This window comes from Tasmannia lanceolata, unplaced genomic scaffold, assembly GCF_043159265.1.
Source record: "Tasmannia lanceolata isolate RefF3 unplaced genomic scaffold, GAP_Taslan_0.1 ptg000008l, whole genome shotgun sequence".
In the NCBI taxonomy this organism is placed as follows: domain Eukaryota; kingdom Viridiplantae; phylum Streptophyta; class Magnoliopsida; order Canellales; family Winteraceae; genus Tasmannia; species Tasmannia lanceolata.
This window is the reverse complement of record NW_027518685.1, coordinates 56,964,520-57,036,608: the sequence shown is the minus strand read 5'-3', so window position 1 is coordinate 57,036,608 and position 72,089 is coordinate 56,964,520. Positions and strand designations below refer to the sequence as shown.

Sequence of the window (72,089 nt, the reverse complement as noted above, 5' to 3'; positions counted from 1 at the left end):
GTTTTGAATGTCCGTAACTCCTCCGATTGAATTCCAATTCACACGCAGTCAGATCCATTCCTCATTCTTGGAAGTTTCCAATGAACCTAATATCGCTTGCTTTCGGAAAACAAAGTGTCCTTTGGGTAAAAATGGAAGTTTTTGATTCAAAGTTAACTTACCGATTGAAATGCCGTGTGAAAATGGGTTTACCGGTTTATGCCGTAAAGGCCGGTGCTATGTAAAAACAGGCTTTTGGTTGCCGAAAAGATAGGTGCTGTGTAAAAACAGGATTTCTGGATGTAAAAACGGCTTCAGAAATCGTTTCTTTTCGAAAATAACCCAAAGAGAGATTGAGAGAAACCGAATTGGTGCTCTATGACTCGTCATAAGGTTCTTCCTCGTGATACCTATCATTAGTACCACCTTGACAAAATTGGGTGTCTACAGTGGGCCGTAAAGACCTAAGTAAAGGAAGCTGAAATTTAATTAATAAATTTCTAGAAACTTTGCTTGATATACCAAAGCATTGCTTGGTGGACCAAGGCATTGAGATCTAATTTATTAACTAAACTTCTAAAAACTTTGCTTGGTCTACCAAATAATATGCTTGGTTGAACAAGGCATTAATATCAATTGAACTTCAAGTGGTCAGTCAACCAGAAGACATGCTTAGTTAACAAGACATAAAAAATTGATTTTATTGATTTGCCTTCCATAAACATTTGTTGATCAACCAAGGCATATGGTAAGTCGATCAAGCCATTGTCATGTTCAACCAAATATCTTATGGATGATGAGTTTAGCCACTTCTTGGTCAACCAAAGATCTTTGAATCTACACGTTATATTTTACAAAGCTCTTACGCTCTGCCCACTAGTCCTTCCAAAACAATATATTCTTAGTTTCTCTTTAAAGTGGAGCATTGGGTTCTCTTACAAAAAAACACTCAAGAACTTGATACATTCAGAACCCTCTAAGGGACTATATTTGCTCATTTTCAAGCTACCATGCTCATGATCTGAGAATCTTTGAAGAAGGCTTGAATATTCATAATCTATCCATCTCTTCTCATCTACTCCTTCTTGGTTCTCTGTAAACTTTACTTTGATTTATTTACTGCTTTATTTTGACTGATAAAGTAATTACTATGCTTGTAAAGGATTAATTGGAAAAGTTTTTAAAATCCCAGCGTTCCGGCCATTCCTGGATGAGTTTGTAGTTGTCTTTATTGATGACATTTTGGTTTACTCCAAGAGCCGGGATGAGCACGAACAGCATTAGAGTACGATACTGAAGACCTTGAGGCAGGAGATATTACTCGGCAAGCTAAACAAGTGTGAATTTTGGCTAGACAATATAGCATTTTTAGGCCATGTGATATCAGTGGATGGGATATCTGTGGACCCCAAGAAAATAGAGGGAATTGTAGATTAGAAAAGACCAAACAACGTGCAAGAGATTCATAGTTTCCAATGTTTAGCTGGGTATTACAAGAGATTTGTTGAGGACTTTTTCCGAATCGCCACCTCTTGACATGGTTAACCCAAAAAGGGTGGCCCGATTTGTGTGGTCAGATGATTATGAAATAAGTTTTCAGGCTTTCAAGCAACGATTAGTGACAGCTCATGTTCTTACATTATCGACCAACGATGAAGGATTCACAATTTATAGTGCTGCCTCGAAGAGCGTGGGTTGTGTGTTGATCTACAATGGAAAAGTGGTAGCTTATGCTTCTAGGCAATTAAAACCTTATGAGGAGAATTATCCTACGCATGATCTAGAATTAACATCAGTGATCTTTGCCCTGAAGATATGGAGACACTACCTATATGGTGAGCCTTGCAAAATATATGCAGATCACAAAAGCCTTAAGTACATATTTACTTAAAAGGAACTCAATATGAGGCATTAGTAGTGGTTGGAACTCCTTAAGGATTATGATCTGTCTATTCAATATCACTTGGGAGGCCAATGTGGTAACAAACGCATTGAGCAGGAAGTCTTATGTAGTTTAGTGGCACTTATTTCAACCCAGAGTCACATTATAGAGGATTTGGCCAGGATGAGCATTGAGGTACGACACTGGGAGGACCGTGTTCAGTTGGCTAGTTTACAGGTTCGTCCAACCTTGTTGGAAAGACTCAAGGCAGCTCCGGCGAACGATCCACTGAAGCCCAATAATCTCTGCAAGCATTGACTTGCAAAAATAGAGACCCAAGTTGGATGTTTGGTCTCTATCCCCCTCAACGTGATGGGAGATTGTAAATACCCAAAATACCCCCTTCAATTTTCGTCCCCCCTTGAATAAAAAGGGGCGTTTTTGTCTGTTGGTATTTGACTCAGATTAGGGCTTTCTAATAAAGCCTCTAAATAGATTAACTTGTGGCTAAACAAACCCTAAACGGTTGTGCAGCCCTAGAAAGAGAAATTGGAGAAAGAGAAGAAGAAGGCCGAGGAGATCACGATTTTGAAGTCGAAGCCGCAAACCATGGTGAGATCTATGATCTATGAAAGATTTGCATAATTAGAAACCCTAAAACAAGGGTTTGAAAAGAGAAAGAAAGAAGAATTGTGATTAGTATGGGTTAGAAATAAGAAATCTTTGGGTTGATCTTGAGTTTTCTTGGATCTAATATTGATTTACAATTCCAATGAACTCAAAATCAATATATATGAATCTGAATTCAGAAATTAGAACTTTGGAGATTCGACGTAGAATCTTTGGTGATATTTCTTAAATTATACATATGAATTCAGAGCGTGAAATTCGATTTAATAGATTCCTCACGTCGATATGAGTCCATCGGATCCGACCTCGCGCAATTTGAACCCCAAATGAAGGAGTTATAGCCGTTTTAGTGACAAAAAAGGTGAAAAATCGCGTCTCGGGGAAATCTGGGTCCGCGCATGGGGCGGACGTTCGTGAGTACCAAGTTTGGCAACAGATGGATCCTCGGACGTCTGGTAGTCCGGCGCGACAATTTTCCCCCGGTAGTTCAAAACTTCGGAAATTCATAACTTATTCGTTTCTTGTCCGTTTTCGACGCTCTTGTACTCTACGGATATGCCGAAAACGTCATATTTCTGTTAAAAATAGTTTCAATAAGTTTTGGAAACTTTACAATAATGATATCACAAAAATACTAAAAATAGCCATAGAATGGGTTACCTTTTAGGGCCCTTATTCGTTACCTATGCCTTGTACAGATCAGGATATTGAATCGTAATCCGAATTAAGAAAGGAATCGAGCATCTTTCAGGTACGCAGTAACGTACTACTTTGGGTATCTGTAAACCCTATTATCTTTGAATCACTTTTGACTCTGAAAACCTGTATTGATGCCTTGAATATCTGAATTTTCTACAAGTCAAGCATGCCATTTACTCACTTACTACTGTTTTAGAACCTTTGAAATAATTGTTCTGAAATACTGTTATGAACCTTTGTTCTGAACTCTGAACCTATGAACTGTCTGTTTGAACTTTGAATTTAGAACAATCTGAATATGAACCTTTGAACCCTTTGAACACTTCAGCAACCTCCGCAACAGTAACCACAAGTTCAAGTACCACCAGTGATAGGACAACCACATCAAGTATTTGGAATTTCTGAATTCATGAGGCTTTCACCAAAAGTCTTTAAGGAATCGACTACCGCAGATGATGCTGAGTCTTGGCTAGAGAATGCTGAAAAGGCCTTTTGAGGTAATGAACTGTAATAGAAATGAAGACAGAGTGAAATATGCCACCTATATGTTGGAAGGGAGAGCCCTTCATTGGTGGAAGGGAATCCAAAGAAAATATGGACCTTTCACTTGGGCGATGTTTCGCACCGAGTTTCTTGCTAGATTTTTTCCTCGCAGCACTCTGTACCGCATGCATCAGGAATTTACCCAGTTGGTGCAGAGAGATATGACTATGGATGACTATGAAGTAGAATTCGATAGGCTAGCTCACTTCATACCTTCTTTGGTACCTGACGATGAAGCCAAGAGAAATAAATTCGAATTTGGATTGGATATGTATTTGAAGAAGGGGATAGCTGGATCTACTGCCCCTGAATCGTATGAAGAACTGGTGGAAAGGACTAAGAAACTTGAGACAGTTCATCAGGAAACTACAGCCTATGCTCAAGCTAATCAGAAGAAAATAAATAGAGAAGGTGAAAGTAAAGGACAAGCTCCTTGGTGATCAGCTCAGAATCAGCAAGCGCCCAAACCTCATGCTTTCAAAGAACCTAAAGGAAAGCGAGGAAATCGTGGGGGCTATCGAATAAGTCAGTACTGAATAAATCAGCTGCCTCCAAATGTGAACGTTGTGGAAAGAACCACCCTACTGAGACTTGGAGATGGAATACTGGGGCTTGTTTTCGTTGTGGCGAGGTAGGCGACAGAATCGTAGAGTGTCCTCATTTAGCGGCCGATGCCCAATCAGTTCAGGGGACGCCTACTGTTCGAGCTCAGACAGTTCAGACCCAGACTATTCGAAGTAGAGCTGCACCGACGAATACTCAAGGACAGCAAAGGAATGAAAGACCTCGTGTTCCAGCTCGAGCTTGTGCTCTCACTCATCAGGATGCTCAGGCCGTTGGCACAGTAGTATCAGGTACTCTGCCTATTGCATCCTCTTATGGTAATGCATTATTTGATTCCGGTGCGACGCACTCGTTTGTTTCATCTGCTTTTGATGCACTACACTGTTTAGCTACTGCACCTCTTGACTATAACTTGTGTGTTAGCACTCCAGTAGGAAAAGAAATTTTGACTAATCAAATTAGTAAAATGTGCCCTATTAGAATTGGAAACAGAGAAATATTAGCAGATCTTATTTTGCTTGAAATATCTGACTTCGATGTGATTTTGGGAATGGATTGGTTGTCAACCCATTACGCATTAGTAAACTTTAATAAGAAAGCAATGACTTTTGAAATCTCTGGAGAAGAAAAGTTTTGTTTTGAAGGGAGTGGAGCTCACTCGACTCCTATAATTTTGTCTGCTATGCAAGCATGTTGACTTCTTAGACAAGGTTGTGAAGCTTTCTTGGCCTCAGTAATCAAGATCGATGATAATGATATGAAAATTGAGAATATCCCCGTAGTTAGGGAGTTTGCAGATGTGTTTCTGTAGACACCCCATTTTGACCGGACCCAAGTTCATGTTGATTGTGCAAAACCCCGTCCAAAGAGTGAATGGGTGCCCCAAATTTAACCCCAGCATAGCTTAAGGTCCCCCGTAGGTCTCCATAAAATTTCGTCGAGATCCGAGCGTGTTTGCTCAGTGAACGAGCCAGGAGAGTGAGTGCAATGCGGACCAGAAGGGGCGTGAAACATCTGAAAAGGGGGTTGTCCGCAAGAGAAGGAGGCGATTATATCATGTTTGTATAAAGGAAGAAGGGGGTTGAATCAGCCTATTCGGAGCCGAGCCAAGTTCGCACGCTCAACAAAATTTGTGCGCCCATCAAATGGGGAGTGCCGATATCAGCAACCATCATATAAATATATAAAGAAATGCAACGAAAAATGGAGGGGGAGACTATTCATCTTCGTAAAAAAAGTTTCAAAGAGAGAGGGATAGAGATTGGTGGGGTTTCTTCTCCGGCAAGGGTGCCGGAGCTCCGATGGTTTCGCAACGCCACCTCTCCATCCCAATCCCCAATTCCTCTTCTTCTTCTTCTGCATCTCTTCCTCCTCCAAGCCGGCCGATCATTGCTAGATCTCAGAGCTGAGATCTGAAATCTCAGATCTCAGATCTCAGATCTGAGAAGAGAGGGAGAACGAGGATCTCATTCTCGCAGATGGAGGGAGAGAGAGAGAGATTGCAGAGTGAGAGAGAGCCGAGAGAGAAAACCCAGATTTCCCAAATCCTAACCCATTTTCTCTTTTCCTCCGAGTGATCACCTTTCTCCGGCCATATTCCAGAGTTTCTCATCTCCATTAAACCTTAGAAACCCTTTTCTTCTTCCCTGGTAAAATCCGATCATTTTCCCCTGCAACTTCCGGTCACCGGAGCTCCGGCCATAGCCACCTCTTCTCCGGCTTCATCTCCCACCAAATCTCAATTAAAACCCCTTTTCCACCGGATTTCTCAAATCTATCATCTCAACCCACCTTCACTCTCCCATTCTCATTGCTACGTTCGCATCCTCTGGGAAACCCACTAGAATCTGACCGAACACCATTAAATCCGGCCAGCCACCGATCGCACCCTCATTTCCACTTCTCAAAATCCCCTAAACCCATTTTGAAACCCATTTTGTTAGAAACAGAGAGAGATTGAAGAAGAGATAAAGAGAAATTGAGAGAGTTGAGAGCAAGGAGGAGAAAATCAAAAAAGAAAGAGAAGAAAAAGGGGTTTTAGGAGTCATCTTCTCCGGTTGTTTGCCGGCCGGCCATAGCCATCTCTTTGAGACGCTAGTTGCTTATTTGGGGTTTCTTCTTTAGATTTAGGGCTTTGCCCTAGTTTGTGGTGTTACTTGCGTGTTCCCTTTAAGATTGAAAAAATTTAAAGGTTCAGAGCATTGGAAAAGCTTTAAAATCCAAAAACATTAGAAATTTGAAATTCAAAAACATTGAAAACTTTAAAAAATATCAAAAACATTTGAAAAACATTAAAACCGTTAAATCATTTGAAGTGTTAGGTTTTAGTTAGGAGAGTTCGTTTCGAACTACGTTGGCTTGATCCTCTTTCACGAGGTACGTAGTGCAGCTTGGGATCTTTATCCCAAGTCCAGCCAAACCTTTAAAAATAAATTTGTCAAACCTTCCAAAAATGCAAAAACTTCTTCAAAACTTTTTTTTTCAAAGAGATCTTCCCCTAGAGTTAGGAGTCTGTCCTAGCCGTTTGGTTTGTTTTAGAGTTAGGAGTCTGTCCTGATTTGTTTGATATGGTGTGTCCTGTCGTGTGAGTATCCCTAGAGTTAGAGGCCTCGGCAGAGCTCTCCTTCACACGTGGATGATCCAGAGGGTGTTAGGGACTCGTTCCCTTGCCTCTATCTCGGATCGGGGTCTACAGGCTGGCGACTCTGCTGGAGAGTTTTTGAAACATTGCCTAACTCTATAAAAATGCCATTTTTACTAACTTTGGAGAAATTTGGGATTAAATCATTTTAAATGGGAATTCTATCGTTAGAATCCAGGGGCACCAGATAGGTGCATAATTAAAACAAGGGATTCACACACTGCACATCATATGTTATCATATTATTTTCTTTACTTTTTTTCATTGTTTTTCATTATTCTTGGCTCTACGAAAATAGATACAGTGCGTGCCAGACTGGGAGTTCATTACCCTGACGGGACTGTTGTATCTATTTTCAAGCTATGCGCCGGTGCTGCAGCCGTAGACATTGGGCGTACTTTTGTCTACAGCAGCCGATAAGCAATGAAGCATACTATGTATAACATGGGGCATACTTGTGTTATACATGTTAAGTATGTTTCATACGCATAGTACCCATTAGATTGAGTCTGGAGCCCTACTTTGTTTTATATATTATGTATATATGTACTGACTTAGTGAAATCCAACTAGGAAGTACCCATGTTTATATAAAGTATATTGCATTCATATAGGGTCGAATGTGTGTTGCTTACACATGTGGAGCTTAGAGTTAGGACCTTTGTCCCATTTGTAGACTAGGGTTGCTCATTTTATATGGCTACAACACGGTCCTAGTACTCTCATCAGTCTGTCTTGAGTCGAGATTTTCTTGACTCCGCTAGATTATAATTAGGGCTGGTGCTGAAATAAACAAGAGGGGGGGTGAATTGAATTTATCTCAATATTAGGCCTTTTTAATATTTCCTATGAATCCTAATTGGAATTTTTCTTCACTAAATTAAATATTTGGTTAGTGCAAATATAATTGAAAAACAAAAAGAAATGCCAAACCAAACAATAATGGAAATGCAAGAGTGAGAAATGACACACCGATATATAGTGGTTCGGCCAACGGCCTACTCCACTCTACTCAAGGTCGCACTTGAGGGATTCCACTATTGGAGACCTCCACGATGCCCGGCTCCGAGGCGATTACAATTCCAAGGGATATTAAACAAGGATGCCCTTACACCTTTACAAAGACTCTCCTTCTCCGCCAAGTTCTAAGCGGTTGCTCTCTAGGGAATTAAAAACGGAATGCCCTAGCCACCTATACAAGATATGAAAGATTGATAGCTTGGCTTTTTCTTGAAAGCTTGATGCCCTTTGTAGTTCCTTGATTGCTCTTCAACAAGGATTTGCAAGTGATAGCTCTAAAATATCCAAACTCAATAGGTTCACAAGTGAAAGGCAAGTTTGGGAAAAACCAAAAATCTTAAGCTTAAAAGGGTTGCAAGTTTGCTTGAGTGCTTAAGAGGGTTTTTCAAAAATCAAGAGAGAGGAAATAATCCTCTAGATGTTGTATAAATAGTCTCTCCTCAAAATATGACCGTTTGGGGGTGTAGATAACAAAAATCAACTTTTAAATCAAAACCTAACGGCTCTTTTTTGAGCTGTCGCAAGGTTCTCGGAGTTCCGAGAAATATTCTCGGAGTTCCGAGACAACGGCTAGAAGAAATAAAATTTCTACTGGACCATTTCTCGGAGTTCCGAGAAAGTGTCCAGACGCTACTGGACCTTTTCTCGGAGTTCCGAGGGAACTCTCGGAGTTCCGAGGGAACTCTCGGAGTTCCGAGCTCCAGTCTCGGAGCTCCGAGAAAAATCTCGGAGTTCCGAAAAGCCTAAAAAATCTGATATTTTGATGTGTGATTTTTGGCTTTTGGAACTTGACTCCTATGATAATTTTGGAATGTTTATGAGGGTCCCAACATGTTGGTCCACCACATAAGCATTCACTAAACCGTTGAAGATCTTTAAGTGTTATTTGAAAAATAATTTTGAAAACACTTTGAAAATACTTTGCCTTGACTTGAAACTCTAAAGAGAAAGGATGTACAATGATACCTATGTAATCTTCGATCCCTCTTTAGCTTTGGTCTTCAAATGATCTTCTATCTTTGGATGCTTGCTTGAGTGATGATGTGAGCTACACTTAGCTCATTTGGCTCTTGTTTGGTACAGCTTTAAGCATGACCAAGTTGAGTGTTGGTTTCTTCAACGATCAATCCTATCTTAAACACAACACTTCAAAACAAATTGATTAGTATTCAAAAACACAATCAATTATGTTTAGAATCATCAAAACAAGATTGGAGAGTAGACCCTTGGGCTTACAATCTCCCCCTTTTTGATGATGACAAACAAAATTGATTATGAGGTGTGTGTGGAGTGACATAGTAGGCAAGTGAATACTAGAACTCCCCCTCAATATATGCACACATATAAATGATACAAGTTATAAGCATGTGGTGCATATAGTAAATTTGAATAGATAATCAATTTCAAACCTTCTCCCCCTTTTGTCATTGATAGAAAGGGTGTAAAAAAAACAAATTTAGGAGTAGATAACTCCCCCTAAATCAATGCTTATGGTATAAAAATATATAACCAAGTAATGCACATATACCTGTTCATGATCGAGATGTTGACATATGTCAAAATGTTAGGTATTTTAATTAAAGTGAAGATACCTCTCCAACTTAGAAAACTAAGAAGGCTAAGAATATCAATTGAGTGATTTTTAAGATTAAAAATTTGACATCTCATTCATGCAGATACTTCCAAACAAAGATTATATATATACTATATAGATAAGCTGGTTAAAGGCACAAAGTATTTATTTGGCAATTTCTTTAATTTGATCCGCACTCCAAATGTTTAAGGCACTTCGGATATAACAAATTCTATCATCACTAAGGGGTTTTGTAAAGATATCCGCTAATTGATCTTCAGTGTTGATATATTTTAAGCAAATATCCCCTTTTTGTGAGTGATCTCTGATGAAGTGGTGCCTAATCTCAATGTGTTTTGTTCTTGAGTGTTGTATGGGGTTCTTTGTTAAGCTTATAGCACTAGTATTGTCACATTGGATGAGAATATTTTCCATTTTGATTGCATAGTCCATCAATGTGCTTTTCATCCATAGGACTTGAGCACAGCAAGCTCCAGCTGCCACATATTCTGCTTCTATTGTGGACAGAGCTACTGAATTTTGCTTCTTGCTAAACCATGAAACAAGTGATTTACCCAAGAATTGGCAAGTCCCACTAGTGCTTTTCCTATCTACTCTACATCCAGCAAAGTCTGCATCTTAATATCCGATGAGAGTGAAGGAAGATGATCTTTCATACCACAGTCCTAAACTTTGGGTTCCTCTTAAGTACTTGAAGATCTTCTTAACTGCTGATAGGTGAGATTCTTTAGGATCCGATTGAAATCGAGCACAGAGACAGACAGTAAACATAATGTTTGGTCTGCTGGTTGTCAAATAGAGCAAACTACCTATCATACCCCTATACAATTTCTGATCCACAGATTTGCCAAATTCATCTTTTTCTAGCTTAGCAGTAGTACTCATGGGAATTCTTGATGTCTTACTGCTATCCATGCCTTACTTCTTTAATAACTCCTTTGTATATTTTTCTTGATTTAAAAATATTCCATTTTTGTATTGTTTAATTTGGAGTCCTAAGAAGTAGGTTAACTCTCCCATCATGCTCATTTCAAATTCATTTTTCATTAAGGTTGCAAATTCATCACACAATTTTTGATTAGTTGAGCCACAGATGGTATCATCCACATATATTTGGACAAGGAGGATATCATGATTTTCTCTTTTGATAAACAAGGTTTTATCCACCTTTCCCATCTCGAATCCTTTTTCAACTAAGAAAGTGCAAAGCCTCTCATACCAAGCTCTAGGAGCTTGCTTTAATCCATATAAAGCTTTATCAAGTCTGAAGACATGATTTGGATGTTTGAAGTCTTCAAAACCTGGAGGTTGCTCAACATACACTTCCTCTTGGATATAGCCATTTAGGAAGGCACTTTTGACATCCATTTGATATAGTTTAAATCCTTTATGAGATGCATATGCCAAAAGTATTCTAATAGCCTCCATACGGGCAACAGGAGCAAATGTCTCATCATAATCTATCCCTTCCTCCTGATTGTACCCTTGGGCTACAAGCCTAGCTTTATTCCTAGTGATAATTCCATTTTCATCCAATTTATTTCTATACACCCATCTCGTGCCAATGACTGGATGATCACTAGGTCTAGGCACTAGCCTCCACACTTTGTTCCTTTCGAATTGACTTAGCTCTTCTTGCATGGCCATCAACCAATATTCATCATTTTCAGCTTCCTTGATTGATTTTGGTTCTAATTCGGATAGGAACGCCAAATTGTTACTCACACTACGATAGTATGATCTAGTTCTTACTGGCAATGTGGCATCACCTAAAATTTGGGATTCAGGATGATCTACCAATGTTCTCCTATCCCTAGGCAATGAGTCATCATTTTCAGTTTCTACTTCCTCACTAGGTAATGTATGACTTGTTGATGCATGAGGAGGAGCACTCAATTTTGGAAAAAGATGTTCAATGGGTTCATCCTCATCATGTGGCATTTCTTGTGGTGTTGGCTCTCTTTCATCAAATGTCACATGCATGGATTCTTCTACTACTAGGGTTCTCTTATTAAATACTCTATATGCCTTGCTATGAGAAGAATACCCTAAGAATATTCCATCATCCGATTTCCTATCAAATTTATGTAGATTATCTTTGATGTTTAAAATAAAGCATTTACATCCAAACACTCTAAAATAGCTTATATTTGGTTTCAAGTTTTTCCAAAGCTCATAAGGTGTTTTCTTAGAAATTGGCCTTAAATATACTCTGTTTATAATATAGCAAGCGGTGCTAACCGCTTCCGCCCAAAAATATCTAGGGAGATCATTTTCATGCAACATAGTTCTAGCCATTTCTTGGAGAGTTCGATTCTTTCTTTCAACTACTCCATTTTGTTGAGGTGTTCTAGGTGCGGAAAAATTATGTTTTATGCCATGTTCATTACAATAAGTGTCAAAATGTACATTTTCAAATTCCGTTCAATGATCACTTCTAATGTGGGAGATGGCAATACCTTTTTCATTTTGAATTTGATTGCACAATGTAAGAAAGTTTTCATAAGTTTCATCTTTATGTCCGAGAAATATGACCCATGTGAATCGTGAGTAGTCATCCACAACTACAAACATGTACCTCTTTCCACCTAGGCTACTAGTCTTCATTGGTCCAAAAAGATCCATATGAAGTAGCTCCAAGGGGTAGGAAGTTGAAATCATATTTTTAGGTGCAAATGAGCTTTTCAATTGTTTTCCTAATTGACAAGTTCTACAAATGTGATCCTTGATGAATTTGAACTTAGGCAATCCTCTAACACTTTCTTTTGAGGAGAGGGTCGAAATGAGATCCATTCCAGCATGACCCAACCTCCTATGCCATAGCCAAGAATCCTCACTAATGGCATTAAGACAAGTCACATTTTGGAGTCTAAGATCATCTAATCCAATTGTGTAAATGTTATTGTTTCTAGAACATATGAATTTGACTACTCCATCTATCTTATTTTTAACAATGCATTTATCGGGATTGAAGACAACTTCAAAACCATTATCACATAATTGACTAATGCTAATAAGATTATGGGACAAACCATCAACAAAGAGTACATCATGTATGGGAGAGGTAGAGTTACCTATGGTGCCTTCACCTTTGACTTTTCCTTTCTTGTCATCTCCAAAGGTAACTTCTCCACCATCCTTGAGTGATAGTGATGCGAATTGAGTGAGGTCTCCAGTCATGTGTCTGGAGCATCCACTATCAAGGTACCATGTGTTCCTCTTGTTATGGCTTTTAAGGCATACCTACATATGAATAGGCAAGTGAGATCCCTTAGGTACCCAAATCCTCCTAATCTTGCTATGTTCATTTGTTTCTACTTTAGAGTTCAATTTGATTTTATCTTGTTTAGCATGTAAGCAAGCAACCTTGTAATGACCTTCTAGACCACAATAAAAACAAATTTTGGTACCACTAGAAGAAGCCTTTTCAAGTTTGTTTTTATAGTTAGATATGGTAGTATTCCATTTGTGTCCAAGTCCACTTTTATCACTTGACATTCTTTGAATATTAACAAGCCTATCCAATTTTAATGAACTATTTTCAAAATTTTCAAAGAGTTTCTTGAGTTCATCATACTCAAAAGATAGTTTACCGTTTTCATGCTTTAGTTTGTTATTTTCAATAGAAAGATTTTGTCGATTTCCATTCAAAGTCTTAATGGTAGCATTTAGCTCATGAATTTTTACTTTGCATTTTTCATTTTCATCATCTAAAAATTCATGATCCTTTTTTAACCAACCAAATTCTTTTGTCATGTTAGCAAGAGAATTTTCAAGTGATGCAATTTTATCAAATTGAATTTCAAGTTCATCATTTGCATTTTGTAAGGAATCTAGAACTTCTTTTAAGACAATAACATCATTTAAAGTGTTTACCTCATTGTTGTCGTTTGTTGAGGCCATGAAGCATACGTTCCTTGGAGCGTTACTTGGAGGACAGTGGCGTTTGTTTGCCACATGGGAATAGCCATCTACCTTCCTGACAGGATCGCCCGACAGTCATTAGGGCACGAGAGTCATAGGATCCCTTACGATCCTGCTGGAAGTTTGAGGACCATAGACTGAGTGCCTGAGGCTCGGCGAGGGTCCCTATGGACACAGGGATTTATCGTCCCAGACGACTACTTCCGACCAGGAGACTATAGAGCTTGGGCCTCTGTTGAGCTAATGGGTCATTTGACCTCAAGAGAGGTATTCCTTTATACCTTCCTTTATTTTCCCATTCAATTGGAATTGTTTGGTTTTGAAATGCAATATCTGATGCGAAACCTTTGCTTTCTACAGGAGGATCCGGAGACAGATGATGTTCCTGAGGCTCCTGCGCCCGCAAAGGTGCCTTACAATGAGGACATGGATTTCTATGCCGCCATCAAGACCCCAACCATTGCGGCTAGAGCTGGTCTAGTGATTAGAGAGCCTGCTACTACTGCACCAGTGCTAGAGAGCGAGAGGGACCTGTTACTCGTAGTAGGGGGAAAGAGCTAGTGATGGCGCCTTCTTCGACGTCTTGTTCTCCGGCGAGGACAGATCTTCGCCCGCCAGCTGTACCGAGAGCTCATGCCCGAGCGTCTTACAGACGAGCAACTAGACCCGATTCTTCAGGGGCTGTGAAATACAGGTGTGACAACCCAAGAGGGGGGTGAATTGGCTAATTAAAAATTGGGGCTTAATTATGAGGATTATTAAAATTAATTTAATAATTAAGCACTAGTTAATCTAACCCTTGTTCAAATAATCAATATAGTAAAATTTAGGATTTAGATGTTACTTTAAGCTTATATACTCTAACCCTTCTTCAATAAACCATTTATTGAATAACCGATTCTTCAATAACCGATTTGCCCAATCTTTGGAAAAGCGATCTGCCGATGGAGATCGATGGCTCTCATTGGTCAAAATATTTAGAAGCAATATTTCTATGGCAATGTTGGGCTCAAAAGAGCGAGGAAAAATCGAGGATTCTAAATTCGAAAAAATTATCGAAAACGGACGCCAAAATCTCCGGAAAACAACATTTCCGTGTTTTCCCAAGCTTACCCTCTCCTCTCTTTCTCTCTCCCCTCTTTCTCTCCCTACCCACTTGGAACATACGTTTCCCCCTATGGGAAAATGTGTGTTTGCATTTTTTACAGCCCCCTATTGTTTCCAAGTCACCCCCTTTGATTGTTCTCTAAAAAAGCAAAAGTTGCACAAATTGAGAGAGATATTGTTGCCTTTTTCCCAATCTTCCTAAAACAAAATAAAATCAATTAAGATCAGGAAATCAAGTTCTATTTAGTAAGAAAGTGCGGTAAAAATCGGTTGCCAAAATGAAAAAGGTCACTTTGCATCTTTAGGAGTTGCTATTATGAAAAAAAATTGATTATTAAAGCAATATGGGATATTAAAAGATCCTTTTGATATGTGGCAACCATCCAACTATCCAAAACATTGCTAAATATGAAAAAGTGATCTCAACCACACATGTGTCTCTCTTTATTTAAGCAACTTTGGGCTCTCAACACCTATAAATACCCATTCATTCCTTGGCCAAAGGAGGGACTTTCAAGCTTCATCATCAACCTTGGTGGAAACACCCTTGGCCAAAACTTTTTCAAACATCACTCCATCACTCTTGGATTGGAACAAAGCTCTTCATCAAATCAATAAGGAATTTAATATTAAAGCTTGAGGATCAACACCAAACACGGGAAGAGGTAGGTTTTGAATAATTTTCATTGTAGACCATTTAGAGTCATAATTACATCGCTCTAGGATTTATGTTTGGAGATTAAAATCATGTTAGTATAAATCCATGCTAGGAACATGCATATTAAAGCTATTCTCTTTTCTTTTTTTTTAAGTTTGCATTTTCACCCCTACATATTTCATTTTACTCCTCTCTCTACACCCAAACTCCCTTCTCCAAAACCGTTCAGTCTCTCTTTAGACAGCCCAACCCCGCATCCTGAACCCGATCCCTCACCCTGAACTGGTCTCAGTTTGCACCCTGAACTGGGCTCGGTTTACACCCTGAATTGGCCTCAATTTGCGCCCTGAACTGGGATTGGTTTGCACCCTAAACTAGCCTCGGTTTGCCCCCCAAACTTGACCCGAGTTGCAATCAGGTTTGGCCCTGCAAATTGACCCGAGTTGCACTCAAGTTTGGCCCTACAAACTGACCCAAGTTGCATCTTTTTTTGGCCCCATAACCTGGCCCACAAACTGACCCAAATTGCACCCAGTTTTGGCCCCACAAACTGACCCGAATTCACCTTATTTTGGCCCCATAACCTGACCTAAAGCTGCCCTGTACCTCAACCCCAAACTGCCCTGTAACTCGACCCTAACCTGCCCTACAACCTGACCCAAAACTGCCCTGCAACATGACCCCAAACTAGCCTGAAACCTGACTTGAGTGCAACCTGTGTCCTAAGCCGCACCCCAGCCCGAGCCCAACCACCAACCTTAGCGATTAAGCCCAACCTCCCTCTTGCTGCTCAACCTACCCCTTAAAGGCCATTCGGCTCAACCTCCTCCCTCTACGCCTCACTCTTCCCTCTACCCAAGCCCTGCCCCGCCCCAACCCACCTCGTATCCCAAACCCAAAGGCCCCGCCTCCATGACTGTAGCTTTCGGCCAAAACCCATGCCCCACCTTCTCATGCCATTCGGTCATATTCAACAGACCTATTCATCCTTATCAACCCACACCGATTATCCGATTACCATCCCCTCCCCATCAATTACACCATAACATCCTACCCCATTTCTATATACAATCGGACTCCATACCCAACAGACCCCATACATCAGCCCCTCACATCTCATAGTTAACCCAAAGCCACTAGGCTTGTTATCGTGTCCATAGCCAATAACCATATGCCATGACCATCCCCATAATTAAATACCCATTTTCCATCTTATTCTTACTCCATAACAGTACTCACTACCCTATAGCTTGGCTCCCCTCATCCATTCCCATTGACCATGTCTACTTCTTACAACCCATTATGATCACTCGGACTTCTCTCATTAGCTCACATACCCATATATCCTGTAACTTGAAACCCATGCCCATTTACCCGATTCTTATATTTCTCTTAGTTTGTACCCTAACAGTGCGTTCACAGCCATCTTCTCAACCCCCAATTAGAAGTTACTAAGAAAACCCTACACCCAACCCTAGTCGAACCCGAACCCAACCCGAGTCAACTGACCCCACCCAGGTTAAACCCAAGTTAAACCCGACCCAATCTGAGCCAACCAGATTCGCCCTACGCCAACCGAGTCAACCTGACTCGGCCAACCCAACCTGACCCACACCCAACCCAACTCCATCCGAGTCAACCCTAGTCCAGTTTGCATCCAACTCAATCCATCTCAACTCAACCAGCACTAAACCTGACCCAGTCAATTCAACCCAATCCAACTTAATCTGATTTATCCCACCCGGACCAACACGGTCTAACACAACCCGAACTGGTCCAACTCGGACCAACCCAAACCAACCCGGCCCAAACTGGACTGAACCCGACTTAACCCGGACCCAACCCAACTTAATTCAACCTTACCCAACCCGACTCAACCCGGTCTAACCCAACCCATGCCCCACTCAATACCCGACCCTATCCAACCAAACCCAACAGAACCTACTCATAGCCTTAACCCTCCATAGATTATTCCCATAAACTATCTTATACTTCCATGATGTAGCTCATTATCCCACATCCCATTCAGCCATAGCCATCTACCCCATCCTATCCCAACATAATGTCTTCTCTATACTTCAATACTACAATCCCCAAGCCACGCCATCCCCATCCCATAACCTAAAGTTCTATATCCCAATATAGTTGATCCCACCAGTTCTATATCCCAATATAGTTGATCCCACCACGATCGTGTATCCATTATCATGGATCCCATGTCATGTCCAGCCAAGTCAACCGAGTTGTGGCCTTCCATAGATCCAACTGATCCATACAACCCAAGCCCAATTTAAGTCGTACCCCTAACCCGCAACCTCAAGCCCAACCAAAGCCGCGCCCCTAGCCGCACCCCAACCCAAACCGGTCCGACCCGGACCCAATTCGACTCAACCCAAACCCCACCCAACCTGGACCTAACTTGGTTCAGCCCCAACTCAACCTGAGGCAACCCGAGCCAACCCGAGGCAACCCGGATCAAACCCAAGACAACCCAACCTGATTCCAACCCAAGCCGCACCCCGGATTCAACTTGGACCTAACCCGACCAAACCAAAAACCCATAGCCTATTTAAACATTCTTAACCAAATCCATGAACCTATGCTACCCGAATCTAATCATTATCTTCCATGTACCCTCATTAGACCTCACACCCCATTCCCATGAGCCATAAACCATGTTAATTCAGCCGTACTTTCATCCCCCATGCCCCATGCTATCATAACTATTCCAATGGCTGGCACATCTCATGCCCACTTTCCCATGACCGAGCCCTACATCCCAAATCCCATGAGTTCATCCGATTATTTCCATGCCCATGCAACAATCCTGCATACTGCAGCCTACATCTACACTCCATCATATCCTAATAGTCATGTCCCTTCCATCATACCAAAAGCCACATGCCCATCAGATCCCATATACAACCGATTTGAACCCGTTCCTTTGGTCCATACGAATTCACCCATCATTTCAAATTAGTCCCACTTCTAGTACCAAATTGCTCCATCAATCTTTCCAATGCTAGATAGGCCTCACCCATATTTCCAAATTCACCCATCCATTCTAATCCTTACGGCCAAATCCCAAAACTCAATTACCAACTCCGAGTCACATAGGAATCCCACTCCAATTCCCTTCTTTTGGAAACCCAAAGCCATCTCTTAGGACCCAACCTGACCTGAACCAATCTAAACGAAACCTAGCAGCCCTTATTCCATCCTTCTCAACTCAATTCCTTCTCTAAGTCCCATTCCTCCAGGATTCCCATTCCAATCTTCCAATTCTAACCAAATTTTCAATACCATCATCAACATCCAACCCTCTATAAGGAGCTACGTGTGGCTTGATCCCCACGACGAGGTATGTAGGCAACTTGGCAAAACCAAGTTCAGCCGCACCTTTCTCCATCCTTTCCGTTCCCTCACACCCTTCTTTATCTCTTCCATCCCTCTTTCTATCCCATCTCACATTCTCAAATCATTGATTGCATGTTTAGTTGTTTGGTCATTTTGCATGATAACTACTTTGCTTCCCATGTTTAGTTTCTTTGCATGTTTTATCACTTAAAAATGGCATGTTACTTGTCGTTGGCAGAAATTGCATGTTTAGTTATTTTGTTTGAATTTGGAATTCTTTGGATTTTGAAAGCCTTAAAGAACCTCAGAATTTTCACGTAATTGGAAAATCACAATTCAAGATCATAAATTCTAAAAATGCTATAGGTTCTAAACTTAGAGATTGCACTCTAGGTTCCCCAATATGATCTTAGAGCCCAAACTTCACAAATATACTGAAAATGCAACTTAGGTCCATTTCATTAGATCTAGGTTCGTATAACGTAGGTCATTTTAAGTCAAATCAATTAATCAAATTCAACTTAAACCAAATCTCATCAAATCTCATAAAATATCAAATCACTCATATAGGCATCTAAGCATTCTAGCCAGGTATTTAGGATCATAACTCCTGGCCCGCATGAGTCTAAACTGTGAAAGGCCAAATCATTAGTAATATTTAGATTTCTCAAATAAAACTCACATTTACCCCCTTTAGTTAAAACTTAAACAATTAAAGCATTTAAAAGGTAAAGTCTGACTTTCGTCAGGCAAGATCGATGCTGTACACTTCGTGCGGTACACCTTCCGGTCTCGTAACCAGGTAACTTACTCAGAATTTAAATCATAGACCAAATATACGGAGTTAATCATGGGTCCTAGATCCCTAATCATGGGTCCTAGATCCCTAATCTAGGTGGCGACTCTGGTCAGTTGCTTCTTTCGTGAAGTTATGACTTTTATCCTAAATTTATGAAAAAAGCAATCATATTCAAATCCAATGGACAAAGGCGCTATCATCATAACACACACCCCCGTGGGCCACCCTCCAGGACGGGATCCACAGCATCCCGCGGTCGCCCGGCATAGCTCGGTCGACCGGTCCTGAGTAAAATTTCATTTTTAACTTTAAAATCAAGGGCTTTGGGCTTAAGTCATAGGTTTTCAAACACCTTTTAGGGTGTGTGTATGGTTTTCAAGGAAGTAAAAATTTAAGTATGAAAACCATTTGAAAATCTTTTGAAAGTGCATTTAAACATAAAATCAAAAGGACACCAAATATATTCTAAAAATAAGAACCTTGAGTCTTCTTGGAATGTCTTGGCTCCTTTACACTTCCTTGGACTTCTTATGCTTGAGTGAACATCTTGAACTTTTTCTTGGCTCTTGTGACTTCCTCCAATCTTCACTGCATGTTGAGGGTGCATGAGGAGTCACCAACGGCATGTTTAACTCCAAGCTCCTTCTTGACATTTGCTGGGGAACTTGTGGGATCTTCATGTTGAGCTCCTTGACTTGATCATCTCTAAATGGTGATGACTCCAATGTAGGTGCAACCTCTTTGTTCCTTGATTTCTTGATCCGCAAGCTATGTGTTGAGTTGTGTAATGGCGATTATGACATGAAATTCTTGTATATGACACAACACCTCAAGGCAACACATTAGTACATAAAAGCTAATCAATTTAGTTAGCTAGCATCAAAACAAGAAGGTAAGTTGAATGATTAACCCATGGGAACCCTTGGGCTTACATTCTCCCCCTTTTTTATGATGGCAAACAAATTGATTAGGAAGGTTAGGGAGGAAAGAGATATAAAATAAATAGATGAGTATGTATGATATGATATATATAATAGAGCATAGCTCCCCCTCACTATATGCACAAATATAATTAATGACTGTAAAACATATGGTGCATATACAATTAGACTACCTAATCAATTTTTAAAATTCTTCCCCTTTTGGCAACAACAAAAAGGTAAGGATCTACAAGTGAAAGTGCAAGTGGGGTGTCAAGATGAATAATAGCTTGTCTAAGCTATATGCCTTGTATATGATATATCATTCAAGCTCTAGGAATGCTTATCAAAGAGAAAACAAAAGTGAAATGCATAATAAACCCTTTTTTTAATTATTTTTTATTTTAATCAAATAATTTGCAAGTTAAGCACAAGAATAGGGGCAATAGACCTTGTGAGCACATCACAATGATCTATAGAAGCATGAAGATATAACTATTTGGCTCTCTCCCTATGAATTTGTCATTGGCCTTAAGTGGAACCTATGTTGTAGGGCATGACAGCGCAGAATGATTTAAATACTTGGGCTTCATTTGTAACTTTTTGAAGCAGATAAGTATCTACCTGAGCAAAGATATGCTCAAATCTATGACCCAACCTTTCAAGTTCACAAGTTGCATTATGTAGGGGTTTTCTTATCATAGGGTAGACAAGTCTCTTCCTGAGCATGAACATGCTCAGAACTATAAAATAACTTTTGAGTTTAAGTTGTTTGGCCCTAGATAGTTATACATTTGCAAGTGAAAGCTCCCCCTGACTGTGTGCATCTAGTCTAACTGTAATAGTTCAAGGCACACAGAGCCCATGATTTAAATTACCTTAATCATTCTAATTTTTGCTCCATTCAAATGAGAAGTACAATTTGAATTATAATGGATGAATATTAGACAAAGAATTATAAAGTAGAGGCAAGTACAGTCTAATAACCACATGGATACCAAAATAACGAACAACAAGGGAATACACATCCATGGCAACCAAAAGATCATGTGTATATAGGACACATAAAATTCCATATACATCAGCCAGTAGATGGAAGAGACACACCCTCTTCACATCATGTCAAAACATCATCAGAGATACATGAATGAGTGTGAAAGACATGTACTAAACACCACCACAATAGATACAGTCATACAATCTCTGAGACATGAACCAATATAAAACATAAAAAACCCCTTACTGGGCATAGAACATCCATCACCAACCATAAAGCCAACACTGGGCATCTAAACAACAATATCCACAAGCCCATCTAGGGCAACATCCACATTAGTCATTAAGCCCATACTGGGCATATACATCCAGACTAACAAGCCCACATCAGGCATAAACGACATCCATGAAGAGAGAAAAATATAAACATAGTCCAAAAGCACACCCTGGGCAAGAAGAAGGAATTAAAAAAATGATCAAGCAGCAAAAATGATGTAATCAACTGCAACTGCTGCTGAGAAAGTGCTAGTCATCTGTCACTCCTGAGGAGGAGGAGGCTGATGCTCACAAGATGGAGACCGGGAGGTATAGTATCTGGTGGCCTGCCTCCTCTGATAAGCTTGCATCATCTCCCTAAGCTGCCTAGACATAAGTTCCATAAGTCTCGCATGATTTGAGGCTCTCTGACTCTTTGTAGTCGTAAAGGCAGTAGAGAGGGTATCAAACCCAGTCGTAAGGGTGTCCATGCCAGATTTCAATGATGTGATATCTCTGGCAAGAATCTCATATGAACCAGTGGTAGGGGGCTGACGCTGCTGAGCCTGTGCCTGCTCATGTGCTCTACTCTGCTCCTGCATCAGGGCCACTCGTTCAGCTTCATCCATAGCCTCTTCTATGTCATCTTGTGTAACCCCCTAGGACCACCTACTCCTGGTATAGGAATTCTCATAAGGGTAATGGTGGAGTGGTTGAGTGGAGGATCAGGGTTTGTTGAGAAGGCTTTTTCCAGATTGATCTTATGAAGCCTTAGGAGCTTAGTAATTTGGACTCCATAAGGAAGACCACCTTGTCCTCTCTTGACTGCCTCATCCATGTATCCCAAAATAATATACCCCAAATTCAACTTAATTTTCTTCATGATACAGTGGATCACAAGGGCTTCAAAGGGATTCACAACATCAAAATGTTTAGCCCTTGGAGTGATATTGTAGGCTACTATTTTATGAATCAGTCTAGCCTTATCATTCATCGAGCTAGCGGTGACATTAATCTTTTCTTCAAGAGGGGGGGCTGTGCCTAGTGTCTGGTATACATCTGACATATTGAAGTGAAGGTCAATTTCATGTTTCCCCAAAAGAAAATCCTTTTTCCTGCATTAAGTATATCAAACGAAGTAAAGAAATCCTTCAAATTTAACCCAAATTGGTCTCCTTGAAGATGGGTACTCATAACCACTCCTTTATAGGAAATATCTAAATTGGCATAAAAATACCTAACTATCTCAGGATAGACTGGAGCGCTATAGACGAGGAAGAATGACCAACCTTAGAATTCAAGGAGTGATAGAAGATAAAATTTATTGAAGTCTTGGAAAATAACTTTTTGCCTTGAGATGACAACTCGATCTATGAAGGCCTTGTAATGATCCTTGGCTTTTTTGTTGAAGAAGTGTTCGGTGGGGAATGCTTCTTCTTCCGACTCGGTTCTAACTCGCTTCCCCTTTTGTGCGATGGATTTTCTTGAAGTCGACATTTTAGAGTTAGGTTTTGAGAGAAAAGTGAAGAATCAAAGTAAGAATCAAGGGGAGGTTTGAGAAAGATGATGAGAATGGATGAAAAAGATGGGAACAAGTAGAAAATGAACGATTTGTGGGAGAAAATGAGGAGAGATGAGGATACAATGAGCTATGGAGTGATTTATGAAGAAAAATAAATGAGGGAGATGAAGAAATGAGAAATGAAGGAAGAAGAATGGATCAACCTTTCTAATACCTTTAATCTTTAAGATCCTTGACAGAAAATAGCTTGGGAGCGAAGAAGAGAGAAATCCCTAGGATAGAAGGAAACTACGGAAGTGAAAAAATCGATTCGCGGACGCACTTTAAAACACAGTTTTCGACCGTCGCGGTCGCCCGCCGCGACCCACCTGTCCCTTTTTATTTTTCATTTTGCGACCATCCGCGGTCGCCAGCCGAGGGTCGGTCGTCCGAACTAACCAACTTCCTTTTTATTTTTGTCCAGGTTGCCTTCCGCGGTCGCCCTCCGAGACTCGGTCGACCCCCACACCCTAATTTTCAATTTCATGATATTTTTCAAGTGATTTGTGGACAAATCGATTTTCTCCTGTTTTTCTCGCCTTTATGGGATTCTAATGGACATGTAAACTAGATCCCTAGGCTATGTGAGGACATCTAAAAATTCATTTCTATTTTTCTAATATTTAAGCTCAAGAAAATGAATGAACATTTGTTTTCAATGAAGTTCTTTGGATGACTTTCGGATGGATTTTGTTAGATACAAAATGCGACACTTGTTTGATCTATGTGTAGCAATATTTGACATGTTAGCTCATCTAGTTGTGGATGCTAAGTGCATATGTGTGTGTTCTTGCACTTAGATGGGTTGAAATATAGGTCTAGGGAACCAAGAGGGGGGTGAATTGGTTTTCTCAAAAATTTATCTCATTTTTAAATTCAAATTAAACTTAATTCAAATTCTCTTTGCTTGATTAGTTTTTGGTTAGTTTCAATAATATCAAAAATAAAAAACTAGAAGTTCAACCAAAACATGAAAATGAAAGTGCAAGAAGGAGAAACAAACACACCGATGTATAGTGGTTCGGGTAAAACCCTACTAAACTCTTCTTGAGATCGTCATCAAGAATTTCCACTATTTGAGACCTCCACGATGCCCGGCTCCGAGGCGATTACAATCCCAAGGGTATTAAATGAGGATGCCCTTGCCGCCTTTACACCAACTCTCCTTCTTCACCGAGTTCTAAGCGCTTCTCCCTAAGGTATTAAGAATAGGATGCCCTAGCCATGTTTACAATGAAAGGAAGATGATTGATATGCCTTCCTCTAAGGCTTGATGCACAATGAAGTCCCCTTGAATGCTCTCCAAGATAACAAGTTGAAACCTAAACCCAAACTCAAAAGATTGCAAGTGCAAGGCAAGTTTGGAGGAGAAAACAAAAGCTTAAGCCAAAATGGGTTGCAAGTGTTTTTAAATGCTTAAGATAGTTTTTCCAATCATTCAAGAGAAATGAGAGAACCTCTTAAATGTGTATTTATAAGCCCATATGAATTTATGACCGTTTGGGGGTGGAAGTAACAAAAACACCCCAAAAATCAATTTTTCATTTGAAACCCAACGGCTATTTTTTTGATGTCGCGACGTTCTCGAAGTTCTGAGAAAATGACCAGAAGTTAGAAAAATACTTCCTGGACCATTTCTCGGAGTTCCGAGAAAATTCTCAGAGTTCCGAGAAATTGTCTAGAGTATATGTAAGCCCAAGGGTCTACTCTCCTATCTTGTTTTGATGATTCTAAACATAATTGATTATGTTCTTGAATACTAATCAATTTGCCTTGAAGTGTTGTGTTTAGATAGGTTAATCAATGAAGGAACCAACACACCACATTATCATGCTTGAAGATGTGCCACACAAGAGTCAAAGGAGCTAAGTGGAGCTCACAACATCTCTCAAGCAAACATACACAAGATGGAAGACCAATTGAAGACTAAGGCTAAAGAGAAGTTGAGAGTTACCTAGAATTCAATGTACATCTTTTCTCTTTAGATTTCTAAGTCAAGGCAAGGTTTTTTAAAAATAGTTTTCAAAAACAATGAAGAACTTAAATGATTTAGTGAATGGTTATGTGGTGGACCAACATGTTGGGACCCCCATAACATTCCATATTATCTTAGGAATTGAGTTCCAAAAGCCCAAAATGAAATAAGCAATAAAAACTTAAAAATCTGCTTGTTTTAGGCTTCTCGAAACTCTGAGATTTTTCTCGGACCTCCGAGCTCGGAACTCCGAAAAATGGTCCAGTAGTATTTTTTTACTTCTGGACATTTTCTCGGAACTCCGAGAAATGGTCCAGTAGAATTTTTCCAGCTTCTGGCCGTTCTCTCGGAACTCCGAGAATTTGTCTCGGAGCTCCGAGAATGGTTCTCGAAACTCCGAGAACGTCGCGACAGCCAAGAAAACAGCCGTTGGCTTTTGAATTAAAAATTGTTTTTTGATTTTCTTAATCCCAAACAGTCATATTTTGTCAAGAGGCTATATATACACATTCAAGAGGATTATTTTCCTCTCTTGAATATTTGAAAAAACCCACTTAAGCATTCAAACAAACTTGCAACCCATTTGAGCTTAAGAATTTATTTTATCCCCAAACTTACCTTGCACTCGCAAATCAATTGAGTTTGGATTTAGAGCTTTCACTTGCAACCACTATTCAAGAGCAAATCAAAGGGAGAACATTGTGCATCAAGCTTTCAAGAGAAACCAAGCAAATCTTCATCTTCTTTTCTTGTAAAGGTGGCTAGGGCATCCTATCTTAATACCCTAGGGAGTATCGCTTAGAACTCGGCGAAAAAGGAGAGTCGGTGTAAAGGTGTAAGGGCATCCTCATTTAATATCCCTTTGAAGTGTAATCGCCTCGAAGCCGGGCATCGTGGAGGTCTCGCATAGTGGAAAACTTTAAGGACGATCTTAAGAAGAGTGGAGTAGGGCTTTGCCCGAACCACTATATATCGATGTGTTCTTTCTTTTTCTTGCACTTTCATTCTTGATTTTGGTTTGGTATTTCATTTTGTTTTGATCTCATTTGAACTAACCAAAATCCCATCAAGAGAAGAAAATTCAAATTAGGTTCAATACTTTTATAATTCAAATGGCATAATTTAGTGTTAAAATCAATTCACCCCCCTCTTGTTTATTTCAATTGGTATCAGAGCCTCATCTCTACTTTATTTAAAAATCCTAACCGGTCTAGAGAAAAGATTCTAAAAATGGCAAACCATCCTCAACACCATGAAGGTTACTCAAACACTAGGCCACCCTATTTTGGTGGAACCAACTATGGATTTTGGAAAACCAAAATGAAAATCTTCTTAACTCAAGATTACCAAATCTGGAGAGCCATTCACAATGGATATACATTACCCACTAGAAATCTAAATGATTGGACCGAAGCCGAACAACAAGCCTCCAACTACAATGCCAAAGCCATGAATTCCCTAATTTGTGCTTTGTCACCCGGAGAATTCAATAGAGTTTCAAATTTGAATTCGGCAAAGGAAATTTGGGACACCCTAGAAGTTACACATGAGGGAACAAACCAAGTTAAGGAATCTAAAATGAATCATATATTTAGGCAATATGAACTCTTTCAAATGACACCCGATGAAACTATTGCCGACATGTAGACTAGATTCACTAACCTAGTAAATGGACTAAGGGGACTTGGAAAGCAATTTTCAAATAGAGATTTAGTGACCAAAATCCTTAGATCCCTACCTTTATCATGGAAATCCAAAACCTCCGCAATCACCGAAGCCAAGGACATGAATACATTGAACCTAGATAAACTAATAGGGTCTTTGATAACCCATGAGATGATTTTCAAAACAAAAGCACCCGAAATTGAAAATAAAATTGAAAAAGGAAAAGGTGTTGCTTTTGCTTGTGATGTAGGTGATAACGAAGAGGCAAAGGAAGACATGGAAGATGAAGCAGCCCTCCTAACGAGAAGGATCAAGTTCTTGCAAAGGAATATGGGAGACATGAGAAATAGAAGGACCAATCCTCCATTTAAGAAGAAAAAAGAGCTCGGTGAGGAATCATCTCAACCCCGATGCTATGGATGCAAGAAATTTGGACACATTCGCCCGGATTGTCCACTCAACAATGAGCCTACCTCAAACAATCGTTTCAAGATAAGATAATGCAAGAAAGGAATGACCGCCACATGGGATGAGGAAAATGAAAGTGAAGGCGAACCAAATGATGGAGAAGATTGCTTGATAGCAACCAATGTTTGCTTCATGGCCTCAACAAATGACAATCAAGAGGTAAGTACCTTAAATGATGTTATTGTTTTAAAAGAAGTTCTTGATTCCTTACAAAATGCACATGATGAACTTGAAATTGAATTTGATAAAAATGCATCACTTGAAAATTCTCTTTCTAACATGACAAAAGAATTTGGTTGGTTAAAGAAAGACCGTGAATTTTTAGATGATGAAAATAAAAAATATAAAGTTGAAATTCATGATCTAAATGCTACCATCAAAATCTTAAATGAAAATCGACAAGAACTATCTATTGAAAACAACAAGCTAAAGCATGAAAATAGTAAATTGTCTTATGAATACGATGAACTAAAGAAACTTTTTAAAAAATTTGAACATAGTTCATTAAAATTGGATAGGCTTGTTAATATTCAAAGAATGTCATATGATAAAAGTGGACTTGGATATAAATGGAATACTACAATATCAAACTATAAAAATGGATTTGTAAAGGCTTCTTCTAGTGGTACTAAAACTTGTTTTTATTGTGGTCTAGAAGGATATTATAAAGTTGCTTGCATATATGCTAAACAAGATAAAATCAAATTGAACTCCAAAGTGAAAATAAATGAGCTTAGCAAGATTAGAAAGATTTGGGTACCTAAAGGATCTCACTTGCCTATTCATATGTAGGTATGCCTTAAAAGTCATAACAAGAAGAACACATGGTACCTTGATAGTGGATGCTCTAGACACATGACAGGAGACCTCACTCAATTTGCATCCCTATCACTCAAGGATGGTGGAGATGTTACTTTTGGAGATGATAAGAAAGGAAAAGTCAAAGGAGAAGGCACCATAGGTAACTCTACCTCTCCCATACATGATGTACTTTATGTTGATGGCTTATCCCATAATCTTATTAGCATTAGTCAATTATGTGACAATAGTTTTGAAGTAGTCTTCAACCCTGACAAATGCATTGTTAAAAATAAGATAGATGAAAAAGTGAAATTCATAGGTTCTAGAGACAATAACATTTACACTATTGGACTAGATGATCTTAGACTCCAAAATGTGACTTGTCTTAATGCCATTAGTGAAGATTCGTGGTTGTGGCATAGGAGGTTGGGTCATGCCGGAATGGATCTCATTTCGACCCTCCTTAAAAGACATTGTTAGAGGATTGCCTAAGTTCAAATACATCAAAGATCACATTTGTAGAACTTGTCAATTAGGCAAACAATTGAAGAGCTCATTTGCCCCTAAAAATATGATATCAACCACCTACTCCTTGCAACTACTTCATATGGATCTTTTTGGACCAATGAAGACAAGTAGCCTAGGTGGAAAGAGGTACGTGTTTGTAGTTGTGGATGACTACTCACGATTTACATGGGTCCTATTTTTAGCACATAAAGATGAAACCTATGAAAATTTTCTTAAGTTGTGTAATCAGATACAAAATGAAAAATGTATTGTCATATCTTACATTAGGAGTGACCATGGAACGGAATTTGAAAATGTACACTTTGACACTTACTGTAATGAACATGGCATCAAACACAATTTTTCGGCGCCTAGGACACCTCAACAAAATGGGGTTGTAGAAAGAAAGAATAAGAAATGGCTAGAACTATGTTGCATGAAAATGATCTCCCTAGATACTTTTGGGCAGAGGCGGTTAGCACCGCTTGCTATATCATAAATAGGGTATATATAAGGCCAATTTCTAAGAAAACACCTTATGAGCTTTGGAAAAACTTGAAACCAAATATAAGCTATTTTAGAGTGTTTGGTTGTAAATGCTATATCTTGAACATTAAAGATAACTTAAACAAATTTGATAAGAAGTCGGATGATGGCATATTCTTAGGATATTCTACACATAGCAAGGCATATAGAGTATTTAATAGAAGAACCCTTGTTGTAGAAGAATCCATGCATGTCACATTTGATGAAAGAGAGCCAACACCTCAAGAAATGCCACATGATGAGGATGAACCTATTGAATATCTCTTACCTAAGACAAATGCTCCTCCCATGCATCTACAAGTAATACATTACCTAGTGAGGAAGTAGAGAATGAAGATGATGACTCATTACCTAGGGATAGGAGAATATTGGTAGATCATCCTGAATCCCAAATCTTAGGTGATGCCACATCACCAGTAAGAACTAGATCATATTATCGTAGTGTAAGTAACAACTTAGCGTTCCTATCCGGATTAGAACCTAACTCCATCAAGGAAGCCAAAAATGATGAATATTGGTTGATGGCTATGCAAGAAAAGTTAAGTCAATTCGAAAGGAACAAGGTGTGAAGGCTAGTGCCTAGACCTAGTGATCATCCAGTCATTGGCACGAGATGGGTGTATAAAAATAAATTGGATGAAAATGGAATTATCACTAGAAATAAAGCTAGGCTTGTAGCCCAAGGGTACAATCAGGAGGAAGGAATAGATTATGATGAGATATTTGCTCCTGTTGCCCGTATGGAAGCTATTAGGATACTCTTGGCATATACATCTCATAAAGGATTTAAACTATATCAAATGAATGTCAAAAGTGCCTTCCTAAATGGCTATATTCAAGAGGAAGTGTATGTTGAGCAACCTCTAGGTTTTGAAGACTACAAACATCCAAATCATGTCTTCAGGCTTGATAAAACTTTATATGGCTTAAAGCAAGCTCCTAGAGCTTGGTATGAGAGGCTTTGCAAAATGTGTGATGAATTTGCAACTCTAATGAAAAATGAATTTGAAATGAGCATGATGGGTGAGTTAACCTACTTCTTAGGACTCCAAATTAAACAATACCAAAATGTGATATTTATAAATCAAGAAAAATATACAAATGAGTTATTAAAAAAGTATGGCATGGATAGCAGTAAGACATCAAGAATTCCCATGAGTACAACTGCTAAGCTAGAAAAAGATGAATTTGGCAAATCTGTGGACCAAAAGATGTATAGGGGTATGATAGGTAGCTTACTCTATTTGACAGCCAGCAGACCAGACATTATGTTTATTGTCTGTCTATGTGCTCGATTTCAATCGGATCCAAAGGAGTCTCACCTATCGGCAGTCAAGAAAATCTTCAAGTACTTAAGAGGAACCCAAAGTCTGGGACTATGGTATGAAAGATCTACTACCTTCACTCTCATTGGATATTCAGATGCAGACTTCGCTGGATGTAGAGTGAATAGGAAAAGCACTAGTGGGACTTGTCAATTCTTGGGAAAATCACTTGTTTCTGGTTTAGCAAGAAACAAAATTCAGTAGCTCTGTCCACAACAGAAGCAGAATATGTGGCAGCTGGAGCTTGCTGTGCACAAGTCCTATGGATGAAAAGCACATTGATGGACTATGGAATTAAAATGGAAAATATTCTCATCCAATGTAACAATACTAGTGCTATAAGCTTGACAAAGAACCCCATACAACACTCTAGAACGAAACATATTGAGATTAGGCACCACTTCATTAGAGATCACTCACATAAAGGGGATATTTGCTTAAAATATATCACCACTGAGGAACAATTGACTGATATCTTTACAAAACCCCTTAGTGATGATAGAATATGTTATATCCGAAGTGCCTTAAAAATTTAGAGTGCGGATCAAGTCAAAGAAATTGCCAAATAAATACTGTGTGCCTTTCAACAGCTTATCTATAAAGTATATACATATCATCCTTGTTTGGTAGTATATGCATGAATGAGATGTCAAACATTAATCTTAAAAATCACTCAATTGGTACTCTTAGCCTTCTTAGTTCTCTAAGATGGAGAGGTACCTTAACCTTAATTAAAATACTTAACAATTTGATAATATGTCAACATCTCGATCATGAACAGGTATATGTGCATTACTTGGATACATATTTTATACCATAAGCATTGATTTAAGGGGAGTACCTAACTCAATCTTCATTCACTCTTAATTGCTATACATTTTAGTTCGCCCTTTTTTGTCGATGACAAAAGGGGGAGAAGTTTGAAATTGATTATCTATTCAATTGCCTATATGCACCATATGCTTTTAATTGTTATCATTTATCATTGTACATATATTGAGGGGGAGTTCCTGCATTCACTTGCCTATTATGTCACTCCACACACACCTCATAATCAATTTTATTTCTTATCATAAAAAAGGGGGAGATTGTAAGCCCAAGGGTCTACTCTCCTATCTTATTTTGATGATTCTAAACATAATTGATTATGTTCTTGAATACTAATCAATTTCCCTTGAAGTGTTGTGTTTGGATAGGTTAATCATTGAAGGAACCAACACACCACATGGTCATGCTTGAAGATGTGCCACACAAGAGTCCAAGGAGCTAAGTGGAGCTCACATCATCTCTCAAGCAAACATACACAAGATGGAAGACCAATTGAAGACCAAGGCTAAAGAGAAGTTGAGAGTTACCTAGAATTCAATGTACATCTTTTCTCTTTAGATTTCTAAGTCAGGGCATGGTTTTTTAAAAATAGTTTTCAAAAACACTTAAGAACTTAAATGGTTTAGTGAATGGTTATGTGGTGGACCAACATGTTGGGACCCTCGTAACATTCCAAATTATCTTAGGAATTGAGTTCCAAAAGCCCAAAATCAAATAAGCAATAAAAACTTAAAAATCTGCTTATTTTAAGCTTCTCAGAGCTCCGAGCTCGGAACTCCGAAAAATGGTCCAGTAGTATTTTTTTGCTTCTGGTCATTTTTTCGGAACACCGAGAAATGGTCCAGTAGAATTTTTCCAACTTCTGGCCGTTCTCTCGGAACTCCGAGAATTTGTCTCGGAGCTCCGAGAATGGTTCTCGGAACTCTGAGAACATCGCGACAGCCAAGAAAATAGCCGTTGGCTTTTGAATTAAAAATTGTTTTTTGATTTTCTTAATCCCAAACGGTCATATTTTGTCAAGAGGCTATATATACACATTCAAGAGGATTATTTTCCTCTCTTGAATATTTGGAAAAACCCACTTAAGCATTCAAACAAACTTGCAACCCATTTGAGCTTAAGAATTTGTTTTCTCCCCAAACTTGCCTTGCACTTGCAAATCAATTGAGTTTGGATTTAGAGCTTTCACTTGCAACCATTATTTGAAGAGCAAATCAAAGGGACAACATTGTACATCAAGCTTTCAAGAGAAGCCAAGCCCTACCCGGCAGGGCCATCCAATCCATATACGGAAGACTATCGGGTTAAACCGCTCTATCGAATTACTATTCTTGTTCGGGTGGTTACAGTTATTCGGCTGAACTAGCTAATACCTGGCTCTTCAGGGTAAGGTGTTCACTTGTGACAGACTTACTAGACGTGGGATTAGAGTTCTGAGTTGCTGCTACTTGTGCGGCAAGGAAGATAAAACATTGGATTACCTATTGCTTCATTGGTTGTAAGCAAATCTTCATCTTCTTTTCTTGTAAAGGTGGCTAGGGCATCCTATCTTAATACCCTAGGGAGTATCGCTTAGAACTCGGCGAAAAAGGAGAGTCGGTGTAAAGGTGTAAGGGCATCCTCATTTAATATCCCTTGGAAGTGTAATCGTCTCAGAGCCGGGCATCGTTGAGGTCTCGCATAGTGGAAAACCTTAAGGACGATCTTAAGAAGAGTGGAGTAGGGCTTTGCCCGAACCACTATATATCGGTGTGTTCTTTCTTTTTCTTGCACTTTCATTCTTGATTTTGGTTTGGTATTTCATTTTGTTTTGATCTCATTTGAACTAACCAAAATCCCATCAAGAGAAGAAAATTCAAATTAGGTTCAATACTTTTATAATTCAAAAGGCATAATTTAGTGTTAAAATCAATTCACCCCCCCCTCTTGTTTATTTCAGTATAAAATATACTCCCTGGACCATTTCTCGGAGTTCCGAGCTCAGAGCTCCAAGAAGCCTATATTCAGCAGATTTCTTCTTATTTTGGTGCTGATTTATTTTGGGCTTTTGGAACTAAATTTTAACAAGATAAATGGAATATCATGAGGGTCCAGATATGTTGGTCCACCTCACAAACATTTACTTAACCATTTAAGTTCTAATACGGGGAGTGTTAGTCTTTTTGAAAACATATTTTTTTAAAAGCTTGCCTTGACTTAAAAATCCAAAGAGAAAGGATGTACAACAGACAAGTCTAAGTATAGCTACACTTCTCTTTGGTCTTGGTCTTCATAGATCTTCCATTTGTGTGCTTGCTTGAGATGATGGTGTTGAGCTTCTCGTTGGTTGATCCTTCACGAAGTGGTTCTTCTAAGTATGCTCTAGCTCCTTTGTCCTTTGTTTGGTTCATCATCAATAATGACCAAGTGATGTGTTGGTTCCTTCCATGATTAACCTATCTTAACATAACACTTCAAGGCGAATTGATTAGTATTCAAAAACTTAATAAATTTAGTTTAGAATCATCAAACAAGGTAGGAGGATAGACCCTTGGGCTTACAATCTCCCATTTTTTATGATGACAAACAAAATTGATTATTTGGTGTGTGTGGAGTGACATGATAAGCAAATGAATGCAAGAACTCTCCCTCAACATATATACAAATAAAAAATAGCAAGTGAATGCAGATAGTGCATATGGAACATGAATAGATAATCAATTTCTAAAAATTCTCCCCCTTTTGTCATCGACAAAAAGAAGAATTTATCAAGTTTAAGGGCATACAAGAATAAAGATATATTCAATAAGTGATTCATGTTGATTAGCTTTAAAACTCCCCCTTTTTGTTTTTTTTTTGTTTTTTTATTTTTATTTTAATTCTAAAGAAACATATCATGATAAGCATGTGATGCATATATTTGAAACTCCCCCTGAAGAAATGCATATAATATGTGTATAAAGCCGATTAATACACATATACCTGTTCATGATTGAGATGTTGGCTCAATGCCAAATTGTTAGATATTTTAATTAAGGTGAAAGTACCTCTCCCTCTTAGAGAACTAAGAAGGCTAAGAGTACCAATTGAGTGACTTTTAAGATCAGGGTTTGTCATCTCATTCATGCAAATACTACCAAACAAGGATGATACATATATACTATATAGATAAGCAGGTGAAAGGCATAAAGTATTTATCTGGCAATTTCTTTGACTTCATCTGCACTCCAAATGTTTAAGGCACTTTGAATATAACATATTCTATCATCACTAAGGGGTTTTGTAAATATGTCAGCCAATTGTTCCTCAGTATTGATATACTTTAGACAAATGTCCCCTTTTTGTGAGTGATCTCTAATGAAGTGGTACCTGATCTCAATATATTTGGTCCTAGAGTGTTGTATGGGGTTCTTTGTCAAGTTTATAGCACTAGTGTTGTCACATTGGATGGGAATATTTTCCAATTTAACTCCATAATCCATCAATGTGCTTTTCATCCATAAGACTTGTGCACAGCAAGCCCCAGCTACCACATATTCTGCTTCTGTTGTGGATAGAGCTACTGAATTTTATTTTTTACTAAACCATGAGACAAGTGATTTGCCCAAGAATTGACAAGTCCCACTAGTGCTTTTTCTATCCACTCTGCATCCAGCAAAATCTGCATCTGAATATTCAGTGAGAGTAAAGTCACTAAATCTTTCATACCATAATCCCAGACTTTGGGTTCCTCTTAAGTACTTGAAGATCTTCTTGACTGTAGATAAATGAGACTCCTTTGGATCCGATTGAAATCGAGCACAGAGACAGACAGTAAACATAATGTCTGGTCTACTGGCTGTCAAATAGAGTAGACTACCTATCATACCCCTATACATCTTTTGGTCCACTGACTTGCCAAATTCATCATTTTCTAACTTAGCAGTAGTACTCATTGGAATTCTTGATGTCTTACTGCTATCCATCCCGTACTTCTTCATTAACTCGTTTGTATACTTTTCTTGATTTATAAATATTCCAGTTTGCTATTGTTTGATTTGGAGCCCTAAGAAGTAGGTCAACTCACCCATCATGCTCATCTCAAATTTATTTTTCATTAGATTTGCAAATTCATCACACATCTTATGATTAGTTGAGCCACAGATGGTGTCATCCACATAGATCTGGACAAGTAGGATATTATGATTTTCCTTTTTGATAAATAATGTCTTATCCACTTTGCCCATCTCAAAACCTTTTTCTATAAGGAATGTACAGAGCCTCTCATACCAAGCTCTAGGAGCTTGTTTCAATCCATATAAGGCTTTATCAAGCTTGAAGACATGATTGGGATGTTTGTAGTCTTCAAAACCTGGAGGTTGCTCAACATACACTTCCTCTTGGATATAGCCATTTAGGAAGGCACTTTTGACATCCATTTGATACAATTTAAATCCTTTATGACATGCATATGCCAAAAGTATCCTAATAGCTTCCATACGAGCAACAGGAGCAAATGTCTCATCATAATCTATCCCTTCCTCCTGATTGTACCCTTGGGCTACAAGCCTAGCCTTATTCCTAGTGATTATTCCATTTTCATCTATTTTGTTTCTATACACCCATATTGTGCCAATAACTGGATGATCACTAGGCCTAGGTACTAACCTCCACACCTTGTTCCTTTCGAATTGATTCAATTCCTCTTGCATAGCCATCAACCAATCTTCATCTTTTTCAGCTTCCTTAATGGATTTAGGTTCCAATTCGGATAGGAATGCCAAATTGTTACTCACGCTTCTATAGTATGATCTAGTTCTTACCGGCGAAGTGGCATCACCTAAGATTTAGGATTTCGGATGATCTATCAATATTCTCTGATCCCTAGGTAATGAGTCATTTTCTTCATCCTCAACATCCACAATAAGCAATGTATCACTTGTAGCTTCTTGGGGAGGTACACCCTTTTTAGGCAAAGGACTTCCAATAGGTTCATCCTCATCGTGTGGCATTTCTTGAGGTATTGGCTCTCTCTCATCAAATGTAACATGCATGGATTCTTCTACAATTAGGGTTCTTCTATTAAATACTCTATATGCTTTGCTATGTGTAGAATACCCTAAGAATATGCCATCATCCGACTTCTTATCAAATTTATGCAAGTTGTCTTTGATATTCAAGATGTAGCATCTACAACCAAACACCCTAAAGTAGCTTATATTGGATTTCAAGTTTTTCAAAAGCTCATAAGGTGTTTTCTTAGAAATTGGCCTCATATACACTCTATTTATGATATAACAAGCGGTGCTAACCGCTTCCGCCCAAAAGTATATAGGGAGATCATTCTCATGTAACATTGATCTAGCCATTTCTTGAAGGATTCGGTTCTTTCTTTCTACAACCCCATTTTGTTGAGGTATCCTAGGTGCCGAGAAGTTGTGTTTTATACCATGATCATTACAATAAGTGTCAAAATGTATGTTTCCAAATTCCGTTCCATGGTCACTTCTAATGTAAGATATGGCAATACTCTTTTCATTTTGGACTTAATTACACAACTTAGAGAAATTTTCATAAGTTTCATCTTTATGTGCTAAAAATATGACCCATGTAAATAGTGAATAGTCATCCAAAATAACAAATACATACCTCTTTCCACCCAAACTACTTGTCTTCATTGGTCCAAAGAGATCCATGTGAAGTAGTTTCAAGGGGTAAGTGGTAGAGATCATATTTTAGGGGCAAATGAACTCTTTAATTGTTTGCCCAATTGACACGTTATACTAATGTGATATTTGGTGTACTTAAGTTTAGGCAAACCTCTAACTATGTCTTTTGAGGAGAGGGTTGAAATGAGTTCCATTCCGGCATGACCCAAGCTCCTATGCCATAACCAAGAGTCTTCAGTGATGGCAAGACATGTTACATTTTGGAGTCTAAGATCATCTAGCCCAATTGTGTAAATGTTATTGTCTCTAGAACCTATGAATTGCACCTTGCCATCTACCTTATTCTTAACAATGCATTTGTCGGGGTTGAAGACTACTTCAAACCCATTATCACATAGTTGACTAATGCTAATCAGATTATGAGATAAGCCATCAACATAAAGTACATCATGAATGTGAAAGGTAGAGTTACCTATAATGCCTTCCCCTTTAACCTTTCCCTTCTTGTCATCTCCAAAGGTAACTTCTCCACATCCTTGAGTGAAAGGGATGCAAATTGAGTGAGATTTCCGGTCATGTGCCTAGAGCATCCACTACCAAGGTACCATGTGTTCTTCTTGTTGTAGCTTCTAAGGCATACCTACATATGAATAGGCAAGTGAGATCCCTTAGGTACCCAAACCTTCCTAATCTTGCTAATTCCATTTGTTTTCACCTTTGCATTTAATTTGATTTTGTCTTGTTTAGCATACATTCAAGCAACCTTATAATGTCCTTCTAATCCACATTAAAAATAAGTTTTAATACTACTAGAAGAAGCTTTCACAAATTTGTTCTTATAATTTGACATTGTAGTATCCCATTTATATCTAAGTCCACTCCAAGTTTATCCAATTTTAGTGAATCATTCTCAAATTTTTCAAATTGCTTCTTCAAATTGTTATATTCATGAGATAATTCACTATGTTCATGCTTTAGTTTGTTGTTTTCAATGGATAGCTCTTATTTACTTTCATTCAAACTCTTGATAGTAGCATTCAAATCATAAATTTCAAGTTTAACTTTTTCATTCTCCTCTTCTAGGAAATCATGATCATTTTTTAACCACCCAAATTCTTTTGTTAAACTAGAAAGAGAGTTTTCAAGAGATGAATTTTTATCAATTTCAATTTCTAGTTGATCATGTGCATTTTGTACGGAATCAAGCACTTCTTTTAAAGTAATAACATCATTTAAAGTACTTACTTCTTGATTGTCATTCGTTGAAGCCATGAAGCACACATTCCTTGCAATCATGCAATCTTCTCCACCATCCGGCTCACATTCGCTTTCATTATCTTCATCTCATGTGGCGGTCATTCCTTTCTTGCATTCTCTCCTCTTGAATCGATTGTTTGGAGTAGGCTCATTGTTGAGTGGACAATCCGGACAAATGTGACCAAGTTTCTTGCATCCGTAGCATCGGGGTTGAGATGATCCGTCACCGAGCTCTTCTTTCTTCTTGAATGGAGGATAGGCTTTTCTATTCTTCATGTTTCTCATATTCCTTTGCAAGAACTTGATTCTTCTTGTTATGAAGGCTACATCATCTTCCATGTCTTCTTTCGTTTCTTCGTCATCACCTACATTACAAGTAAAAGCAACACCTTTTTTCTTTTTTCTTTTTATTTTCAATTTCGGGTGCTTTTATTTTGAAAATTATTTCATGAGTTATCAAGGACCCTATTAGTTCATCTAGATTTAATGTGTTCATGTCCTTCGCTTCGGTGATTCCGGAGGTTTTGGATTCCCATGATAGAGTTAGGGATCTACTACATCTCGATTTGAAAATTGTTTCCCAAGTCCCCTTAGTCCGTTGACTAAGTTAGTAAATCTAGTGTACATATCAGCAATGGTCTCATCGGGTGTCATTTGAAAGAGTTCAAATTGCCTAAATAGGTGATTCATTTTAGATTCCTGTAGACACCCCATTTTGCTCTACCTTAATCGATAAAGAAATTAGGGTTTGTTTTCCGTCGGTTTTCCAATGTCTTTCTTTCCCGCATCCGTTTGTTACATTTCTAAATATTTTTGGTCGTTTCCGTCGTGTTTCGCATTTTCCCGCTAAATGTTGAGAAGGATTATTCAGAAAAATCTAAACTAGGGAGAATTTGTACCCGTTTGGTGGGCCCGCATTGAACATTTGTTTAAAATCGAATCAACCGGGGGCCCACATTGTGGGGCCCGCGTTGTGGGGCCTCAGTGGGGCCTCTTGTGAGGCCTCTTATGAAGAGCAATGATGGTAGCTCTCCACTAAGACAACATGATGGGCCCTCCACTAAGAGCAATAATGATGGACTCTCCACTAAGAAACATGATGGGCCCTCCACTAAGAGCAATAATGATGGACTCTCCACTAAGAAACATGATGGGCCCTCCACTAAGAACAATAATGATGGATTCTCAACTAAGAAACATGATGGGCCCTCCACTAAGAGCAATAATGATGGACTCTCCACTAAGAAACATGATGGGCCCTCCACTAAGAGCAATAATGATGGACTCTCCACTAAGAAACATGATGGGCCCTCCACTAAGAACAAAAATGATGGATTCTCCACTAAGAGGGACAACATGATGAGCTCTCCACCAACATATCTCTCTCTCTCTCTTTCTCTCCCTATATATATCTCCCTTCCCATCCATAAGAATGGAGGAGAAAAAAAAAGAAATTTATCTTCCATTATCTCTTTCTCTTCCATTATCTCTTCCAACCACTCCCTCCATCATTTTCTCTAAGATATTCTTCTTCCATTAATCTTTTCAAATCACTCCCCAATCCCTCCCTCTAAGAGAAAGCGAAAGACGGCGGATCGGATCGGCGGCGGCAAGATCTTCACCACAGAGAAAGCGAAAGACGGCGGATCGGATCGGCGGCGGCAAGATCTTCACTACAGGTAGGTGCATTGTTCTCGAAATATTTCCGTATTTTTCCGAATTATTCTGATTTTTTCCGCAAATTGTGTTTTAAAAATGGAAAACTCTTCAAAAAAACATCTTTTGATGAAGAAAAATTAAATTATATACCAAACAGATTCTAAAATTAATGAAATTTCGTGGGAAAATAATATGTTACTGATTCATTTTACCATGAATGTTTAAAGATTTTTGGAGTTTATTTGGTATATTATTTAATATTTTCTTTGAAACTTATCAGATTTTAGGAGAATTTTTACTAACATCAGATCATCATTAAAATTCATAAAAGTTTTACAGTAGTCTTATCTTCCATATTACTTGTTACTGTAAAATTTTCGTGTGATTTGAATCTGTTTTAATATGGGATGTAGTGTTAATTTATAATCTGGTCTGGAAATTGTAAAATCCGAAATTGGTAGTAAATAATTTCTAAAATTCATGAAAATCTCACTGCATGCTATTTTGATTCATATAGTATTTCTGTAGAAATTTCATAGAATTTAGAGTTATATTTCTACTAGTTTATGTGTTAATTGTGCAATCTGGACATTTAATGGTTTAATCAAGATTAAATGTGAATTTAATGTAAAAATATGTAAAACTCATCCTGTAAGCTACATACATTTTCATCTTGCTGCTGTAGAAATTTCAAATCATTTCGAATTTATTTGCAACAATTTCACTTGTAAAACCGCTCATATGCTTAAAATTGATAAAATCCATGGAAAATTCGAAATTAATTGAAAATCATATAAAAATTCCTAAAGAACTTTAAAATTCTGTCACATGTTCACTCCTTAATCCATTGAAACAGAAATTTTAGGATCTTTAGATTTTCCTGGAAAAATGGCCAGTGCATCCATAATCGTATCCCAATTGCAACTTGATCTTTGACAATTTGAATATTTAAGTTATAGCATGTTGTTGGCTCCGAGGTTAGTGTCCACGGAAATCCTGAGATTCTGCCAGGCAATAAGATGCTATAACCTAAGTATTAAATTGCACAAGGAAAGAGCGCACGATTCCCTCCTTTGGATGCCATTCAAGGCCGAAATTGGTGAACCTTAGAACCATTGGTAATCCTTAAATGTCTAGAAACTGAAAATCTTCGAAATCTGAAACTCATTAACCTCGAGAACTTAAATCGATTTATCTTGTGTCTTTCGGAACCATTGGATTATGGTTTCCAATCTAAGAACCATTAGAGCCCAATTTAGGAACACTGGTGTCGTGCCGTGTCCTAGGTTTTAGGGGAGTCCTAGAGTTAGGAGTCCAGCCTCATCACGGACGCTTGCTATGAATAGCAACCGTACCATAGGTCTAGTTACACTAGTCACCCGATCTTTCCCTAGGACAAGCCTAGTAAACTAGGATGTAGGCAAAACCTGCATTAGTCTAAGGGACAACTTGCATTCAGATAAGAATCATATAGCATCTTAGATGAAATCCTAAGATAATAAAATCCTCAACTTGAATTAAATAATTCCTCTTAAAACTGTTGAAACAGTCAAATCCGTCTAAGTCGGTGTCCTAGTTGAGTTAGGCATATGTAGCTTAGCTTAGGTGCACCGAACTACGTCGACTCTGATCCCAGTGAGGCTTGGGTACGTAGGCAGCTTGGATGTCTGACGGCATACCACCCGCGAGTCGGCACCACAACAAATTGTGGTGTTTTGTATATTAATTTTCTTGTAAATACTTAATCAAATCAGTTAGGGTTTTCCATGAAATTAGAATTCTAGGAGAACTTTCACTTAGAATGAATCCAGACAAATTAATAAATCAAGATACACATCTAGGATTCACATTGAAATTAGATTCTAGGATGCATGTCACTTAGTTCGCACATTAACATAGAGTTGAATGAGCCATTTAAAATAAATTTAAAAGAGTTAGCTTTTGGAATCGAAGACCGATTATCGGACAAGAATGGTGCATGTGGTGGATAACTCCCCATACCTTCCATTCTCGTAACCAGGTAGCGAGTCTAGATTTCTGGTTAATTATGGGTCCTAGATCCCACATCTAGGTGGCGACTCTGTCAGTCTCTTTCGTGTGGAATTCGGATTGCCTTAGTGATCCCAAGTCCACAGGAAAGACGAATTCAAATCAATATTAAAATGCACACGCCAATCGCGTGGGAACGAGAGACCAAAGGAGAGCGCGCGGCGGCTCGCGCCCCACGCCCCTCTCGCGGGATCATGTCCCACAGTCTGGCGACTCTGCTGGGGACCACCTAACTTCATTAAAATTCCAAAAGATAATTCATTTGAATTTAATTTAACTGGCTCATAAAAACTCTATACTTGTTAGATTAGTTTGTCTTGTTTTATTTTCTCATCACATTTTACTTAAACTCAATCTAACAAAACCTGAAGGCATCATAGATTGCGTAAACTTATTGCACACACTTATAACACTTGCATCTAAACCCTTGCATTTCACATGCACACACATCCTATTTTAGGAACCCGGAGTGTTATCTAGCATGGTTGACTGGGATTTCATCACCTGGTGCCTCTGTGCTAGAGAAGCATTCCACCCTTAGCCTAGCACCTTATGGTGCGTAAACGGATCCCTTGTTCACGTACTGATACGCCGGACACTGGTACAGTATATCGAACATGGATTCGCGCTAAGGGAACTCTTGGCCTTACCCCTAGATTAACCCACACATGCATGTAATATACGAACACATGTACATCACGTGTGTGAGCCTAGTTTAGGATATCCTACCCATTTGTGTCTAGATTAGGCCGTAGTCCATCTTCCAATGGCTACGATCGGTCCTAGGTACACAAACAAAGTCATGAGTCGAGATCCTCTCTCCACTCCGCTAGATTAGGATTAGGGTTGATGCCTTCAGGTAACACTGTTAAAATGTGCGAAGACTAAAAACTTTTCCTTTGGGGTTAGGATATAAATCCCATCATTTCCAAAGATCTCATAGGATTAGTTATTCTTGATCTACCCGTTGAAAGTAATCCTATGCAATCTCACATTTTGATCATGTGTCTATCATTCGTCTCTTGTGGGATTCGATTGTGTCTTCATTGGCGGAAATTGTGTCTCAATCATTTGATCGTGCAATCTTGATGATCCAATCTTGCCTGTACCCTTGATCTCTTCCTCCTCTAAGGGGCTACCTTTTTCAAGAATATTTCTGCTAAATCCTTCAGAGTTTACTCTCATAATCCTTGAACTAAGGGCATTCCCCTCATCATTTGGATTCATTCTGTTGTCCCAATTACTTGCTTAAATGTGTAATATTTTTCAGTCATTGAGAAGAAACACTCCATGAATGTCAAGCTCATATACCTCGTGTTCATTATTTCCATGACAGGGCACTAAACACCATAGCTAACCCTACTATTCCTTGGGTTCGGATCTCTTCTCGATTGCAGAGGAAATCTGTCTCCCCGCCACCTTCTCTGAGGACCCCAGCATCTCCTTCTTTCCCATCCTCATCCTCCCCAATGGCAGAAAACCAGAACAGTAGTCTTCCACCCGCTGCTATTACCGATACTCTCACCTTGATTCTCCGGCAGCTTCAAGAACTCAAAGAAGAGAACCAAGTTATCAAGGCCCAGCTTTCTGAAAAGTTGGGGCCATCGTTGTCCAAAGATAAAGGGTCCATGCACCATACAGTTACTTCAGCCGCACCTGCCCAGCCAGTGTTCATTCCTATCCCTGACAAAACTGAAGAAGATTTTGAAAAAGAGCAGTACAGCGAAGATCGCAGCAGGCCTTCTCAGTCCATGGTTGATAAAGTAGTTATGGAGAAATTAGAAAGTCTTACCAGGAAGGTTCAGGACATTCAGTTTCAGGACCAGGGTAGTTTCAATCCAAGTGACCTCACACTGTTCCCAGAAATCCGTCTCCCAGCCAATTTTCAAATGCCGGACTTTGATAAATATGATGGTGTGGGTTGTCCAATCACACATTTGTAAATGTTCACCATCATGTGTCAACCTCAAGGCTTATCTTCTGAGCAAATGGCTCAATTGTTCCCGGTTTCCCTAACCAAGGTTGCCAGGAGGTGGTTCATGGTCTTGGACAAGACTCGTTACAGGACATGGAAGGATATCGGCGAGCAGTTCATCAGGCAATTCAAATATGATGACGGGACAGAAATCACCAGAAAGGATTTGGAAAGGACAAAGCAAGACTTGAGGGAATCCTTTCTGACCTTTGTGAAAAGATGGAGGAGAATAGCAGCTCAGATGATGGAGCGCCCTTCTGAGGAAGAGCAGGTCCAAATAATCATGAAAAATATTTCCCCCCAGCTCCAGTATCACATGTCGTTGCAGTATTATCCGGACTTCAAACACTTTATCGTGGCAGGCACCCAAATAGAGGAGGCTATGGCTCAAGGTGTGTTCAACCGAAGTAACCCGAATACCAAAGAATTCAGGAAGCCTCCATCAGCTGAAATTAATAACCTTTCCCGCTCCAAGCCTCAGCCTTCAAAACCTCAGAACCCCATGGTGATGGATTATACCCAACCTGCTGTCGCACCTCGGCCACAGGCCCAGACAGAATTTACCCCTCTCCCTCTTCCACCATCTGTGATACTCAAGGAGTGTCTAGCCTCAGGTCGCATAATCCTGCCCGACATTAGGGCTCTTCCTAATCCTTTACCAGCAAATTGGCGAACAGATCAACACTGCGAATACCATAGAAATTCTGGCCATCTCACTGATAATTGCATTGCCCTAAAATTCAGAATCCAGAGGTTGCTCGACAATAAAAGCCTTGTGTTTGAGCCAAGTCCCGTTGCTACCAATAACCCATTATCAAATCATGCAGTACTGCCGCCAGCCGTTCGCAATGCTTAAATAACTGAAGGTTCAAAGGGGCACAGGTCCGGTTGCAATGAAAAGAATCAGAAGTTGAAAGTACCATTTATGAGCCAGCTTTCGCCGAGCCTCCGAAGCTAGACAGTTGCGGCAGTTAAAGTTTTAGTCGTTTATTATTTTATTTTGAGTCAGCCATCATGGTCAGTACAATTGTTGAGTCCGGTTCTACAGTTCAAGGTTAATGCCTAGTCCAGGCAAGTTATCTTTTGCTTTTCTTTTAGAGTTGTGAATCATGAACATGTTCAGGATAGGTTGTGAGATGTAGTATCTTTTTCTTTAAATAAAATTTCAGTTCCAAGAGTTCACTTGTGTCTATTTCTTAAGTGTGCTTCTGATCTTAAAATAAGACTCCCTCCTCAAATGAGGACAAAATTGACGAAACTCCACTTGAGTCACAACGATTACTTGAACAAGAGGAGGAGCGCCAATCTCAGCCTTTCAAAGATGAAATTAAAATGGTAAACACTGGCACTGAAACCTTGATCCAGTAAATGCCGATTGAAAATACATTACCCTCTGAAGAGTGTGAAGAATTGGTAAACCCATTTTGAGGATAAAAAGATGGTCCGGTAAGCGTTACCATTAATGCCAAGAGAAAGACCCAGATAGAAGGTTCAAGAAAGAATGAAGTGAATATCATATGCTATGCAAAGGGCATGGAGTGGAAACAACTTTCATATTTCCAATCAATGACCTTGGTTCTCAAATTCATAACATAAAGCTAACAAATTCAAGATAAGAAGTTCAAGAGCAAGTATTGAAAAGTGGTCATCAGATATCAAGAGTTACAAATCCATAAATGGACGATGTCAAAGAACAAGTTTCGCTCTATGAAAGTCGAAAGCACGTATTAGAATCTTGAAAGAAGAAGATCCATTATCTCTTACCTGGAAATGCCGTCAAACTCCGAAAAAAAAAATGAATAAAAAAATAAATAATCAGTACCAGAGGGACTCTAGTAAACTAGATCGACTCCCAATCTGAACATCGGAAGGCCTCCTTTGGCCGAATAAATCCCAAAATCAGAACCCAACGTCAAAAGAATACTGGTTTGCAAACCCTTTGAGCCTAAATGAAATTTTCTTGAAAACCCATCAAACTAGGGGCATTCGCCCCGAACTACGCGAGACCGGATCCCTACACTGGGGTACGTAGGCAGCTCGGTTAAACTGAGTTCGGTCAATTCAAAAAAGAAAAGCAATTCAATCAATCCAAAAAAAAAAAAAGAAATTCAATCCTTTCAGAAAAAAAAAGGGGACAAGTTCCTAAAGAAGAGAAGTCAATTATTCCAGAAAGAAGAAAAAAAGAAGAAAAATCAATAAACTTTCGAACAATTTATCTTCAAACTAGGGGCATTCGCCCTGAACTATACACGACCTGATTCCTACCTTGGGATATGTAGGCAACCTATTCACAGGTTCGGTCGAAATCTTTGTTGAACCTTAAGCCATTCTTTGAAAAGCCCTATCCTACCTATAAAGTCCTTCCGGTGTTCAGAACTAATGATCTAGGTCCCGAAACAAAAACAAAAAAAAATGATGATGAATAAAAAAAAATGGAGTTTGAAGATCTGCTAGACTGAAAACCTGAAAGGGCGGTTTAGGCAAAATTTAAGATCATTCCCCTGTTAAGTTGAAAACCCGAAAGGGCGGCTTAGGCAAAAGCTAAGGGGATAGCCTGCTGAATCGAAAACCTAGAAAGACGGTTCAGGCAAAAGTTAAGGCTACCACGGTCCGCCAAGTTAAAAACCCTGAAGAGGTGACTTGGTCACGGTAAGAGAATCATTATAAGAAGGCTACAGCCAGTATCAAGACTGAAGATCAACTGAAGTTCAAGCAAATTTATAAGAAGGTTACAGCCGGTATCAGGACTGAAGATCAATTGAAGTTCAAACAAATTCAAGTGACATCCTCAAAACTGGGGGCATTGGAGCTAAGCAATCCTAGGAGTTGTAATTAAATCATTGAGGCATTACTGTTTTAAGGAAAAAGTCCAGTGTTTACCAATTGAAAAAAATATTCCTTGAAAGGATAGACTTACCAAATAAAACGTTAACTAAGTCAGAAGCATTACTGTGTCTGTCAGTGTAGTTAATCAATCGTTGTTATTCTATGTTCACTCCTTTAGAGCTCCTCAATCCTTTGAGTAGTGCCTTTTATCTAAGTTTTCTATTTAAAAAGAGTCAATCGTCATCCATATGTCCAAATGATGCAACTGTCTCGGTGAAGGAGGCCCGGCCTCGTCAGCTCATTGCGATTGTACCTGAAAGAGCTCGAGAATCCAGTCAAACAGCTTCAGTTCAAAGATGATCAACCCAGAAGAATTCAGAAGTAGAAACATCAGAAAGCCCAGCTTCCGTAAAAAGATCATACCCCAGGAAGGCATCTTAAGCTTGGAAGAGCCTCAAATGCAATGATGGTCGAGCCAATTTCTCAGAAAGATGAACCGTTAAAATTCAGAATTTCCTTCCAGTTAGTTAAATACTATCCTGGTCAAGAAATGTTTATCAAGAGGCAAGTCCCACTTTTCCATGATTATATCCAAGAGAGCCGTTGTTCTAGATTACCAATTTCAAGTGTCTTGTTCAAGGTTTCAGTTATCCAAATCCCCAAAGACAGGACCAGCTGTCCCTTTGAGAAAAATCTTGTTGAAGTTTCATGAAAGTGTTCCTAATCCATTCTGGTTAGTAATGGTTCTTCGTTCCTAAGATTTGCCGTCTCATCATACGTCAAAGTCTTGGTTTCCAATATCTTTACCGGGCACGATCTATAATATCCCCGATTTCATTAAGTTCAAAAAATCAAAAATTCATCAAATCCAATCCTATGTCAAATTCAAGTTCATGAAAAATCTCTAAATTCTTCATTGTTGAATTCATCAATCAAAGCTATCTTGTTTCCTTGAGCCCGTTTGTGAACGGTGCCTCATTTTCTGAGTCCATTTGTGAATGGTCTCGTGTTCTCCTTGAGCCCGTTTGTGAACGGCGCCTCATTTCTGAAGTTCATTTGTAAATGGTCTCATGTTCCCCTTCATCCCGTTTGTGAACGGTGTCTCATTTTCTGAAGTTCATTTGTAAATTGTCTCATATCCTCTTCAAGCCCGTTTGTGAACGGTGCCTCATTTTCTGAGTCCATTTGTTAATGATCTCATGTCCTCCTTGAGCCCGTTTGTGGACGGTGCCTTATTTCTGAAAAATCAAAAATTCATCAAATCCAATCCTACGTCAAATTCAAGTTTATGAAAAATCTCTAAATTCTTCGTTGTTGAAGCTATCTTGTTTCTTTGAACCCGTTTGTGAACGGTGCCTCATTTCTCGAGTCCATTTATGAATGGTCTCATGTTCTCCTTGAGCCCGTTTGTGAACGGTGCCTCGTTTCTCGAGTCCATTTGTGAATGGTCTTGTCTTCTCCTTAAGCCCGTTTGTGAACGGTACCTCATTTTCTGAGTCTATTTGTGAATGGTCTCATGTTCTCCTTGAGCCCGTTTGTGAACGGTGCCTCGTTTCTCGAGTCCATGTGTGAATGGTCTCATCTTCTCCTTGAGCCCGTTTGTGAACGGTACATCATTTTCTAAGTCCATTTGTGAATGGTCTCTTATTCTCCTTGAGCCCGTTTGTGAACGGTGCCTCATTTCTCGAGTCCATTTGTGAATGGTCTCGTCTTCTCCTTAAGCCCGTTTGTGAACGGTGCCTCGTTTCTCGAGTCCATGTGTGAATGGTCTCATCTTCTCCTTGAGCCCGTTTGTGAACGGTACATCATTTTCTAAGTCCATTTGTGAATGGTCTCTTATTCTCCTTGAGCCCGTTTGTGAACGGTGCCTCATTTCTCGAGTCCATTTGTGAATGGTCTCGTCTTCTCCTTAAGCCCGTTTGTGAACGGTGCCTCGTTTCTCGAGTCCATGTGTGAATGGTCTCATCTTCTCCTTGAGCCCGTTTGTGAACGGTACATCATTTTCTGAGTCCATTTGTGAATGGTCTCTTATTCTCCTTGAGCCCGTTTGTGAACGGTGCCTCATTTCTCGAGTCCATTTGTGAATGGTCTCGTCTTCTCCTTAAGCCCGTTTGTGAACGGTGCCTCGTTTCTCGAGTCCATTTGTGAATGGTCTCGTCTTCTCCTTGAGCCCGTTTGTGAACGGTACCTCATTTTCTGAGTCCATTTGTGAATGGTCTCTTATTCTCCTTGAGCCCGTTTGTGAACGGTGCCTCGTTTCTCGAGTCCATTTGTGAATGGTCTCGTCTTCTCCTTAAGCCCGTTTGTGAACAGTACCTCATTTTCTGAGTCTATTTGTGAATGGTCTCATGTTCTCCTTGAGCACGTTTGTGAACGGTGCCTCGTTTCTCGAGTCCATTTGTGAATGGTCTCATCTTCTCCTTGAGCCCGTTTGTGAACGGTACCTCATTTTCTGAGTCCATTTGTGAATGGTCTCGTCCTCTCCTTAAGCCCGTTTGTGAACGGTACCTCATTTTCTGAGTCCATTTGTGAATGGTCTCATCTTCTTCTTAAGCCCGTTTGTGAACGGTACCTCATTTTCTGAGTCCATTTGTGAATGGTCTCATATCCTCCTTGAGGCCGTTTGTGAATGGTACCTCATTGTCTGAGTCCATTTGTGAATGGTCTCTTATCCTCCTTGAGCCCGCTTGTGAAAGATGTCTCATTTTCTTTAAAAAAAAAAAAAAAAAAAAAAAAAAAAAAAAACCGCTTGAGAACGATCTTTGTTCTTTCTGTTCGGAATCCATTCGAAAGTGGTATCTCATTCTCTCGTTGCTCGTTTGTGAACGGCACCGCATCAGGATTTCTTATTATGTTCTAATTCTAGGATTTCATTTAGGGCCTTGCATTAGGTAGTAAATGTTTGCGTCTAAGTTCCGTTTTGTGTAGAGTCTTTTGTCGATTAAAGCTACGCAAAATGGCTCTGTCATTTTGACTTTGGTATTCGATGACTACGTCATCTCTACCAAAGAGGGGCATCTGTAGACACCCCATTTTGCTCTACCTTAATCGATAAAGAAATTAGGGTTTGTTTTCCGTCGGTTTTCCAATGTCTTTCTTTCCCGCATCCGTTTGTTACATTTCTAAATATTTTTGGTCGTTTCCGTCGTGTTTCGCATTTTCCCGCTAAATGTTGAGAAGGATTATTCAGAAAAATCTAAACTAGGGAGAATTTGTACCCGTTTGGTGGGCCCGCATTGAACATTTGTTTAAAATCGAATCAACCGGGGGCCCACATTGTGGGGCCCGCGTTGTGGGGCCTCAGTGGGGCCTCTTGTGAGGCCTCTTATGAAGAGCAATGATGGTAGCTCTCCACTAAGACAACATGATGGGCCCTCCACTAAGAGCAATAATGATGGACTCTCCACTAAGAAACATGATGGGCCCTCCACTAAGAGCAATAATGATGGACTCTCCACTAAGAAACATGATGGGCCCTCCACTAAGAACAATAATGATGGATTCTCAACTAAGAAACATGATGGGCCCTCCACTAAGAGCAATAATGATGGACTCTCCACTAAGAAACATGATGGGCCCTCCACTAAGAGCAATAATGATGGACTCTCCACTAAGAAACATGATGGGCCCTCCACTAAGAACAAAAATGATGGATTCTCCACTAAGAGGGACAACATGATGAGCTCTCCACCAACATATCTCTCTCTCTCTCTTTCTCTCCCTATATATATCTCCCTTCCCATCCATAAGAATGGAGGAGAAAAAAAAAGAAATTTATCTTCCATTATCTCTTTCTCTTCCATTATCTCTTCCAACCACTCCCTCCATCATTTTCTCTAAGATATTCTTCTTCCATTAATCTTTTCAAATCACTCCCCAATCCCTCCCTCTAAGAGAAAGCGAAAGACGGCGGATCGGATCGGCGGCGGCAAGATCTTCACCACAGAGAAAGCGAAAGACGGCGGATCGGATCGGCGGCGGCAAGATCTTCACTACAGGTAGGTGCATTGTTCTCGAAATATTTCCGTATTTTTCCGAATTATTCTGATTTTTTCCGCAAATTGTGTTTTAAAAATGGAAAACTCTTCAAAAAAACATCTTTTGATGAAGAAAAATTAAATTATATACCAAACAGATTCTAAAATTAATGAAATTTCGTGGGAAAATAATATGTTACTGATTCATTTTACCATGAATGTTTAAAGATTTTTGGAGTTTATTTGGTATATTATTTAATATTTTCTTTGAAACTTATCAGATTTTAGGAGAATTTTTACTAACATCAGATCATCATTAAAATTCATAAAAGTTTTACAGTAGTCTTATCTTCCATATTACTTGTTACTGTAAAATTTTCGTGTGATTTGAATCTGTTTTAATATGGGATGTAGTGTTAATTTATAATCTGGTCTGGAAATTGTAAAATCCGAAATTGGTAGTAAATAATTTCTAAAATTCATGAAAATCTCACTGCATGCTATTTTGATTCATATAGTATTTCTGTAGAAATTTCATAGAATTTAGAGTTATATTTCTACTAGTTTATGTGTTAATTGTGCAATCTGGACATTTAATGGTTTAATCAAGATTAAATGTGAATTTAATGTAAAAATATGTAAAACTCATCCTGTAAGCTACATACATTTTCATCTTGCTGCTGTAGAAATTTCAAATCATTTCGAATTTATTTGCAACAATTTCACTTGTAAAACCGCTCATATGCTTAAAATTGATAAAATCCATGGAAAATTCGAAATTAATTGAAAATCATATAAAAATTCCTAAAGAACTTTAAAATTCTGTCACATGTTCACTCCTTAATCCATTGAAACAGAAATTTTAGGATCTTTAGATTTTCCTGGAAAAATGGCCAGTGCATCCATAATCGTATCCCAATTGCAACTTGATCTTTGACAATTTGAATATTTAAGTTATAGCATGTTGTTGGCTCCGAGGTTAGTGTCCACGGAAATCCTGAGATTCTGCCAGGCAATAAGATGCTATAACCTAAGTATTAAATTGCACAAGGAAAGAGCGCACGATTCCCTCCTTTGGATGCCATTCAAGGCCGAAATTGGTGAACCTTAGAACCATTGGTAATCCTTAAATGTCTAGAAACTGAAAATCTTCGAAATCTGAAACTCATTAACCTCGAGAACTTAAATCGATTTATCTTGTGTCTTTCGGAACCATTGGATTATGGTTTCCAATCTAAGAACCATTAGAGCCCAATTTAGGAACACTGGTGTCGTGCCGTGTCCTAGGTTTTAGGGGAGTCCTAGAGTTAGGAGTCCAGCCTCATCACGGACGCTTGCTATGAATAGCAACCGTACCATAGGTCTAGTTACACTAGTCACCCGATCTTTCCCTAGGACAAGCCTAGTAAACTAGGATGTAGGCAAAACCTGCATTAGTCTAAGGGACAACTTGCATTCAGATAAGAATCATATAGCATCTTAGATGAAATCCTAAGATAATAAAATCCTCAACTTGAATTAAATAATTCCTCTTAAAACTGTTGAAACAGTCAAATCCGTCTAAGTCGGTGTCCTAGTTGAGTTAGGCATATGTAGCTTAGCTTAGGTGCACCGAACTACGTCGACTCTGATCCCAGTGAGGCTTGGGTACGTAGGCAGCTTGGATGTCTGACGGCATACCACCCGCGAGTCGGCACCACAACAAATTGTGGTGTTTTGTATATTAATTTTCTTGTAAATACTTAATCAAATCAGTTAGGGTTTTCCATGAAATTAGAATTCTAGGAGAACTTTCACTTAGAATGAATCCAGACAAATTAATAAATCAAGATACACATCTAGGATTCACATTGAAATTAGATTCTAGGATGCATGTCACTTAGTTCGCACATTAACATAGAGTTGAATGAGCCATTTAAAATAAATTTAAAAGAGTTAGCTTTTGGAATCGAAGACCGATTATCGGACAAGAATGGTGCATGTGGTGGATAACTCCCCATACCTTCCATTCTCGTAACCAGGTAGCGAGTCTAGATTTCTGGTTAATTATGGGTCCTAGATCCCACATCTAGGTGGCGACTCTGTCAGTCTCTTTCGTGTGGAATTCGGATTGCCTTAGTGATCCCAAGTCCACAGGAAAGACGAATTCAAATCAATATTAAAATGCACACGCCAATCGCGTGGGAACGAGAGACCAAAGGAGAGCGCGCGGCGGCTCGCGCCCCACGCCCCTCTCGCGGGATCATGTCCCACAATTCCTTAACTTGGTTAGTTCCTTCATGGGTAACTTCTAAGGTGTCCCAAATTTCTTTAGCTGAATTCAAGTTTGAAACTCTATTGAATTCTCCGGGTGACAAAGCACAAATTAAGGAATTCATGGCTTTGGCATTATAGTTTGAGGCTTGTTGTTCGGCTTCTGTCCATTCATTTAGATTTCTAGTGGGCAAGGTATATCCATTTTGAACGGCTCTCCAAATTTGGTAGTCTTGGGTTAAAAAGATTTTTATTTTGATTTTCCAAAATCCAAAATTTCTTCCATCAAAATAAGGTGGCCTAGTGTTTGAGTAACCTCCTTGGTGTTGAGGGTAGTTTGCCATTTTATGATCTTTTCTCTAGACTGGTTAGAATTTTAAAAAATAGAGACGAGGCTTTGATACCAATTGAAATATAGGTCTAGGGAACCAAGAGAGGGGTGAATTGGTTTTTCTCAAAAATTTATCCCATTTTTAAATTCAAATTAAACTTAATTCAAATTCTCCTTGCTTGATTAGTTTTTGGTTAGTTTCAATAATATCAAGAATGAAAAACTAGATGTTCAACCAAAACATGAAAATGAAAGTGCAAGAAAGAGAAACGAACACACCGATGTATAGTGGTTCGGGTAAAACACTACTCTACTCTTCTTGAGATCGTCCTCAAGGATTTCCACTATTTGAGACATCCACAGTGCTCGGCTCCGAGGCAATTACAATCCCAAGGGTATTAAATGAGGATGCCCTTGCCACCTTTACACCAACTCTCCTTCTTCGCCGAGTTCTAAGCGCTTCTCTCTAGGGTATTAAGAATAGGATGCCCTAGCCACCTTTACAATGAAGTCCCCTTGAATGCTCTCCAAGATAACAAGTTGAAACTTAAACCTAAACTCAAAAGATTGCAAGTTTTTTTAAATGCTTAAGATAGTTTTTCCAATCATTCAAGAGAGTCGAGAGAACCTCTTAAATGTGTATTTATAAGCCCATATGAATTTATGACCGTTTGGCGGTGGAAGTAACAAAAACACCCCAAAAATCAATTTTCCATTTGAAACCCAACGGCTATTTTTTTTTGTCGCGACGTTCTCAGAGTTCCGAGAACATTCTCGGAGTTCCGAGAAAATGACCAAAAGTTAGAAAAATACTTCCTGGACCATTTCTTGAAGTTCCAAGAAAATTCTCGAAGTTCTGAGAAATCGTCTAGAGTATAAAATATACTCCCTGGACCATTTCTCGGACTTCCGAGGGAACTCTCGGAGTTCCGAGAAGCCTATATTCAGCAGATTTCTTCTGATTTTGGTGTTGATTTATTTTGGGCTTTTGAAACTCAATTTTAACAAGATAAATGGAATGTCATGAGGGTCCAAATATGTTAGTCCACCTCATGAACATTCACTTAACCATTTAAGTTCAAATACGGGGAGTGTTAGTCTTTTTGAAAACTTATTTTTAAAAAAGCTTGCCTTGACTTAGAAATCAAAAGAGAAAGGATGTAGAACAAACAAGTCTAAGTATAGCTACACTTCTCTTTGGTGTTGGTCTTCATAGATCTTCCATTTGTGTGCTTGCTTGAGATGATGGTGTTGAGCTTCTCCTTGGTTGATCCTTCACGAAGTGGTTCTTCCAAGTATGCTCTAGCTCCTTTGTCCTTTGTTTGGTTCATCATCAAGCATTACCAAGTGGTGTGTTGGTTCCTTCCATGATTAACCTATGTTAACACAACACTTCAAGGAAATTGATTAGTATTCAAAAATATAATCAATTTAGTATAGAATCATCAAAACAAGGAAGGAGGATAGACCCTTGGGCTTACATGGATTTTTTCTAAAAGATTTTCAATATAGCACAACATATAGTCTAAAGAGGTAATTTCGTGTTTTCTTTTTAGACCATAAGTGATACATGATGTGATCATGAAGCTCAATAAGCAAGGATACATTTTATATCATTAAAGCACAGGTGATCTAGATACAATGAATGTAACATTGAAATAGTATCTAGAGAGAATTCATATGATATAGCAATTTAAGCACAACCCCATTATATTTGCATTTTCAATAAATAGCTTTAGTGGGAAATTTTGGAACCCAAATCAATTTGGTTCCAACCAAGTTTGTGTGTGGAAGTGAGTCTTTTCTTATCCACACAAACTTGTTTGATTTCACAAATCTAAGCTTGCACCTAGATTTGTAATGCCCTAATCTACCACAATATGAACATGAATAAGCGTAAGTAGATGAAGAACAACTAGAATCACAAGAATACACATGAGAACATGTATATTTGTCTTTATCTTCTTGTAATCTTTGGTTCTTTAAACAAAGTTCTTTATTTATTAATTCAAACTCATTCATTTGATTATTTAGATGATTTATTTGATGAGAAGAATTAACTTATAAATTTTTTTCATTTTCACAAACAATCTTGTATTTTTCATTTAGATCATTGTTTGTGTTTTCAAGGCTTTCCTTTAATTTTTCAAGAATAGTGCACTTTTTAATTAAGTCATCATTCTTATTTATCAAGATTTTGTTCAAATGACTTAATTTTTCTTTTCTTTCCAAATATTCATTAACTTCCTATTTCAAATTTTTAATTTCTTTTTCCAACTCAGAAATTGAATGTTTGAAAGAATTTTTCTTTGCAATAGATTTTTGTAGAGTCTCTTTTTATTCAAAAATAATATTTTTGTCATTTGAAGAGATACTACTATTTTTCTCATAAAAATTTTCAAGATTAGTACAAATATCTTTTGCATTTGTACATGATGATATTTTCTCAAAAGCATTGGGACATAGTCCACAACATATTATAATAATAGCTTTTGAATTTAATGAAAATAATTTTGCATCATTTTTAGTGCATTTCCTTGGAATAGAAAATCCCATTTCAATGACATCTGATGTCAAAATCTATGGATTTGAGATAAGCAAACATTTTTATTTTTCAAGCCCTATAATTTGTTCTATCAAAGAATGGAGGAATTATAGCAGATTGTCCTAACTCAAAATCCATTCGGATTTGTCACGGATCTTTATTTCTTGTAGATTTTGAATTTAAAAATCTCTTCAAGAGCCTATGCTTTGATACCAATTAAAATACAGGTATGACATCCCAAGAGGGAGGGTGAATTGGCTAATTAAAAATTTGGAGCTTAATTATGAGGATTATTAAAATTAATTTACTAATTAAGCACTAGTTAATCGAACCCTTGTTCAAATAATCAATATAGTGAAATTTAGGGTTTAGATGTTACTTTAAGCTTATATACTCTAACCCTTGTTCAAAAAACCATAAATGCAATTAAAGGGTAGAGATTACCAATCACCAAGTGCAAAGAGAGGGAGAAGAGAAAGCATCCACATGGCATGAAATTTATAGTGGTTCGGTCACAACTTGACCTACTCCACTCCTCCAAGTTTACCTCCTTGGGCGCTCCACTAAATATGAGATTCTTCAACAGGCGAATTTCCAAGCCGTACACCAACTTCTCCTTCAAAGGGATCACACCCTTTCTGTACGAAGCCTTGCGATGCCACACTCCCTCTTACAATGATTCACCTTTCTTAGCGGGCCAAATCAGAGACCCTTAAATACAAATGAAGAAATAAAAGATGAGAACTCTCAATGCCTCTAGATTAGGCGGATTACAAATTTAATAGCTCACAAACACTCCAAGGAATATTAAATGTAAAGTCTATAGAGTTCCTCTTGAAAAGAATATAAAAATACAAGTTCAAAGAGGTTTAACCTTTAATGTAAAAGTTTAAGTTCAAGAAGATAGGATTTGATCTTGCAAAAGGCTGTTTAGAAAGGTTTAGATAGTGTATATATAGCCCACAAGGAAATATGACCGTTTGGGGGTAAAACTGTAAAATACAGGGTTGAAAAAGTCAACCTGCGCAAGCCCCAACGGCTCTATTTTCATGTCGCGGCGGTCGACAGAGGCATGGCGGTCGCCCGCCCTTATCGGGCTCTCAATTTGAATTTCAAATTTCATACCTGCGCGGTCGACCGGATTTATGGCAGTCGCCCGGTGAGGGTAATCTGTTTGAGTAAAAATTCGGCTAAAAAATACTATCGCGGTCGACCAGACCTATGGCGGTTGACCTCCTAGCCCAACCTAGATATTTTCTAGATTTTCAGAAAACATATCCGCGGTCGCCTGGCTTATCACGGTCGACCGGCCCAATAAATTTCGAGATGTCCTAGACTTCTAGGTAGCATCCCGCGGTCGCCCGGCATAGCCCGGTCGACTGGCACTGTGTAAAATTCTATTTTTAACTTTAAAATCAAGGGGCTTTGGGCTTTGAGCTTTGGTCTTTGGGCTTAAGTCCTAGGTTTTCAAACACTTTTTAGGGTGTGTGTGGTTTTCAAGGATGTAAAAAGTTATGTATGAAAACTATTTGAAAACCTTTTGAAAGTGCATTTAAACACAAAATCAGGAGGACTCCAAATACATTCTAAAAATAAGAACCTTGAGTCTTCTTGGAATGTCTTGGCTCCTTTACACTTCCTTGGACTTCTTATGCTTGAGTGAACATCTTGAACTTTGTCCTAACTCTTGTGACTTCCTTCAATCTTCACTGCATGTTGAGAGGTGCATGAGGAGTCACCAATGGCATGTTCAACTCCAAGCTCCTTCTTGACACTTGCTGGGGAACTTGTGGGATCTTCATGTTGAGCTCCTTGACTTGATCATCTCTAAATGGTGATGACTCCAATGTATGTGCAAGCTCTTTGTTCCTTGCTTTCTTGATCCACAAGCTATGTATTGAGTTGAGTTGTGTAATGACGATTATGACATGAAATTCCTGTATATGACACAACACCTCAAGGCAACACATTAGTCCATGAAAGCTAATCAATTTAGTTTGCTAGCATCAAAATAAGAAGGTAAGGTGAATGATTAACCCATGGGTACCCTTGGGCTTACAGGCTGGTCCTTCTTCACTTCCTGAGTACTTTCCGTTGCCAGGCTGGACGATACCTTCCTACGATAGGAGAGGGGAGTTTGAATTGATTCGGCCATCAGAGGCGATTGGATACCCCATTCTGGAGACCTATGTCGAGGTAAGTGAATTTGATTATGCATTAACTTCAGAATTTGAATTTTGCTTGCATGCTTTATTTGACTTTGCTTGGTAATTGTACATCCCTCGCAATCAGGCGAACCAGCTATTGGTGATGGTGGGTGTTCTACTGACACTTGCCAGTGATAAGATAGGAAAGAATGAGAGGATGGCGGCAGCTCGGCAGGAGGATGCTCATCTTATTATTGGGATCCAGCATGAGATAGAGACCTTGAGACAGTGGTTGGCTGCGTGCGAGGGTCCACAGACCAGACAGGTATTTGCTTCTAATTTTTTATTTTGAATTCCTATACATATGATTTGATATATCTTGATGTTCTGATACATCTTGTGGGTACAGGGGAGGAGGCAGAGGCGGGGAGACCCTGAGCCAGAGGAGGTGTACAGGCTAGAGATGCCTGTAGCAGAGGGTCGGGACAGTACCGACGATAGAGACGATGAGACTGACGAGGACTATGTCCCAGAGGCCCCTAAGGCTATTGAGACTACCTTGCCTGATCGCAGGCGGGGTAAGAGGCTGGTGAGACAGAGCACTGCTCGGGCGACGAGAGTGAGAGTTGGAGTTGGTCTCGGAGGCATGTATGCGCCTCCTCGTTCAGCGCCAGATGTTGGCCCTAGCGACAGAGCAGCCGCAGCTACTGGGGGTGAGCCTGACTCGATCCGAGGATTACTCGTTACATGGATGACGATGATATCTAGTTCGCTTCATCATCTTTTGGACGATGTTCATATGGGCTTTAGAGAGCTAGGAGATTCTTCAGTTTCTCAACCTGGAGCAGCTGCTACACCTCCTGTCTTCCTACATCAGGATCATCCAGAGCAGGATCCGAGAGATCCACCACCGCCAGAGTAGTGATTTGCGTATTCTGTGTCTCTTTTTTTCATTTTGGGTTCCCCCAATTGCGGATGAGACATATTTTTTAATTGATCAGACATATATATGGATCACTTTTGACTGATTTGCTTTTATCTATAATTGTTTGTGCTTGTTGCTTTTTGAGAAAAGTGGATTTTTGTATAAATAGACATCCATTCTAGATGGGTATTTATACAAAAATGCCCCTAATATGGTTCTAACAACAACTTGGATTTTGAGCATTTTGCATTATTAGCAAAGGTTGATCTTGATTTTGAGAATTTTGCATTATTAGCAAAGGTTAATAATGCAAAATGCCTCTTGCATGGCTTCTTAATAATTTGATCATGTATTTTTATGTTATTAATCATATTTCTATGATTAATAATACAAAAATGCCACTAGTGTATTCATTCCCATAGACAAGAGAAAGCTAAATACAAGGTAAGAAACAAAAGAGTAACTTTATTGCAATGATAGGGAGATACATTTTGATACCCACAAAATGTAAGGTTACATTTTTTTGAACGTTTCTTTTCTCTACACAGAGTACCGAACTGGATCTTGATCTTTTGAGAACTGTATACGGAGTACTGAGTCGACCTTCTGAGATCTGTACACCGAATGCTGAGCCGATATTCTGAGATCTGTACATGGGGTACTGAGTTGATCTTCTGAGACCTGAAGTACTGAGTTGGATCATGACCTTTTGAGATAAAGGAATTCGTTGTGCCTTTCTTCAACATATGATTACCTGAGCTGGGCAAGGGTTTTGCTAAGGGGAGAAGACGGAATTTCTTCAATTTGTTTGAATTCCCATGTAGGGAGGGAAGAAGGAAAACTTGACTCTATTGAAACAAATGCTTTTAATTTATTTAGGTAAGTCGAAACCCTAGATAGATGAGTTTAAATGTTCCTACGCATAGCCAGTGTTCCCTGCCCCTGGGTTTTAATCATGGTTCAAAGACCCTTTTGATTGTTTGAAGTATTAACTCATTTTGTTTTGGACAAAAGAATTATTTAACTGGTTATTCTGAAGATATACCCTGCCAACAATCAAGTCGTCCTTTGTGGATTTTTAACTTTGACGGACCGTTTTATACCTTAACGTTTGTTAGAAACATGTTTCAGGTTGCGTTTCTACAGGTATGATGATCCTAATTTTTGCCTACGCCGCCTTTTTAGGTTTTCGACTTAGCGAATCTTCTGATCTTTTTGTCCTGGACATTTTGAAGATTAGTGGGGGATATTGAAAAGGTTTATTAGTTTTACCAATGGCGACCGAACCCGAGATGATCAGGCTGCGTACGTACCCCAAGAAATGGTTGGGATCAGATCTGGTATTTTAAATCCTTCCCATATGAAAAATGATTGAAAGGGGCAATGTGAAGGGTTCTGTTTGGGCTGTGCCAAAAGGGTGACCGAACCTGGGTTTGCTAGGTTGCCTACGTACCCCAAAGAGGATGGGATCAGGTCCGCATAGTTCGAGATTTTGCGGAGAAGTGTGGGTGATGAGTCACTTAGACTCCGGTTGGCTAAAAGAAAGCCTTCGATTGTTTTTAAGAGTAATACCTTTTCAACTGATCGAGGTTAGTGGGTTCAGAAATTCTCTCCCCATTTTGGTCAAGAAGTCTGACGACTTTTCCGAGCAAGATTTCATCAATGATGTAGGGGCCAGACAAGTTAGGTCTAAACTTTTACTGTGGATCTAAGATAAAAGCTCGACATTCCCTAACCACCATATCACCTTCTCTGAGTTCACGGATTCGAACCTTCTTGTTGAAAGCTCTTTCTAATCTGTGCTGATAACTTTGTACATGGTACGCTGCTTTCAACCTTTTTTCATCCATCTTACACAACTCTTGATGACGAATACGGGCCCATTCAGATTCTCGTAGATCACTTTCCATCAGGATTCTGAGTGATGGGATTTTTAACTCGTGGGTAGGACAACTTCCATGCCATATGTGAATGAATACAGAGTGGCTCTGGTGGTTGTACGGACAGACGTTTTATATGCCCAAAGTGCGAACGGGAGTTTGTTTAACCAATCTTTGTAGAATCGAGTCATTTTCCGAAGAATAGTTTTGATATTCTTATTAGCTGCTTCGACAGCGCCGTTAGTTTGAGGTTGGTACGGAGACGACTTATGATGCCTGATTTTGAATTTTTCACACAACGATGCTACTTCTTTCTTGAAATTCGAACCATTGTCAGATTTCAACTCGTGAGGGACTCCATATCTACAGATGATGTTGGCCCTGATGAACTTTGCGACTGATGCTGATGATATCGAAGCATACGATTGCGCTTCAATCCACTTGGTGAAGTAATAAATTGCAACAAGTACGTATTCATGCCCACTGGATGACTTCGGAGAGACTTTGCCAATGATGTCGTACCCCAGACTGAGAACGGCCACCGAGATGATATGAGTGAGTGAAGCTCTAACGGCAGCACATGTATCAGGTTAGCGTGGATCTGACATAAGTGACATGTTTTGAAAAACGAAAAGCGATCTGCTTCAAGGGTAGTCCACAAGTAACCAAGACAAAGTATTTTTCGTGCTAACATCTTGTCGTTCATATGAGGACCACAGACATCGGAGTGAATATCTTCTAAGATTTATGCAGCTCTATCTTCATCAACAAAAAGGACCTGGACTCCATCAGATGATCTGCGGTAGAGGTCTCCTCCACAAATGACATACCTAGATGCCAGTTTTTGTAATGCTCTTCTCTCCTTTAACGAGGCCTCTGAGGGGTGTCCCCTGCCGGAATAAGATTTTTGATAACGAAATACCAAGGTTTTCCATCCGGACATCTGGCTGCTATCTGAACCATGTGTACGTGTGCTGGGACGACATGTCATTTTATTGCCAAATGATGGACCTTAACGCCAACCAGGATATCAACCATTGATGCAAGGGTGGCTAGAACATCAACGAACCTGTTTCTCAGCCTAGAGATGTAGGTGAAGTTGATGTTGTGGAAACTCTTCATCAGGCTCGTAAGGTAAGTGTGATATGGAATCAACTTATCTTCTTTGGTGAGCAATTTTTCATTTGTTTGACAGATGATTAACAGAGAATCTCCGTATACATCAAGATCTTGTACCTCCAAGGATAGAGCTGATTCCAGACCAGCTATGCAAGCTTCGTACTCAGCCACATTGTTGGTGCAGTCAAAAACTAATTTGATAGAGATTAGTATGTGCTCATCTCGAGGTGAAATAAGGACATTACCGACCCCTTCGCCTTTCGAGTTGGATGCTCCATCAAAGTGCATGGTCCATGTGGTAAGACTAGGTGCATCTCTGATCGTCATGATTCCTTCGTCTGGAAATTCACGGCTCAGTTCTGCATCTTCAATAGGTGCATCAGCTAACTGTTCTGCAAGGATTCTGCCTATAACAGACTTTTGGGTGACATACATAATGTCAAATTCTAACAATAACAACAACCAACGCGCGGTTTTGCCAATCAGGGCTGGTTTCTTGAAGAGATACTTCATCAGATCCATACGAGAGACGAGGTAGATTCTTTGTGATAGCAAGTAGTGTCTAAGCCTTTGAGTGGCCCACACTAATGCTAGACAAGTTTTCTCCAGCTGAGTGTAATTTAGTTCATAATCTAACATCTTCTTGCTGAGAGAATAAACTGACATTTCTTTTCTTCTCTCTGGATCTTCTTGCGCCAACATGCATCCGAGAGACGTATCCGTATTTGAAAGATACAGAAGAAATGGCCGTACAGGGACTGTTGGTGATAGAACTGGAGGTGATAATAGACACTTTTTTATCTTTTCGAAAGCTTGTCGGCATTCAGGGTTCCACTGCTTGGACACATTTTTCTTCAGAAGCTTGAAGATTGGCTCGCACGTAATAGTAAGTTGAGTGATGAAACGACTTAAGTACTGAACTTTTTCCAATAATCCACTAATTTCTTTTTCTGTTTGTGGAGACAGCATCTCCTGGATTGCTTTGACCTTGGATGGGTCTACCTCTATTCCTCTGTGACTGACAAGGAAACATAGTAATTTTTCAGAAGTGGCTCTGAAAACACATTTGTTTGGGTTAAGCCGGAGCTTATATTTTGTGATTCTTTTGACGAATTTTCTCAAAGTACGTATATGATCTGATCGATTCTTGGCTTTGACAATCATGTCATCAACGTATACCTCTACTTCCTTGTGAATCAGGTCGTGTAAGAGAGTAGTTGCAGCCCTTTGATACGTTGCACCGGCATTTTTTAGACCGAATGGCATCACTCTGTAGCACTAGGTTCCCCACTGCGTAGTGAACACTGTCCTGGTCTTGTCTTCTCGAGCCATTTTTATCTAGTTGTATCCCGAGAAACCATCCATAAAGGAGAGTAAGACATGACCTACTGTGTTATCGACGAGAACGTCAATGTCAGGCAAAGAAAAGTCATCCTTTGGACTAGCTTGATTAAATCTCTAAAATCGATGCAACAACGCACTCTTCCATCCTTCTTAAGTACAGGGACAATGTTTACTAACCACTCGGGATATGTGACGACCTCTAGAAATCCTGATTTCAACTGGTTTGTCACCTCGTCTTTGATTTTAAGAAGCCATTCGGGCCTCATTTTTCTGAGCTTTTGTTTCGTCAGCTTGGTTTTCGGATAGAGAGGGATATGATGCTAGACAATGTCCTCACTTAATCCTGGCATATCATTGTATGACCAGGCAAAGACTTCTTTCAATTCTATTAACAATTTGATTAATTCCGCACGCTCTTCAGGGGATAAGGTTTTTCCAATCTTAATCTCTTGAGGGAGGAATTCAGTGCTTATATTAATAGTCCCAAACTCATCTTCTAATGGTTTTGCTCGACGCTGCTCCCTTCGTTCGATTAATTTCTTAATCTCGAGGGGAGTATCGTCAGCTACCTCATCTGAGGAGGTTGGTACGATGTTATTTAAAGCATTAATTTCAATATTATGAAGAGACAAAGGCGAGTACAGAGAAAGTTCTTTGATTGATTCAAAAGAAACATTGGAAGAACTGACTGACGCGACTTCTTCAGGCTCAATTACATTTGAAACATTTTCAGAAGATGAGTCAGAATCAGAAGAAGAGTCTGACTCAAAGGATGAGAAATTTGTATCTGAAGAGATGGCTGTAGTGAGGAGTGGGACGAAGGTGTCTGTCCAGTTGGAGAGCTCTGAATTGCCAGCATCGGTAGTCATACTCTGAGAGGAGAACAGTGGAACGAATTCCTTGATCATGCAGACTGCCAGAGGGTCTTGGAACATTGATCGCATCAGTACCAGTTCAAGGTAATCTCCTCAACCAAACATCAAAATCTCTGCGCGTCTGTACTGTTTTCGCTACCAAATATCATCTTCTTCACCTGGCCAACCCGTAGCAAAGAAAATCTGAAACCAGGAACTCTCTCGCCCGTGATGGGATGTGTAAACCATTCTGGAAAACCATAGTAAAGGAAGTCTTCTCCTTCTCAGCAAAACTGGCCATTCAGGGTTAACCTGGTATCTGGCATAGGCCTGACCTCACCAGCTTTGTTCTATGACCTTCTTCGGGCTAGACTACGGTACATATCTTGTTTCTCCTAGTATGTGTTGTGATAGCCTAAACCAGATCATCGAACTGGACTATTCCTTGTTGATATTGTCCTAATCCCATTCCGGGGATGTATCCGTCAATTTTGAGCATAGTGGACACAACAGGATTGATATCGTGAGGGAGCTCCCAGCTGATATGGGTGACATCAAGGTGGAACCCGTTGAGGTAGATACTACCTTCAGCTGACTTACCATGGGGATCCGACAAGATAGCACAAACTTCTAAGTCTTTGTCACCTCAAATTATGATAACTCTGCTACCTTTCATGAATTTGAGCTTCTGATGCAGAGAAGAAGGGATAGCCCCTACTATGTGAAGCCAAGGTCGTCCTAACAGCAAATTGAAGGGTGACTTGATGTAAGTGCTTGGAATTCGACATCAAAGGTTTCACCAGATCCAACTACATCTCATCGGGAGCTATCATAGGCCATGATGCCTTGATCAGATGGGGTGAAGTCACTGGGACCGAAACCAATAGCTGTGGCCGTCCTCAGTGGACAGATGTTCAAGGCCGAACCATTGTCTACGAGTACGGTGGGTACCTTCTTCTAATTACATAATACAGTAACAAGGAGAGGCTTGGAATAGTTCTTTCCTTCAAGGGTCAGATCTTGGTCTGAAAATGAGAGACTCGTACAGGCTCTGACTCCCGCAACCGAATTAGTGAGCTGCTCGTGTCCTTTGACAGTTCAGAAGTCTGCAAGCTTTTGAGGAGAACCTCTCTGTGCTTCAGGGAAACCATCAATAGCTCCCATAATGAGATATCTGGCTGAGTGTTACTGAGCTGCCTGATGATGTTTAGATCTTCCTGATCAACTTCTGTGCTAAAGACCTTTCATTTGACAGCGTTGACCTGTTCGTCTGTCCTGAGCTCTGGGGGTTTGTAATTCCTGCCGCCCCTGGTGAGATGTCCTACTTCTGAGGTCTCAAGATTACTGACTTCGAGATCTTCTAATGACAGAAAATACGGAGTCTCGTTTATTCCAGCTTCAACTAGGTCCAGGACATAAGGCTCTTCGTCGAAGTCTGCACAAATGGCAAGAGGGTACGATTCCTCTTCCCCGATTTCTCGTATGTAATTATTAATATCGGTTCCCCACAGATAGGGTTCGATAGTGCAAATTAGGGACGAGAAGTTGATTCGCGGAGATTCGGTGAAGATGGCACTGGTAGTGGGAGACAAAGGGTTATGATTTGAGAGAGGATTGGTGTTGACGTTTGGCCCAGACAGGAGGATGAACTATTTTTTGTCTAGAAGGTCTTGGATAGCATGTTTCAAAGCGAGACATCTATCAGTTTGGTGTCCCTTACCTTGATGGTACTCGCAGTATTCCCTGTTGTTCCATGTTCTGGGTAGAGGGTTGGGAGGTGGACGAGGTGCAAGTAGGAATATTTTCTTGGCTTGAAGAAGTAATTCCATGATGGTGGTGAGGGTAGCTAGTAGGGGAGTGAATTTCTGAAGCGTCCTATTGAAAATAAGAAGTCCCGAAGCTGCCAGAGAAATGGATCTCAGATATTTCTAGTGCTAACTTGGCCTCATTGACTCCTTTGGACACGAGGCTTCTTAGGTTGAGTGGTTCTAGGCTCAGGAGAAGTTTTGCTTAGCTAACCACGAGCTAGAGAGTCCTCGATTTTGTTTACAATATCGATGAAGTGTCTAAGACTGGTGAAACTCTGAATGGCCATGGGACGTTGGAAAGACAAAGTCAGGTTCTGCTACATCATATCGATCTGATCGTCCTCAGTGGGTCGCTTAAGCATCTGAGCTGTCTTATGATGCCAACGTTTCATAAAATCAGAGAAGGACTCCATGGGTTCTTGTCTGGTCGTCTGAAGATCCCGATGAGAGGTTTCAATGCCATCTTCGTAGGAGAACTGCTTGATGAACTCATTCATGATTAGCTCCCAACCCATAGTTGTAATTCAGGTAAACTTAGAAGCCATTTATGTGCTACTCCTTTTAAGGACATTTGGAACACAAGGGCTAATTGATCTGGGGAAAGACCCTGTGACCGAAGCTTACTCTCGAATACAGTGAGATGGTTGTGAAGAGAACCAGTTCCATCACACTTGTTGATGTCAGGCCATTTGAAACTGGTCGGAAGCTGTAAATCGGGAAATAAAGAGACGTCTCGAAAGGAGAGTCTTGTCGAACCTTCAACTTTGATGAGTTTGAGGTCTTGGTTGACCTTGGCAAACTTATCTTCCCATTGTTTTAGAATCTGGAAAAAGGGGTGATTCTCATCTGCATACTGATCTCCCAAAAACGGGTCTGGAAGGTGAGCTGTGGATAGATTAGTGGGCTGAGCCGATGCAGTTTCTTGAACAGGAGGAGGAATAGGTTGTGGTGGTACAGGAGGCGTTACCGTAACCTAAGGCGTGATCTCAACACAGCATTCTCCTCTGAGAGATGGCAGAGATTTTAGTAAGTTCTGCTACTGTCTGTTGCAGCTCTTGGATAATCTGGGATTGATCTGAAGGTTCAACCATGATGGCGAGAGGGATTGAATGACTAGAAGGTTCTGAAATTGCTACCAGAAGAGTAGGAATTGAAGAACTGGGTGGTTTTGAAGTCCTTTCTAAATGGGCTTGGGTTCGGGCCCAGGCTTTTGACTTCTTGATGCAATGGTTTCAAGTATAAGAGTTATACTTGAAACCATTGTTATCTTCAATATAGAAGTAATCCACAGCCTGGCAGTTCTGAACTGGACAGATAGTATCAGAAGGGGCTACGCGTCATCAGAAGAACCCACAGATTCGGTTTCTGGAGAGATGTGCGCAATAAGTGCTGAGTAGTAGTCTGGGTGTATTCTTTCCCCACGAGGAACATAGATGTCACGCAGAGGGACTACCATACGGCCTTCCCAAGCTGAGTAGAGAGTCTTGCCCAAATTTGAACTGATTCTCTTTGGTAAGTAGAAGCGAGTGAGTGACTCCCAAGGACGTTGTTTTGCTCCGAACTGACGCATGATTCGGTGAGGGATGTAGAAGGAAGTGTAGTCTAGACCCAGGAGATAAACATACTCAGTTTGGGCGGTCCTTAAGGTGAAAGAGTTAGAACCCGGGGCTTTCCAAGCAATATCGCAACTGTCATGGGTTTTTAACCAGTCATGCCACTCAGGTTCACTACTGAAATGAACTTTTGGTTTCCACGACCGAAAGTTCGAGATGTAAGAGGTTGTCCTGGGACGGGGGATTGCTATATGAAGCTTGAGACAAAGCCAAATATACAGAAAGGTTGGACATCGTGAGAAAGGAAGGTGAGGGTGTTTAGAAACTCGGTCTAACCCTCTGAAGGTTTCAGCCAGAATAGTGGGCACAGGGTTGGCATCCAGAGACAACTGGTCTATAACCCTAAGAAAGGAGAGACTGGATTGTCGTCCTGGCACATGATGTAGTTTGCATACATACAAAGTGTATAGGCCTCACGACGACATTGCTGAAATTCTGCGTCATGCAGGTCTTCGTCTGAGGAGTAGGCGCCTATGAGTCTATCTATGTACAGACCATCTGTTGACATAAAATCCACAGGGTCTTGTCGTGGCATACGAAGGAGCCTAATACACATGATCCTGTTTATCCCATATCTGAGCTTGGGGCGGATGATGGGTCCATTCTGCATATACTGCAAAAGTGTACAGCATTCTTTGAAAGTGGGACACACATCCAGAAGACCAAAATGAAAGACATGATACCGGGGATCCCAAACTTGTGCCGCCGCTTTGAGGAGATTCCAATCTACTTGAATAGACACAGAAAGGAAATGTATACTCATGATGAGTCAGGTTGGTGAAAGGGGAAGAGCTTATTGATTCCGCGTAGCTTCGTATCCATTCAGACATCATTTCTGCAGACATAGTCTGTTCCATACAGAAGATAACAAGAAAATTCTCAGATAAATAAAAGGATTGATACAATACCTACGCACATATTTTTTATTTATTCATATTTCCCTTTTATTTTACAGAGAGGCCTTTGACAGGCAATTTACAAAGCAAAATTGGTAAAAGAAAAGAAAAATTGGACGGTGCTCTCTGTCTTTTACATAGGTTGGATCAACGACCGAGAGTCAGCATTCTGCCTGTGACATCTCTATGTAAGGAGGTAGTAGTCAGGTGACTCCTCATCCGCTTGATTTCCAGAGACACGAAGATTGGAGATGATAATCCTCTTTGCCCATCTGGCGGCGACTTTGTTTGTTGTACGCTGATTGAAGATTATCGAAGGACGAAATTGATACAGAGGATGGGGAATCTCCTGTCTAGATCGATACTGGCGCCTAATACAATCTAGGATGTAGAAAGAAGTTTTTTCTAATGCTAGAATTTCTTCTTGATTGGATTTAGGGGTTGTTAAGGTGAATGATGTTTGTCCACCTAACTTCCAAAATATGTCTTCTGATGTTCGACTGTCTAACCAGGATCTCCATTCGGATTGGGTATCAAAACGTGGTCCAAACGACCAAGTGTTGAAATAAAAAATGGAGCAGTTATACCGGGAGCCTGGGATAAAGACACAAAGTTTAAGGGTGAGCCATATGTATAGCAAAATGGGAGATCCTGAAAAGGGGAGCTCTGGATTTGCAAAGACTGCGTCTAAGCCATTAAGGGTTTCTGCTAAGATAGTAGAAATATGGTTGAATCCATATGGGACCTGATCGACAAGGTGGAGAATGCTAGGAGAGGCTAAATCAGAGTTTTGGGCAGTGAGGTATTGGGCACATACACAGAACAGAAGAGCATTATACTAATACATCTGGTATGCAAAATCCCTCAAATTTCCATCTAGGGAAAATGCATGGACGACAAAGTTGGTTAAGATGCCTCCATTATGCCGGAAAGTAGATGGTTCAAGATGTTCCCAACAAAATAGTCGCTAAATAGTGGCTTGAACACGACCTTCTACCATAGGCATGACCATGGGCCCCTGAGGTAATACCTTCAATAAGGCATAGAATTCTTCATACGTGGGGCATATTTTTTCTAGGCCGAAACGGAAGACATGGTAATGAGGATCCCAAAATGTGGCGGCTGCCCTAAGAAAATCCTCGTCTACCAAAATGGTGGGTAGGAAGGGGATGAAACTTTCATTGGGATCTACCATCCATCCAATGTGTTCTAAGCTTGCGGGGGAATAGAATCGATGTATCCATTCGATAAGATCGTATGTGTCCATGATCTACCTATATGGAAGACAGAGAACCAAAACACGGTAAATCAAATAAAAAAAAGAGTAAAACATTTATTTTTGGTATTTTTGTTATTTCTTTTTCTTTTTGTAATTTTTTATGAATTTTCTGGACGGATCCTGAACTAGTAGGGGATGGAGAGCAACGTCTGCCTTGGCGATTTTGAGAATTGGGAGACATCCCTTAGAGGCTGAATTCAAATAGGGTTTAGATATAGATCTAATCTCGACTTCATGACAGTAAACAAACAGAGGTTTGATACTCGGGGTACGACAAAGATTTGACTGGGAATATCTTCTGTTGAGAAGATACATTTACAGAAACCTGACATTTTGAACGTAACAGACCAAGAAATGGGCATTCCATTGAAAGAAGATGAAGACAAATCTGGCAGAGTTTTCTCCTCGCTTATTACTATGAGCTTGTTGGAAATGAGTCTAATCTTATGAAAAGTCTGAATAGGATACAAGCAAGGCTCGAGTATTGAAATCATAACGAATGGTCAAGACAAATCTTCGTACCAAAAGATGGGTTGAATTGAGCAAAGCTTTGCCGCCATAAACCTTAACTAAGGTTTGGAGGAGTCTAATTTTTCAGCAAGACTGAATTGAAATTGAGCGGAGCTCGGGTATTATGACCATAGCAAGGTCATAACAGGTTTATCTTTGTACTGGAAGATGGGTTGAATTGGGCAGAACTTCGCCGCCACGGAACCAAAAGTGGTTTGGAAATGGGTCTAACTGTTTAGAAAGACAGATTGGAATTTTGATGGATGCTCGGGTACTGTGACCGTAGTTTGGATGAGAGCCTCTTCGTACTAGAAGATGGGTTGAATTGGGCAGAGCTTTGCCGCCATAAACCTGAACAGAAGGTTTATCTCTGTGTGGAGAGATATCCTTTAGAAAGGGGAAACCCAATGCAGTGGTTAGGACGAGTTTGGAAGCGTACTTAATTGGGCAGAGCTTCGCCGTCTTGAACTGCGAAAAATGCAATAGGGCCCGACAAGGCTAAGACCAAGGTGGTCTGGTTTGAAGAGAATGATTGAGGGATTATAAAATATTTCTGCGGGATAGGACCAGAATGAGGGCGTCTTTTGGCTAAGCGCATTAACCGTAAGATGGACGTTCTTCCAGGGTACAATGGTTTGCTTATCCAACGAATGTGATGATATTGGTTTGCAAACATGACTCTGAATAAAATTAAAGGTTAGAATAACCTCTAATTTTGGGTAACTTGAACTGCGACCGTTTGCGCATCGGGCTAGGGTAATGACATCCCTAGCAAGAATTGAGGCAACCCGGGGACACCTTTCTAGACCCGCTCGACATGCCCGCAGTGGGCTAGAGGTATAGTGTATCCCTATTTTGGATGACACTCACATCTCTCGATAGTAACTGACTTACCTAACTCTAAGCTCAACATGTCCTTACACAGGACATGGTAACATCTAATTGTCTAGTATGCAGGGCTATGGAGGGGATGAAGGCCTTCAAGGTCCCTCTTGCGAGTGTGCATAAATAATTCCTTGTTCAGTGTACCCGAACACAACGGAAAGTTAGTATAGCATTGTTTTAACATCACCACAAAGGTGACGTGCAAAGAGGTGGTGCTTTCACCGCAAATGGAGGCGAGACCAGCTGCACTTCGGGTGATGAAATCCAAAGTGGTACCGAATCCGTTCCATGGGCTACTTACTGCCGGTAAATATGTATGCAAGTGGGCGATGAACTCCCATGGTGTGTGTGAAAATAAAAAAAAAGGGGTAGCCAAGGTGCCTCCCGGGGCGTTTTCGTGTAATTTAATTGCGAGCATTAGCTCTAGCAACTTTGTGGCAATTTTGAGCATTGGCTCTTTAGTAAATCCCTGTAGAAAAGGTGCAGCAGGTGTATATGTACTGAAAAGTAAGTCTAACACTTGTTTTATTTTTGCTCGTCTGGAGCAGACACAACTTGCGAATACCCCTAAAGGCTACATCGGGTTAAGGATAACCCTAAGAAAGGAGAAAAATCAAATTAGTTGATTTCAAATTCTTAGAAGATGCCGATTCAGTTATATAGAGCTACAACCTCTTCTTTTGATAACAGGCTCTGCTTGAGAGGGATTATCATGTTTTTGAAGTATTAGTTTCCCTAGCAGAGTCGCCAATTTGTGGGAGCCAGTTTTTCCCCGTGTTTGCGTAGAACAACAGGGGATCACCACAATCAGGTTTTAAAAAGGGAGTGTTATTTGATCTGCGCTACTTGCGAACTCGGGACCGTGGTCCTAACTTCGCAAGATAGAGAAACTCAAAGTCACCACCTAAGTAGGGCCTAGGACCCGTGTCTATTCTTCCAAGGAAATGAGTAATGACTCGAATTTCGTTGGAAGAATAGTAATCAGGGGTTCCTTTGCTCTGGGCCTAGAACCTTATATTTTGCTCTGTTTGCTTAGGGCACAGTCCTTACAGATATCCGGGTAAAGGTTGTGGTTACAATTGGGGAA

The 72,089-nt window shown here is 39.7% G+C and overlaps 1 protein-coding gene across 1 annotated transcript; it reads left to right on the top strand.

Moving 5' to 3' along the window:
* The first annotated feature begins 15,115 nt into the window (after positions 1–15,115).
* Positions 15,116–58,917, top strand: LOC143883661 (uncharacterized). The gene is made up of 4 exons (XM_077386992.1): positions 15,116–15,247; positions 57,804–57,938; positions 58,035–58,214; positions 58,299–58,917. Exons 3-4 carry the CDS (start codon positions 58,053–58,055, stop codon positions 58,809–58,811), a joined length of 675 nt encoding a protein of 224 aa, XP_077243107.1. The 5' UTR covers positions 15,116–15,247; positions 57,804–57,938; positions 58,035–58,052; the 3' UTR covers positions 58,812–58,917.
* Positions 58,918–72,089: the final 13,172 nt, after the last annotated feature.

What these genes read in the sequence shown, in the direction of transcription:
- LOC143883661 (XM_077386992.1), top strand. Translation starts at nt 58,053, where the DNA reads ATGGTGGGTGTTCTACTGACACTTGCCAGTGATAAGATAGGAAAGAAT. An exon ending in AGGGTCCACAGACCAGACAG is followed by an intron (nt 58,215 to 58,298) that starts GTATTTGCTTCT and finishes TTGTGGGTACAG; the next exon opens with GGGAGGAGGCAGAGGCGGGG.